This window comes from Chiloscyllium plagiosum, chromosome 39, assembly GCF_004010195.1.
Source record: "Chiloscyllium plagiosum isolate BGI_BamShark_2017 chromosome 39, ASM401019v2, whole genome shotgun sequence".
Classification (NCBI taxonomy): domain Eukaryota; kingdom Metazoa; phylum Chordata; class Chondrichthyes; order Orectolobiformes; family Hemiscylliidae; genus Chiloscyllium; species Chiloscyllium plagiosum.
In genome coordinates, this window is record NC_057748.1 from 4,150,608 (window position 1) to 4,222,232 (window position 71,625).

General features: G+C 44.0%; 3 protein-coding genes and 1 pseudogene across 6 annotated transcripts in view; 3 read left to right on the plus strand and 1 right to left on the minus strand.

The window, feature by feature from the left end:
• fuz (fuzzy planar cell polarity protein) overlaps positions 1 to 2,187 on the minus strand; it is a 36,625-nt gene extending 34,438 nt beyond the window's left edge. Inside the window, exon 1 of one of the 3 annotated variants that reach the window (XM_043679529.1) lies at positions 2,050 to 2,178. In XM_043679529.1, coding sequence (XP_043535464.1) covers positions 2,050 to 2,133 — 84 coding nt within the window. In that variant the 5' untranslated portion in view covers positions 2,134 to 2,178. Of the gene's footprint in view, positions 1 to 2,049 lie in introns of all 3 variants that reach the window. The other 2 variants (XM_043679531.1, XM_043679530.1) reach the window with 2 other exon arrangements.
• Positions 2,188 to 8,560: 6,373 nt separating this feature from the next.
• Positions 8,561 to 9,259, plus strand: LOC122542003 (annotated as a pseudogene).
• Positions 9,260 to 18,478: 9,219 nt separating this feature from the next.
• Positions 18,479 to 39,395, plus strand: LOC122542132 (cathepsin D-like). The gene is made up of 9 exons (XM_043679533.1): positions 18,479 to 18,633; positions 23,673 to 23,832; positions 25,790 to 25,913; positions 26,820 to 26,938; positions 28,893 to 29,092; positions 29,327 to 29,449; positions 29,572 to 29,716; positions 33,051 to 33,149; positions 38,430 to 39,395. The coding sequence occupies exons 1-9, from the start codon at positions 18,572 to 18,574 to the stop codon at positions 38,589 to 38,591; spliced, it is 1,194 nt and encodes a 397-aa protein (XP_043535468.1). The 5' UTR covers positions 18,479 to 18,571; the 3' UTR covers positions 38,592 to 39,395.
• A 24,584-nt stretch (positions 39,396 to 63,979) lies between these two features.
• The window catches only part of LOC122542133 (potassium voltage-gated channel subfamily C member 1-like), a 75,746-nt gene continuing 68,100 nt past the window's right edge, over positions 63,980 to 71,625 (plus strand). Inside the window, exons 1-2 of one of the 2 annotated variants that reach the window (XM_043679534.1) lie at positions 63,980 to 64,698; positions 70,349 to 71,312. In XM_043679534.1, the coding sequence (XP_043535469.1) occupies positions 70,713 to 71,312 (600 nt within the window). In that variant the 5' untranslated portion in view covers positions 63,980 to 64,698; positions 70,349 to 70,712. The remainder of the gene's footprint in view (positions 64,699 to 70,348; positions 71,313 to 71,625) is intronic. The other variant, XM_043679535.1, reaches the window with a different exon arrangement.

Genomic DNA, 71,625 nt, shown 5'->3' on the forward strand with positions numbered 1-71,625 from the left:
TCATCGATGCAATATCAGATATCCTAAATTAATCTAGTCCCATTTTCCAGCATTTGGCTCACATCCTTCTAAACTCTTCTTATTCATGTATCCATCCAGGTGCCTTAGATAGTCGACCCCTTCATCAGCTCACTTGATTAGCAACCAAGTCACTTAAATATTCGCTCTCACTGTTGTACACCATGGCAAAAGAGTATACTGTCTATAAGATACACTGCAGAAATTCACCAAGGCTTCTTAGACAGTACCTTCCAAACCCATGATCGCTGTCATCAAGAAGGACAAGGGCAGTAGATGCTTGGGAACACCACCAGCTACACTTTCCCTCCAAGCCACTCTCCATTCTGACTTGGAATTTTATCACCTGTCCTTCAGTGGCACTGAGGCAAGATCTAGGAACTCCCTTCCGAACAGCACTATATGTGGGCGGCACGGTGGCACAGTGGTTAGCACTGCTGCCTCACAGCGCCTGAGACCCGGGTTCAATTCCCGCCTCAGGCGACTGACTGTGTGGAGTTTGCACGTTCTCCCGTGTCTGCGTAGGTTTCCTCCGGGTGCTCCGGTTTCCTCCCACAGTCCAAAGATGTGCAGGTCAGGTGAATTGGCCATGCTAAATTGCCCGTAGTGTTAGGTAAGGGGTAAATGTAGTGGTATGGGTGGGTGGCGGGTCGGTGTGGATTTGTTGGACCGAAGGGCCTGTTTCCACGCTGTAATGTAATCTAAAATCTAATCATATGTGTTCCTATATCATATGGACTGCAACAGTTCAAGAAAGCAGCTGACTACCATCTTCTCAGGCAATAAAGACTGGCCCAGCCAGTGACACCCCATCCATTGATTGATTAAAATAAGTATCTTCACTATCGAGAAGGGCATGAGCAGAAGATATAGCTGGAAACATCAATTCTTGCAAGTTCCTTGTTATTACCACTAGGAGATATAATTGGTTCATCTTGCATCAAAACCCTGAGGGCTCCCTCAAAACCAGAAAGGAGGTGGCTCACCACCACCTTTCATAAGGCAATGAGGGAAAAATATTGGTTTTGCCAGCATGCTGCTCAAAACAATTGGCCTAACATTTAATTATTGTCCCCAATTTCATCTATTAAGATGAGCAGCCAGTCACCATTAATACCAAATGGTTGGTCAGGCTTGACATATACAGCAATGAAAGTGTGCACACCACTAACAAGACCATATTACCAAGACAGTATTCTCTTTGTACCCTCTCCTTTAATTAAATGAGTGAAGGAAACAAAAATAAATTTTCACCTGCCACCATCCTTCTTCAGGACAGTAGCATCTTCACAGTTGTTGAAAATTGCATAAAATAGTTCCTGAGTGCAAAGACATCAATGTTCCTTGTTTTTATTTTGCGTGTCTTCAGAATTCCTTGCAACAGAGAGCAGTGCATAAAGTCACCATCCTCTCAGAAAGCTAGTGGTTTAACAGGAGGGTCACGGCATCTCAGGGGAGGGGGAGATGTTGAGAAGGAGAGTCCTTCCTGCTAACCTCAGCTGGTTAGTGGGAATTGAATCCATGCTGTTGGCATCACAAACCAGCCATGCAGCCAACTGCGTCAAGAGTGTGTTGCTGGAAAAGCACAACAGATCAGGCAGCATCCAAGGAGCAGGAGAATCGACGTTTCGGGCAAGAGCCCTTCGTCAGGAATGCAGCCAACTGAGCTAACCAAATCCCAAGGCTAAAGTTGTCTACCAGACCATAAGGTTGCTCTCTCATAAGACAGAGATAAATGCGATGGTTTACTTTGAGGGTCACTATGCCTCAGGTGAAGTTGAAACTTAAGACTATGACAGATTCTCAATCAGACAAGGAATCAAGAGTATAGGGGGAAAAATACAGGAAAATGTATGTGAGAAATTAACCATTTGAAAGGTGGAGTACGCTAGAGTGGCCAAACGGCCTTCTCCTGTCCCTATCTCTTATGCTTTATGGTCTTTATTTAAATTGCAAACAAATAAAGTTTTTTTGTTTTTTTTCAAAAGAGAAGACAATGCACTGCAAAGAATGTAGCATGAGTGAGGTTACCTGCCTGCTCTCCCCCTTGCTTCTGCAGTACAGAGGGACCCCACTGCTAGTTGCCAGGCACAGAAGCTGCACAGTTGCCGCCATCTTGTGAAGCCAGACCACCCCCGACCCAATGGCTTCTCTTTCCCGAGGCACGCCGGGATACCTCATCGTCCCCTAGCAACCGCCGCCGCCGCCGCCGCTCCCTGGCAACCGCCCGCGCATGCGCGGCCCTGCAAACATTGCTACACAGTTCCCCCTCCACTCAATGCAGTTGCGAGTGCAGTAGCTCCCTCGATGAAGAATACAACTCTAACTCACACAGATTTGAAAACGTGCAGCGATAAACGGCAATTTACAAGCAATGCAAAGAATACCAAATGATTAAGTGGCAGCATAATTGTTACTGAATTAACTGACGTATTGTTTCCTGCTGCGGAATTGTCCTTCGCAAGACCTACAATGGGAGAGGGCACCAATATAGAGTCGTAGAGATCTCAGAACAGATAAAAGCCCTTTGGCACATTGAGTCTGCGCCAGTTAAAAAACAACCACCTAATTATTCAAATCCCATTTTCCAGCACTTGGCTCACAGCTTGGATGCCTTGGCATCGTAAGTGCAAATAGGAAAACTGCATGAATTCATGTAAAACTCTGTTATCTCACTTTTTAGATTAGAATCAATCTAAACATCATGGCATAGACAGAGAATACATGGGGCTAACACCTTCAACATATTGTCTCGCTAACACCAATTGTTACAGTTAAACTGAGAATGCAACATTTTAAAAAAAGGTTTTGTGATTTACACATAAAAGAAGTGAAACTATCATGGTATTCGAACACATGAAAGACTCAATAATCAAGGTATTTTTCAATGTATAATTTCAGTTACATCATTTCAGTTATAAATTTTGCTATAAATTCTGTCCCTTACAATTGTGTCCTCCACAATCACCTGATGAAGGAGCAGCGCTCCGAAAGCTTGTGTGCTTCCAATTAAACCTGTTGGACTATAACCTGGTGTTGTGTGATTTTATAATTTCAGTTACATCACACTGTAAATTTTTGCTATAAATTCTGTCCCTTACAATTGTGTCCTCCACAATCACCTGATGAGGGAGCAGCGCTCCGAAAGCTTGTGTGCTTCCAATTAAACCTGTTGGACTATAACCTGGTGTTGTGTGATTTTAAACTTTGTCAGACATGCTGAGTTTCTCTAGAAATTTCTGATTTAATTTTCAGATCTTCAGCATCCACAGTTCTTTGTTTTATTTACTCCTTCCTGTCTATGCCCCTCATAATTGTATATACCTCGGTCATGCCCCCCACCTCAGTCTCCATGCTCCAATGAAAATAACCCAATCTATCCAATCTCTTTTCATACTTAAAGGAAATATAAAGATATTAAATAAACATTCTCCCCATCGGCAAATGTTTCCAGAATCAATATTCTCAGGAAATTCATACAAGTTTTGAAAGTCATCAAAACCTCTGCAATATAGAAAGAAGAACAACCTATTTATATATGTTTTTAATTATAAGAAACATTTATGAGCATTATAATTTAAGTTACATCACAATGTAAACTTTTGCTATAAAGTCTGCGACCTACAATCTTATACTTCACAACCATCTGATGAAGGAGTAGTGCTCCGAAAGCTAGTGCTTCCAAATAAATCTGTTGGACTATAACCTGGTGTTGTGTGATTTTTAACATTATAAAAGGAAGTATGGTGCCTCGCCTCTTAAGGAGATATTAGGTCAAGTGACTAATGGCTTGGTCAAAGAGAGAGGATCAAATGAGTGTCATAAAGGAGGATAGTGAGTTCGAGAGGTGGAGAGGTTTAAGGAGTGTATTCCAGAGTTGAGGACCTAGGCAACTGAAAGTCCAACCACCAATGCAATTAAAGTTCAGGATTCACAAGGGACTTGTGAAGGGCAAATATCTTGGAGGCTTGTGGATGGAGAGAATTAGAAAGACAGTGAGGGAGAAAGTATTAGAGGGATTTAGAAATAAGAATGATAATTAATTTTAAAATCAAATGTTGCTTGACCAGGAGTCAACAAGAATTGCTGGGAGTTAAAACATAACTGTAGAATTTTGGATGAGTTTAAGAACACAAGTGTAGAATATGGGAGAACAGTCAGAGGTATATTGGAATAAGTAAGACTAGAGGGAGTGAAAACATGAATGAGGATTTCAACAGCAATTCAGCAGATGGTTTCTGCCATCTTTCCATGTCCTACTGTTTCCTAATTTCATCACTGAGAAACCTGGCTCCAGTTTTAAATTAAGCCCTAGTGATTGAAAATAGATTCCCTCACATATCCAAGAATTGGATCCCTGAATACTATGGGCAAATTAGCTTGGCCAATTCATCCTAACCTGCACAGCTTGGGAGTGTAGGAGGAAACTGGAGAACCCGGTGGAAACCCACACAAACATGAGGAAAATGTACAAGCTCCATAGATACAGTCAAGCGAAGGTGGAATTGAATCTGCATCCCTGGTGCTGTGAGGTAGCAGTGTTAGCCATTGAGTCACTGTATTACTCCTACTGTGACCACATATGGAGGCTGGAAAATTTTCTTGACCCTTTGATAACAGCTGGCCAGGAGACTGGGGGGAATATTGTCACAAAGCTGGTTCTTTTTTTCTAAAAGCTGTTCCTTTTCTCAAGGATATTGTGTCCTTGGTTTTATTCAGAGGGGTCATAAACAACTCCAGGCTCCGGGGTGACTAGTTTGGTACAGAGATGGAAAAGGATGTTGAGAGGCCTTTTGTTTATATGTAAACAGATGAGACTTCAGGCCAAAGTGGTCACGTTTTAGAAGTGACCTATATAATGAAGCACTCTAGCTGAGCAGTTCAGCCCAGACCTGGTTAGGAGTTCAGCTGTGTGGAAACAGGCTCTCTCTCTTTCTGCCCTTCTAACTTCAAACTGGAAGCATTTGTTCCATTTTCACTGTTTATCAAGGGGGTTTGCTTAAGGGACTGTTGTGTATATTCAGAACAGCATAATTAAGTCTAGTTGGATAGACTAAGTTCTGTGGGGGTCTTTATTCTGTTCTTTGTGTTTCACTGTGTAATTTTGTGAATAAAGTTTTGTCTGTTTTAAACGTGGTAGTCAACCTAGCTAACTTACTCCGGGTAATTTTTCACTGTACATTTACTGAAAAATATTGCAAAGTTATGAGTTGGGTTGCCTGCTTAAAAATGTTTTGAGTGGTCTGGCCTAGTCCATAACAGACTGGGGGCTCTTTGCAGGATTTTGAACAGTGGGTGGTCAGTGTTAGTGTCTTTATTTTGGGTTTTGGTTTGGTTGGCTGACAAAGCTTGGGATAGTAATGGCTCTTTCAGTCGCCAAAAGTTTTCTGGATGTGGATGTGGTGAATTTGTAAGTTTTGCAAAAGGTGAATAAGACCACGCTGCAGGAATTAGCAGAGAAGCTAGAATTGGACCTGCCTGCTTCTGTGAGGAAAAGAGAGATAATTACAGCAGGAGCTCAGCATTTAAACTTGCCGAAAAACCATCAGAATCTATAGAGATGACAAGAATTCAATTGCAAATGAAGCAGCTTGGGTTAGAAGCGAGAGATAAGGAAAGGGCAGCAGAAATGAAACAGTTTGAGTTACAGTTAAAAACAGAAGAGAGGGAGAAAGAGAGAGCAGCAGAAGATAGAGAAAAACAGAGAGCGTTTGAACTTCAGAAACTGACACTTAAAAAGGAAAGCCAGCTTAAAAGGCTTGAGATAAAGGCTGAGGGTAACCTTGGCTAGGAAGTAGTGCAAACTCATGTAGAAAAGCAGAGAGTTAAAACAGCAAGGTTAGCAACTGAAGTGGCTGATGATTATGAGCTGGTCCATAAAACGTGGTTCGGCTTCCAGAATCAATTTCAGTCCATGAGGGATAGAAACTGGGGCAAAGAGAAATCCTCATGTGGAAAGGTAGATCTCAGCGAAGGTCATAAAGATAACTTACCACAGGGTAAAAAAGAAAGCCTTGAGGGGGGGACAAAGAAGTTTAAAGCTCCAGTGTTTTCATTGTAATAAAGTGGGCCTCACAAAATCACAGTGTTGGTGGGCTAGGAGAAAGCCAGATGTAGGAAAACTGGGCAAGCCTGGGAGTTTTTTTGGACTGGTAACAAAAAGCACAAGGGAAATTAGACAACTGCCTCAGAGTGTACAAGATGATCAGTGGTTGATTAAGGAGGATGTGCCAGGTATGTTTAAAAAACATACATGCAAGGGTAAAGCTTATTCACATAGTCCAGGAGTAGCAAGTAAAGAGATTACAATATTTAGGGACACAGAATCCTCTCAGTCTGTAATGCTGGAAGATGAAGAGATATGTACTCCTGAGGAACTATTGCCAGAGAAGGTACTGGTAACAGGAATTCATGGTGAGACAAAAAGTGCTCAATTATGTAAAGCAAGACTAGAGAGTCCAGAGAAGAGTGGAGAGTTTGTGTTAGGTGTACTGGACATCCTTTCAGATCCAGGAATACAATTTGTCCTTGCAAATGATATAGCTATTCACTATTCTAGTTGAAAAGCCAGTGGAGACATGGGCAACTGAAGAAATGAAGGATGTTTTTCCAGAATTTTATCCAGATTGTGTGATCACAGAGGCACAAGTTGAAGCAGGAGAGATCAAAAGACACAGAAAAGGAAGCTAATATAACTTTATCTGAGACTTTTTTGATCAGATAAGTGGGACAGAGCAGGAGCAAATAGGTAAACATGCAAGTATCTTTAGCTCTGCTAAGCCGATCGAGTTACAACAGGAAGATGAGAACTTAAAACAGTTGTATCAAAAGGCCTATACAGAAGAGGAGAGTGAATATATCCCTGTGTGTTATTACTTAACAAATGATGTCGTAATAAGGAAATGGAGACCCTCACACATTCAAGCAGATGAGAAATGGGCAGAGGTTCATCAAATTATTTTGCCAGTAGGGTATAGAAAGGAGGTGTTGCGAGTGGCGCATGAGCTATCACTTGGAGGTCATTTAGGGGTGAGGAAAACACAGGCTAAAATACAAAGACATTTTTGCTGGCCTGGACTACACAAGGATGTAGTTGAATTTTGCCAGACATGTCACATGTCAGCTAATAGGATTATCACAGGCAGCAATAAAACCTGTACCTTAAATACCTATTCCAGCATTTGAGGAACCTTTCACAAGCATCTTGATTGATTGCATAGGTCCCCTACCTCAAACAAAAAGTGGGAATAAGTATTTATTAACAATAATGGATGTGTCGACTAGATTTCTGGAAATCAATTTCTTGATTTTTAAATGAATAAAGTCACTTGATCTAATTGATCAGTAATAACAAATTAAATATTACCTCTGCAGGGAATTTTGGTTAATTTTTATCAATAGCATTATGAATATCTGTCTCTGCAATTCTAACAGTTCTCACCTATGTAAACATGTCATGCTGTAGTTATATGTTTTCACCTAATGGAGGCCACGCACTTCCACCATGAACAGGACAGAGCAGCTACCACATGGGACATTGAAGTAGGGAGTTTGTTTGGGCTGTAGATACGAGAAGGGCTAAAGGAATATGAGAGATAAGGTCAGAACATAAAGCTTAAAATAGAGGCTGAATTACTTCTGAATACCGAGTTTCAATTATCCCCATCGTCCATTTAACCCAAAACTCCATTTGTCCAAAATCACTGGAGATTGCTGAATAATTAGAAGCATTTTAACATGATTTTCATCTGGCAGAAAATTCTTAGTTATTTTGAAGTTTAGTCATTACAATAGCCATTCAGCATTTAGCAAGATCACATAGACTGCAACTAGGTAAATAATCAGTTTAGGAGAGGGGTGGGAATGATGCTGGAGATACAGTTAACGCTCCCTCTGCTGCAAGACATCATTTAACCTAGATGAATTACTCATGACCTAATTTGCATTAAGTCCCATAGGCCCATCGCCCCATGCTCACATGACCTACATTGGCACCTGGCTAAGAAACGTCTCAACTTAAGCTTTCATCCTTATATTCCAATCCTTGCATGTTGTCACTCCACCTGATCTCTCTAACTTGCTACAACCATCCAAGATCCCCAATTCCAGACTCTTATCCTTCCCTACTTTCAACAGTCCATTGACAGTCAGTTCTTCAGCTCTGACTCTCCTCTGTTAAGATACTCCTTTAAAACACTGATGGTAGAGAAAGTTTCCACAGTAGTTTCAGCTCCAGTGACCTGTGGGCAGGGCTGATGCTGTGGTAGGGGACATGATGAAGATAATCGTAGACTTTCTGCAGTCGGGAAGCAAGCCATTCGGGCCATCAAGTCCACACCAACCTTGTAAAGAGCAGCCTACCCAGACCTTGTAACTCTGCATTTCCCAAGGGTAACCTGCACATCTTTGGACTGTGGGAGGAAATCAGAGCACCCAGAGGAAACCCACACAGTCACAGGGAGAATGTACAAATTCCACACAGAGGGTAGAATTGAACCAGGTCCCTGGCATTATGGGGAGCAGTGTTAACCATTGAGCCACCATGCTGACCAGGGAGTGGGTGCTAGTAACTATGCTTGGTAAAGATATGAAAATTAAGACTTTGGAGGAAATTTATCTCTTCTCCTTTCCTATCAAGGTGTCTTCTTCCCGGATCACCCTTGAAGGACAAGATTCTCAAGATCATGCCCATACAGCAGCAAACCTGTGCTGGAAACCCACTGGATTTAAGGCTTTTGTTACAAGTGGTGTCTATAACGGATGTGTTGGATTGGGTTTCAAAGCTCCAGGGAAGTGGCCACTGCAGTTCATGGAGCTATCATTATGACAAAGCTGTCAACATTTAGTAGGATAACAAAATTGGAAGACCCCACATTCTACCATGCAAGGTCACTGGGTGTTGCGAGTCAGGCTTTGTGTGTCTGTTTGTTCCCTGTGATAACAGTACTGTGTCAGGTCCAGTCTCCAAGAAACTACTTCAGATGGTCGGTACTTATGATGGCCACAACTTTGCCAGAGGCTGAACAGTCAGACTGGGCAACTTTGCCAAAGCTACATTTGATGCCATCTCTAGGATCTTACAGCTGTCTGACACTGAATATCTGAGAGGAGATTGTGTTTACCAAAGGCCTTTATCAGGAATTCACTGATCATTTGGCCTATCACACCCACATGTGTGCTCAAAGATCCCAGTCAGCTGTTGCTCCAGCAACATAAAGCATTGATGCAATGAGTGGAATAAAAATCTGTTGAATATACAAAAATATTCCTTAAAACCTAATGCTTTAATTTGCTTTTTTTGGTCATTTGCCCTTATTTCCCCATAGGTGTCAAAGGACTCTGGAGATGTTTTACAACATTAACTGTGTTATTTCAAAACCAACTGTTTATCTGACATGGGCCTTGAACGTACAACTTCCAAATTGAAAGATGAAAGTGGCAGAAGTTGAACTAAGCCAACACAGAAGGAACAGACAATCAAGATGTAGAGAATAGCCACTTTCAGATGGTGCTGCAGGGTCACCAATAAAAATGGTACCCAGTCTTGAGGAAAGAGAGCATCATACTGATTTGTATTGTCTTCTCTGTTTATCAGTCAGGGGAACTGCGTACAGACAACCACCTGATGGAGGAGCAGTGCTCTGAAAGCTAATCCTTCCAAATAAATCTGTTCGGCCACAATCTGGTGTTGTGTGATTTTTAAGTTTGTACACCCCAGTCCAACGCCGGCATCTTCAAATCATGCGTACAGATAGGAGGATTCAAAGTGAAAGAACAGAACACTTTTTGTAAAAATGTATTTTAATTAGGGAAACAGATTTTCAAAAGTCAAAGGACAAATTGACCAGTTTCACATAATATTGAGTTTCGTATTAAGGAGATATACACTTAAGAACGAAAGCAGGCCATTCAGCCCATTGAGCCTGCTCTGCCATATGATTAGATTACTGGTGATCATCTAGAGCAATGTCACTTTCACACACTATTTCCACATCCCTTTATTTCTTTAGTCTCCAGAAACCTATCCATTTCCGCCTTGCACCTGCTCTAGGATTGAGTCTCCAAGGCACTCTGGGTTAGAAAATTCCAAGTATACAACCTCTTTGAACTGAAGAAATTCCTCCTTATCGCATTCTGAAATAGCATACTCCTTTAACAGAGCTGTGTCCTCTGGTTCAGCCAAAAGCGACATCTTATCTGTCAAGTCCTGAAAGAATTTTGTTAGTTTTGAAGCAGTCATATGGTCATACAGCATGATACAGATCTTTCAATCCAGCCAGTCCATGCCGACCATAATCTGAATCTAAACTTGTCCACCTGCCTGCACTTGCTCATATACCTCCAAACATTTCTTATCCCTGTCCTTATACAAATGTCTTTTAAACATGATCGCTGTACCAGCATCCACCACTTAAGTCATTCCTCATTCTTCAAAACTCTAAGGAATACAGACCTAGTCTCCTCAACCTCTCTTCATAAGACAATCTCACCATCCCAGGGACTAATGTCGTGAATCGTCATTCACTCCCTCAATAGTGAGTAAATCACTCCTTAGCTCCTCAGCATCCTTGTTCAGCTCATTGACCTGGATTTGCACCCCGTTTCTGTACATCCTTTGGCTCCAGTGAGCTTAGTAAATGATGCCGCCCGGGAATGGCCTGGATGGATCTCGCAAGAGGTCTCAGTTTTCCTGGGTCAATCACCCCCAGGGAGACCCCTACCTCACCTTCCTGATGTATCTTCTCTGGTTACATTCCAATTGCATTCTTACATGTTACTGCTCTGTTTCACTTGATATATCATTGTATGAAGAGTGTCCAATGGGAGAAATGCTGAAAACTTGGACATTTGAACAATTTTGCAGAAATTGTTAGGCCAATAGGGCAGTTAATGCAAATCTGGGACTGTCTCAGCAAAACTGGCACATCTGCAAGGACATGCATCCTAATTCTAATAGCTATGTCCAACACATATAAATAATCTCCACACACACACTTGAAAAATCCCCAAGAGATGTTCTTCCTTCTCCATTAAAGACTTTTAATCCAATAAAATAAAAAGAAATCCAAGGATCTAAGCGTTTATTCCAGGTCTGTTTATCTGGGCAAAATGGTTACCAAATTCAGTGACAGAGCCATCACTTAATAGTTGTGTGAAAAGCACTTGGAAGATTTCTGAGAGTTTGATAAAACACTGCATAACTCAAGTCCTTTTGTTTCTAAGGTAGACAAGCAGGAGGCTAGAATAACACAACAAGCCAGGCAGCATCAGGAGGTGGAGAAGTCAATGTTTCGGGTGTAACCTTCTTCAGGACTGGGGTTGGGTTTAGGGGGAGTTGCTGATAAAGGATCAGGCTGCAAATAAAGGGGATGGCAGAGACAAGGTGGTGAGGTAGGGATAGGTGATGACAGGTAGAGGGTATGGCCTGGTTGGTCAATGGGTGGAATGAATCCAGTTGGTAGCTAGAGGGAAGGAGAAAGTGAGGGCTACAGATGCTGGAGATTAGAGTCGAAAGTTATGGCGCTGGAAAAGAACAGTAGGTCAGGCAGCATCCAAGGAGGAGGAGTATCAACGTTTTAGGCATAAGCCCTTCATCAGGAGTGTTGGGGGGAAAGCGGGCTGAGAGATAAATAGGAGGGGGGTGGGGGCTGGGGGAAGGTGGCTGGGAAGGCATGATAGGTAAATGCAGGTGGGAGGGTGATGATGATAGGTCAGAGTGGACAGTGGAGTCGATAGGTAGGAAGGGAGATGAACAGGTAGGAAAGTTCAGGAGGGCAGTGCCGAGTTGGTGGGTTGGATCTGGGATGAGGTGGAGGGAGAGGAGATGAGGAAACTGCTGAAATCGATGTTGATGCCATGTGGTTGGAGAGTCCCAAGATGAAAGATGAGGTGTTCTTCCTGCAGGTATTGGGTGACTAGGATTTGGCAGTGGAGGCAGCCCAGGACTTGTAAGTATTTGGTGGAGGGGGAGGGGGAGTTGAACTGGTTGGCCACAGGGCAGTGGGGTTATTGAGAATGGAAGCGAGTGGGAGGGGCTGGGGAGTGAGTCAGGGATGGGAAGGGAGGTTATTTGAAATTGGAGAACTCAATGTTGAGTTCTCTGGGTTGTGGGCTGCCCAGGTGGAAGATGAGGTGTTGTTCCTCCAATTTGCGGTCTGATTCACAAAGGAGGAGGCCGAGGATGGTCATTTCGGAAAGCTGCCTGTCTTGCTGTGTTCTTCCAGCCTTCTGCCTGTCTACTTTGGATTCCAGCACCTGTGGTTGATTTTATCTCTTTCATTTCTAAGAACATCTTAGAAAATAAAGCAACAACATTTGCAATTATATCATCAAGTCTTCCCAAAGACCAGCAGAGTCAGCTAAACACTTTTTGAAGAGTTGTCCCTGGAAAGAATAGTTAATTTATACCCAGCAAGGTACTATGAATAGCAATGTTATAAATGGTCCGATAATCTGTTTTGGTGACACTGGTTGAAGGATAACAATTGACCCGGCCTTGAATGTATTAGCGAGCATTCCAACACCCCCTGAAACCACTGTCGAGAAACAGCATCTAACCCATTCCATTCCCATCTTTCTCTTCAATAGTCCAATCAGACTCGAAAATGTTAACTCTCCCTGGATGTTGTCAGGCCTTTCACCAAAGCTTTTTGTTTTTATTTCATTTATTGAGTAACGCTGAGAAATGACATGTTTTGTCATAGATTTGATTGATTGATAGAAATTTATTGTTACTTGTGTTTGCGAAAGTACAGTAGCATGTGTAAAGTTACCACAAAAACAGCACCATTTAAAAACATAAATTAAGACAAATATCACTCTTTGGTCATTCCAACGCCTTTTGGGTTCATGAACAGACCACTCCAGAAAACAGGGCACTGCCCAATCTCTGAAGACCGGGCCCTGCCCAACTGCCTAAGACTGGGCCCTGCCCAACTGCTGAGGATAGGGCCCTGCTCAACTGTTGAGGATAGGGCCCTGCCCAACTGTTGAGGATAGGGCCCTGCGCAACTGTTGAGGATAGGGCCCTGCCCAACTGCTGAGGATAGGGCCCTGCCCAACTGTTGAGGATAGGGCCCTGCCCAACTGCTGAGGATAGGGCCCTGCCCAACAGCCTAAGACCAGGCCCTGCCCAACTGCTGAGGACCGAGACTTTCTCCAATTTCCAAGGACCAGAGGCCTCTTGAAACTGCCAAGATTTTTGTCTTGCACTTTCTTTTTAAATTATTCATTTACGTGATGATTGCATCGCTGGCTTGGCCAGCATTTATTACCCATTGCTAATTGCCTAGCCATCAGGACTTTTAGCAAGAATACCAATTCATGGGGCAAACCAACATGTAAGGAACATAAGAAGAGGGTGCTGATTGGTTGTCAAGTAGGCTTTAATTGGCAGCGATCTTACCAAGGAGAATGTCATGTCAAGTTGGAGGCTGGAAGAACACAGCAAGCCCGGCAGTATCAGGAGGTGGAGAAGTCGACTGGCTGGGAGGAGAGGAAGGGAGGATAGGGACTGGGAAGGAAGTCAGGGATGGGAAGGGAGGTTATTTGAAATTGGAGAATTCAATGTTGAGTCCTCCGGGTTGCAGGCTGCTCAGGTGGAAGATGAAGTGTCATTCCTCCAACTTATAGCGTGGTTCATTACGGCAATTGAGGAGGCCAAGGATGGGCATGTTGGAAAGGGAGTGGGAAGGGGAATTAAAACGAGTGCTGACTGGGAGGTCCAACTGCTGAAAACCCAGCCCCGCCAAACTGTCAACGACTGGACTCTGCCTAATTGCTGAGGACCAGGCCCTGCTGAGATACTCGGTGAAGAGTTCCCTAAGTTTACGTTCGGTCTCCCCAGTGCAAAGAAGACCACATTGGGAGCACCTGATGCTGGAAACTGGGTTGGAAGAGAGGCAGGTGAACCTCTATCTCACCTGGAAGGACTGTTTGGGGCCTTGGATGGAGGTGAGGGGGGTGGTGTGCCGGCAGGTTTTGCATCTTTTCCAGTTACAGGGGAAGGTACCTGAGGGTTTGGGGTGGGGGAGGGGGTGGTTGGTGGGGATAGTGGTGTAAACCCAGGACTGTGAAAGGAACAGTCCTTACGGAATGCAGAGAGGGGTGGGAGGGGAGGATAGTCTTGGTGGTGGGGTCAACTTGAAGTTGGCAGAAGCGTTTAAGGATGATACGTTGGATACGGAGACTGGTGGGGTGGTGGATGAGGACAAGGGGGACTCTATCCGTATTGCGTTTAGAGGGAGGCGGGGTTTACAGCAGTGGAACAGGGAATGGAGGTGGTGTGGTGGAGGGCTGTCTGGATGACAGAGGAAGGAAATGCAGGTTGTTTGAAGCAGGAGGACATCTGGGATGCCTAGGAGTGGAATGTATTCTCGTCCGAGCAGACGTAATGGAGGTGGAGGAATTGGGAGAATAGGATGGAGTTCTTGCAAGATACTGAGAAGGAGGAGGTGTAGTCCAGGTAGTTGTGAGAGTCTGTGGGTTTAGAGTAAACGTCCGTCTGGAGACTGTCACCAGAGAGGGAAGTGGATAGGTCAAGAAAGGGCAGGGAGGGGTCCGAGATGGACCAAGTGAATTTGAGTGTGGGGTGGAAGTTGTGGGTGAACTGTAAAGGTTATGAATTGTTCGATGAAAGTCTATGGAAATCTCCTTAATAGCTGAGTGGCTTGTTAGGTCTATTCAGAGAGCAATTACAAGTCACATATAAACCAGACTGGATAAGGAGGATGGATACTGTCCTCAAAAGGACATCAGTGAAGTGATGTGATTTTCATAACAATGCATTAGCTACACAGTCACCATTATTAAGCCTTTTCTTAAATTCTGGGTTTCATTAACCAAATTTGAACTCTCCCAACTGTTCATATAATTATTGAGTCATCGAGATGTACAGCACCAAAAGAGAACCTTCGGCCCAACTTGTCCATGCTGACCAAATATCTGAAATTAATCTAGTCCCATTTACGAGCATTTGGTCCATATCCCTCTCAACCCTTGCTATTCATATACCCATCCAAATGCTTTTTAAATGTTTTAATTGTATCAGCCTCCACCACTTCCTCTGGCAGATCATCCCATACACGCACTACCCTCTGTGTGAAAATGTTGCTCCTTGGGTCCCTTTTAAATCTTTCCCTTCTCACCCTAAACCTATGACCTCTAGTTCTGGACTTCCCCATCGCAGGGAAAAGACCTTGTCTTTTTATCTGATTCATGCTCCTCACGATTTTATAAACGTCTATTAATTCTGACTGGATTATTTGTTCACAGCCCTGGATTACTAGCTCAGTCACATAGCAACAACATGACTAAACCCAGTCTCTGATTTGGAGCTTTAACCTGTGGATTTTTGGCATAGGGTGAGCCGGCTGAAACAAATGCTGATCTGAGGATAGGACAGCTGATACTGATTGCTGATCTAATTCTTCCTTTATCTGTCTTGTGATCTTCCGCTATTTCTTGTTCATCTCAAATGTGCCACAGTCAGGCCTTTTGGTCAAAACATAATCTGTTAAAAATGAGAATTGTGGCCCAGACTCATGTTCAAATGGGCAAACAAGAGGATTCCCTCTGACGGTTTCACTAATCTTACGGCCAATGGTCAGCTGTAGCTCTTACCTAAGTGGGTTCAATTAAACCTTCACTCAGAGTGTTGGGAATTAATTCCAGGCTGACGGAGCAGCGCTAGGTGAGTACTGCACTGTCTGCGGAGCCACCTATTCAATGAGAGGTTAAACCAAAGCAGAAATTCCCCTCTTCCCATAACTCTTATTAGGACAAAGCTGGTGGCCCAGTGTCCAAGAGCCATGACTGAGCTTCGTCCTCCAATACAGAAGGGCTTTCTTTGGTTGCCACCACATTACAGTTTATGGGATCTTGCTGTGCACAAAATAGCATTTCTGAAACAACAAATGTAGCATCACATTTTGGTTGCAGCTTAAAAGCAGGCCATTCGGCCCATCATGTCCCGGGCTCAGTGTTTACAAGGACAAGGGCAAACCCATAGAGTTTCACCCTGTCCCCTGCCCCATTTCTTTCCTCTGTAAATGTGTCCTTTTCAGATCAAAACCTAATTCCCCTTTTTTACCTTCACTATGTTTTTCAGGCAGCACACTCCAGATTCTGCCCACCTGCTACATTAAAAAGGTATTCCTTATGTTGTCTTTACTTCTTTTTCCAAACACTTAATGGCTCTGGGAACACCACAAGCTGCTGGACAGTGTCCCATCAATTCCACGTCTCTCATTTCTTTCACCACTCCTCCTTTGTTGTAAACGAGTGAAATAAAATTTCTACGTCAAGGAACTGCACAGAAGCTGCCTCCCTGTGACTATCAATTGTTCCAGGAACTTAGAGGCCCAGATTAATGCTCTGGGGACACAACAGCAAGCTGTAGAGATTTAAATACAATTAATAAATCAGGAATATAAACCTAGTCTCAGTGAAGGTGACTATGGCAATTATTACCCATTATTGGAAAAACACTTTATGGAAGGAAATCTGCTGTCCTTTCCTGGTTTGGCCCATGCATGACTCCAGGCCCACTGCGATGTGGTTGACTCTCAACTGCTCTCTGAAATGGCTCTAGCAAGTCATCCAGTTCAAGGGGCAATAAAAAAAATGACTGTGGGCTGCAGGAGATTTGAAAAACACAAAAATTGGATGAGAAACTAGGGTGGCATCGTGGACTAGTGTTTAGCACTGCTGCCTCAGTGCCAGGAACCTGGGTTCAATTCCTCTCTCAGGTGCTCTGGTTTCCTTCCACAGTCCGAAGATGTGCAGGTTAGGGTGAATTAGCCGTGCTAAATTGTCCATAGTATCCAGAGATGTGCAGGCTAGGTAGGTTAGCCATGGGAAATGCAGGATAATGGGGATAGAGTGGGATAAGACCACAAGACATTGGAGCAGAAATTAGGCCATTCAGCCCATTGAGTCTGCTCCACCATTCAATCATGGTTAATTAAGTTTCTCAACCCCATTCTCCTGCTTTCTTCCTGTAACCTTGATACTCAAGAACCTATCTATCTCAGTCTTAAATATACTCAATGACCCGGCCTCCACGTCCTTCTATGGCAATGAATTCCATAGATTCACCACTCTCTGGCTGAAGAAGTTTCTCTTATCTCCATTCGAAAAGGTTTTCCCTTTACTGTAAGGATATGCCCTTGGGTCATAGTCTCTCTTACCAATGGAAATATCTTCCCAACATCTATTCTATCCAGGCCATTCAGTATTCGGTGTTTCAATTAGATCCTTCCTCATCCTTCTAAATTCTGAGTATAAACCCAGAGTCCTCAAACATTCCTCATATGTTAAGCTTTTCATTCCTGGACCATTCTTGTGAATCTCCTCTGAACATGCTCCAGGGACAGTACATCCTTCCTGAGATATGGGGCCCAAAACTAGGCACGATGTTCTTTGGAGGGTTATTGTAGACTCAGTGGGACAAATGGTAGCTTTTTGTACTATAAGGATTCTATAAACTCAACAGGTCTTGGCAGCACCTGTAGCAAGAGGAAAAACAGTTAATGTTTTGAGTTCAGTGACCCTTTCTCAGAACTGAGTCAAGCCAATGCAATTCAAGGCGCAATTAGGAATAAGCATGTCCTGCAAATTAATAAACTAATCAGAAATTAGTAGCCACCTGACTCAAAAAAAAATCCTTCATTCCACGCAGCGGGAGCATGCTGGGCCCATAACTCAATGGTTAAGGGATCGAAACCATCCTCTGCTATTGCTCAATGTCATTGTTTTGTGGGTGGCACAGTGGTTAGCTCTGCTACCTCACAGCACCAGGGTCCCAGGTTTGATTCCAGCCTTGGGTGATTGTCTGTGTGGAGTTTGCACATTCTACCCTGTGTCTGAGTGTGTTTCCTCTTGGAGCTCTGGTTTCCTCCCACAGTCCAAAGATGTGTAGGCCAGGTGAATTGGCCATTGGAAATTACCCATAGTGTTAGGTGTATTGGTCAGAGGGAAATACGTCTGGGTGGTTACTCTTCAGAGGGTCAGTGTGGACTGGTTGGACCAAAGAACCCGTTTCCACACTGTAGGGAATCGAATCTAATCTAATCTAACCATTCCTGAAATAAAAACATTCAGTTAATATTTCATAAAGTTTATTATTTTTAAATCCTGCCATGCTCAGTACACTTTTAATACAAGACATGTTTGGAATGTGTACATTTAATTTTCAAAGTTAAAACATTCTCTGGAGCACAAAATACAAACAACTCTCTGCTGTCTCTTGTATGCAGCTGTAAATGTAACTGTTTGTTGTAAACTGTTTTTGTAATTTGTTTAATAAAATAATAATACAAACAACTCTCTGACCCAATTCAGTCTCCTGATCAATCACATGATCCTGGAGGTCAGCTGATCACTCAGAGGAAAGCCTTTCTATTGGTGAGTTCTGGTGATTGACACAAGCCACAGCCCAATCAGCATTCTGGCGTTGAATCTAGAAGCTTCCTCCAGACACACAGAGCAAGGAGAGTGACCAGGAGGGTTTAAGTTGTTTGCTGCTGTTGGGGTGGATTAAAGTGGTTCAGAAATGGGGTGGGTGCGGGTGGTTGTGTTTTGTACATTGCTAGTTTCTTCTGATGGCCTTATCAGGTGAGTATAGACAGGCCCATACCACTCTGTGTAAGGGTTTGTTACAATTCTAACCTTCAGTCATTGTACTGTGTAGGATGTGGTGCTGTCTTCTCTCAGATAGGAGGGTGGTGGTGGTGAGGATGATGGTATCGAATGGATGGTTCTGTTTGAGTCAGGGCCTGGACTTGACCAACTCTTGTTTCATGAGAATAGGCTCCTGCTGGGCCTGTGTGGTTTTTATCACCCAGATGATGTCAAATGGCAGTGATCAGGGTGATGTGTTTGAGCTACTTTCCTGTGGCTGAGGGAATGAAGGTCAGCCTGTCCTGGGGATCTATAATAACATCCATAAAGTGGCTGTGTGGTTATTGACCAGTTTACCTATAGAACAAAAAAACTTGAAATTTGCGTTGCTGACTGTCCCTTTGTTGCAGGCTTCAGTTTTTAATGACTAATGTATTTCATTCCTTGTGGTTAATATGTACTGCTGGAGTTGGTTACAGCCTGAGGGGTAGAGGGGCTGAGATAGATGAACTGATATCTGGCAGTGGGTTACAGACTGGCATATAATCAATGCTTTTGGGGGATTCATATGTTAGATAATAGTTATCTGGGAGTGTGGCGCAGGCTGGAATCTGGTGAGTGAAAGTTATAATGCAATGTCTCTGCAAATGACTGAGTATTCAATTAAAGCAATATTACATAAACTTTACTGTGTACAGACTGGAATGTGAGCAGAACTTGGCAAGAATTTTTTTAAGGTTTGTTTGTTTGTTTATAAGGTTCAGTTAATGGAACCATATCAAATGTCTCAATGTTGCCATTTCACCTTGAGGTTGTATTGAGCTCAAAGTCCTTCCTCTGTCCAAGAGGCTTTCTGGCTCCTGCAGTCTATATCAGTAATTTTATTGTTTGACTTGGGGCAGTTTATGCAAAGGTTCTTGCACCTCTTGTTCAAATTCCTCCTTTGGCTTTTACCCCTTTGCCTCCTTTAGGACTTGGCTTCTCACACATTTTCTTTCTTCACCAGTGGGTGCTGTCAGCTGATGAGGCCTTTACGATAGAATATCCTTCATTTGTTGCATGTACACAAGTACAGGAGTGCAGTGAAAAATTTACAATGTGCCTCTCATGATGCTGTCTTGGGTACAAAGTACCAGGTCTAAATCTTAGATACAAAAACAGGAATATGAGTTGCATTACCTTAGTTCATAGTATAAGTTAGAAATAAGATGCAATTAAAAGGATAAATACTACAGTCAGAAATAAATTACAGATAAACTTCACCGTGCAGTCAGTAGCTCAGTCTGCCTGTGCCAGACCCCAGTCCAATAATCTCTCCAGCATGCTCTGTTCCAGTTCTGAGTTTTCCCTTATTTTTCTAAGGCTAATTTTTTTTTATTCACTTCCCCATGATGGATTTTTTTTTAATATAAGTTGACATCCGTTCCAGTCCATGTTGAAACATCTTGTGACTTTCCTTTTTCTGAACTGAAAGTTGGGAGGGATTTCAAAAATGAAAATCTGTGTTCACTGGCAGAGAAGGCACCATGTTGGGGGGGAGGGGTGGTCACAATAAACTAACCAGCAAAAAATGTCCTGGGAGGGGAGACAGATGTGGGATATAAAGTTGTTGCGATCAGAGACTTGCGAGTTCAAGGTAATTTAGGATGTATTATGGCAAAAGCAAAATATGCAGGGCTCTGGAGATCAGCTTGGGAGTGTTTTAAAATCCTCCAAGGGTCAGCACAGACCTAATGGCCTTTAAGAACTGTTGAGAGGTGGGAAATGAAAGTAAATTGTCACCACCAAGGCTCTGAATGTGACAGGGATCCCTGGGAATGTTTTTAGTCTTAGGGAGAATTCTGAAGAAACTTTTTTTTTCCCTGGGGAATTACCTCTGTCTTGGCCTGTTGTAGAATTGTGCCCTACACTGTGGTCCACCCTTTATTGTGTAAAATGTCACTATTTTTGCAAGGTCCAGAAGCAGGAAGTGAGCACCCATCTGTGGTGAGTCGTTGCACCATTAAACCACAAACGTTGCAGCACACTGCAATATGCAATTATTCATCTTTCTTCATTCGGGGAATGTGTGCTTCTTTGGTTAGGTCAACACTTAATGACCATCCCTAGTTGTCTTGTTGAAAAATATGGGGATGAGCTGCCTCCTTGAACTGCTGCAGGTAGACGTCCAATGTTTAGATTAGAAGTTTAGAATTCCAACACTATGGAAACAGGCCCTTCATCCCAACAAGTCCACACCAACACTCTGAAGAGTAACCCATTCCGCTACCCCATATTTACCCTTGACTAATGCACGTAACACTATGGGCAATTTACCATGGCCAGATCACCTGATCTGCACATCTTTGGACTGTGGGAGGAAACCGGAGCACATGGAGGAAACGTACATCGATACGGGGAGAATGTGCAAACTCCATACAGTCACCCGAGGTGGGAATTGAACCTGGTGCTGTGAGGCAGCAGTGCTAACCACTGAGCCACCGTGCTGGCCCTAGGCAAGGAGTAGCAGGATTTTGACCGAGTGACAATGAAGGGACAGGGATATATTTCCAAGTCAGGATGGTGAGTAGCTTGGAAGGGACCTGCAGAAGATAGTTTGCTGCTCATAATTTTCTCCGATTGGCCCTGTAGTCTCTCCCAGAGGAGCCCAAGCCTCTTCCAATAGGTGTGACCTCTGTTCTCTGCCGTTAATCTCTTTATTCTTTGGGCTATGGGAGTCACTGGGAAAGCTGCATTTCTTGCCTGTCCCCTTGAATGGAATGGCTTGTTCGGCCATTTCAGAAAGTGAAGTCAACCACATTGCTGTGGGTCTTGGAGTCACGTATAGGCTGGACAGGATCAGGACTGCAGATTTCCCTCCTGAAGGACATTAGTGAACCAGATGGGTTCTTGCAACAATTGGTTGCCATGGACAGTAGTTTAATGGTAATGATCACTGAGATCAACTTTGTTTCATTAATTTCTTTGGTTTTAAAATCTGGAAGTGTTATCTCTCAATTTTTGTTATTGCACAAGGGTTTTTTTTACCCCACCACCAAATCACCTGTGATATTTTTCATCTATTATCTACCACAAATAGATTACCTGTGTTTCCAGGAGAAAGTGAGGACTGCAGATGCTGGAGATCAGAGCTGAAAAATGTGTTGCTTATGCCCGAAACGTTGATTCTCCTGCTTGGATGCTGCCTTACCTGTGTTTCCAGTTAGGCCGAGAAGATGTGAGAGATAGCAGGAAAAGGGGAGAGTGCTAACTCAGAATGAGGGGGTCCTTAAATCATTCCTCCCCCTGCAGTGCCCACTTCAAGAAAGGCATTTAAGTACTAGTGGACAACATGTACTGTCTTGGAGGATGAAGGTAGCTGTGAAAAAGGGGTGATCATCCCAGACTTTAATTTTTTTTATCATGTCCCAGAAATGTTCTCACACACATCTGAACCTTTTCCCCTGTCACCAAATCACTGTGGTGTTTTTTTAATTAGATTTTAGATTACATTAGTGTGGAAACAGGCCCTTCAACCCAACAAGTCCACACCAACCCGCCGAAGCGCGACCCACCCATACCCCTACATTTACCCCTTACCTAACACTACGGACAATTTAGCATGGCCAATTCACCTGGCCTGCACATCTTTGGACTGTGGGAGGAAACCGGCGAACCCGGAGGAAACCCACGCAGACATGGGGAGAACGTGCAAACTCCACACAGTCAGTCGCCTGAGGTGGGGATTGAACCCGGGTCTCTGGTGCTGTGAGACAGCAGTGCTAACCACTGTGCCACCGTGCTGCCCATGTTTTCTTTTATCTATTACCTGTTGAATTCTTCATGTAGAAATCCCAATAAAAGTAATGCAGACTGAGGGGTTGGGGGTTATCCAGATTTTTAGAAAGTGTTATCTATCTTAGCTGAACAGCTTTCCCACCACCAAATCAATGGCTTTTTGTTTTTAACTATTCATCAATAAGTCACCCATGTTTTCCAATTGATTACCTTTTAAGGCATTTGCACATAGTCAGTGGAGAAAAAAAGTGGGGGGGAGGGGGCACTTAGAATTGATTTTTGAATTCTTACCACCTACTGAGGAAGGATTTGAACCAATGACCTATTGTTGGGCTTGGCCTATGGATTAAAAGCCCACTGATATTACCACTGTCATTACCTGTCCCTACAGTGCAACCTCCCAGTGTACTAGTGAAATAGCCTTACGGGGGAGGGGATGGGTGACAAAGAGTAGGTCAGGGGTCCTGCATTGGGTGAAGGTAGGATCTGGGTTCAGCTGTGAGACCTTTGTGGGATAGTTGATTAATTGTTTGTGGCTCTTGGTTTGGATGGAAAGTTTTTGGCTTGTTCCTACTCTCCAGCTGGAGTCTGTCAGAGGGTGGTATAGAGTGACAATACTGTGGCTTTAAGGGATGTATTTTGTCCTGCTTTTTCTTTTAAGTGAAGGAGGGTTGAGAGGTGCCTAGTAATCTACTCTGAGCTGAGGTACAGTCTTGGGGTTTTTTTATATAATAATTGGAACAGTTGAAGCACCCTGAATAGGTGGGGTCAGGTTCCTACAGAACCAGGATTTTAGGTTTTTTTCTCAGTAGCAGTTGCAAGGGTCTTGAAGCTGGATGTGGAAGCTGTTTTTACTCTTTCCAATTACATCTAAAACCTGGGGTTTCTTTTACTGCTGCTAAAGTTGCATGTGAGACAATCTATTTTACTGAATTTGCCTTTGCCAAGGGTGTGATTGTGATGTTACTCTATTGGAACGGTTGCTATTTTGGGGTTAAATAATCTATTAAGTTTTCCAAGAGTTATTCCAATTTCTTATTGTATTTTCACTAGTGTCTGAATAAAGCATACTTTGATCAAAACACTCAAACTTTAAGCATCCAATTGCACCTGGAATGCAACACCTTACCTTACTCTTTTTAAAATAAGGTAGTTAAGGAGTGGACCCTATCCTCTGAATATATTGAAGTTTGGTCTGATCCATAGCGAGAGTTGCATGAAAGAAAAACTAATATTTCTGTTTTTATGCCTGCCAGAATTCCACTGACGAAGTTCCAGTCCATCCGAAGGGCACTGACTGAAGTTGCAGGTTCCATTGATAGCCTTGCTGCTGCTGGTGAACCTAGCCCTGACAAGTACACGGAATCACCACAAAAGGAGGCGGAGACTCCCGAAATACTCACCAACTACTTGGACGTGAGTGTGATTGTCAAATCAGCCACTTGCTTGCTCTCTGTCCTCTGGCTCTCCCTCACCTGTACCTGCCACATCCTGGTTGACCTATCTTGAAGATTTCCCTAGAGAGTTCCCTGCTCGGGTGGAAAGGCAGATTCATTTGCCGAAATTGCATTCTTGAATGTGCTGTCGATCTGAAGTTGCACGTGATGGGGCACTGTTTGGGAACAGTTCCTGGTTCAGGTGTTGTCTCTGACAATGCAGCCTCACCTTGGGCAACCCTGCTGTGGAGTGTTGGGCTGAGGTGGTGAACTTTTGGGTTACTAGTTTCTGCTATACAGAGTCTGTGGAGAGGAGAGCATGGAGAAGCTGACTGAAGGGTACAACGAGATTTTCTTTTTTAGAATTAGATCACGGAATGTGGGTATCATGGGCTGGCCGAGCATTTTATTCCTTTTCCCCCACCAGTTGCTGTGGAGAAGATTGGGTGAGCTGCTGCAGTTCATGTGGGTCAATCTACAGCACAATGCCCTTGGCGACAGAATTCCAGGATTTTGACCCAGTGACACTGAAGGAGTGGTGATTATATTTCCAAATCAAGATGGTGAGGGGCTTGGAGGGGAACTGGCAGGGGGTGGTGTTCTCATGTATCTGCTGCCCTCTTCCTTCTAGATGGAAGTTGTGGTCTGTTTTGAAACGTGTTGTCTAAGGATCTTTGGTGATTTGCTGCAGTGCATCTGGTAGATATCACGCACTGCTGCTACTGAGTGTCAGTGATGGATATGCCAGTCAGGTGGGTTGCTTGGTCCTGGATGATATTGAGCTGCTTGAATGTTTGAGCTGTAGTCAAGCAAGTGGAGTGTTCTATCACGCTCCCACTTGTGTTGGAGAGTGGTGCTGGAAAAGCACAGCTGGTCAGGCAGCATCCGAGGAGCAGGAGAGTCTACGTTTCAGGCAAAGCTATTCATCAGAAATGTTGACTCTTCTGCTCCTTGGATGCTGCCTGACCAGCTGTGCTTTTCAAGTACCACACTCTTCAACTTTGAGGATTGCAGATGCTGGAGATCACTATCTCCCACTCCTGACATGCCTTGTCTCCTCAATGCCTGTCCATGATCAACAACAGGTGAGTTACACATGTCAGAATTCCTTGCCTCTGAGTTGCCCTTAATAGCTGCAGTGTTTTATAGCTAGTCTGGTTCAGTAAACCACAGATGTTGGTAGTACCATTGAACATCAGGTAAGGGTTAGATTCTTGAGATAGTCACTGATCCACAATCATGTGGTGTGAAGAGTATTTGCCACCTATCTGCCCAAGTCTGGATGTTGTCCAGGTCTTGCAGGATTGAGGTACAAGTTGGTATAGGACTGGATAAATGATGTTGACTACTAGGCACAGTGGCTCAGTGGTTAGCACTGCTGCCTCTCAGTTCCAGGGATCCAGGTTCGATTCCTGCTGAAGGTGACTGTCTGTGGAGTTTGCTCATTCTCCCAGTGTCTGTGGGTTTCCTCCTTGTGCTCTGGTTTCCGCCTACAATCCAAAGATGTGCAGGTCAGGTAAATTGGCCATGCTAAATTGCCCACAGTTGGGTGCATTAGTCAGGGGTAAATATAGAGTAGGGGAATGGGTCTGGGTGGGTTACTCTTCAGAGGGTCAGTGTGGACTTGTTGGGCCGAAGAGCCTGTTCCCATACTGTAGGGAATCTAATCTGTTGATGGTCCCAACTCTGACCTTTCTGAGTAGAGGAAAGATCATTGAAGTGGTATCATTTGATGCAACTCCTGGTCCAGTATCACCTGGGACTTGTGCATGGTGGACTTGGCTACTTGAGGGAACAGTGATGGTGGGGTGGGTGGGGGGGGGGGTGAGGCTGTCATTTAGAATGCGACAGGGTGTCAGCTGGGTTTGAGTATTTGCCTACTCTTTCACATACTCGTTTTGTGCAGATTTCTCTCACCCAATGCTCCTGTCTTTCAGGCTCAGTATTATGGTAAGATTGGTCTCGGCACCCCACCACAGCTGTTCACTGTGGTCTTCGACACTGGGTCATCCAACCTCTGGGTTCCATCTTCCCGCTGCTCCTTTTTTGACATCGCCTGCTGTGAGTAAAGAGCAGGAGTGCTCCAATCAACTTTTTTAATATATCTGTGATATTTGAGAAGATTTGTAGCTTAGGTTAATAAGTCCGTATAAATTAGCTTGCTGAGCTTGAAGAAAACTTGTGGACTTTTTTTAAATATCTAGTTGTCAGGATATGTACTTTGCTGCTTAGACCAGCATTTGCTCTTGATCTCTGGAATTCTTTGAAATGAGCTGCTACTTTACTTGGCAACCGCCTACATGGCCTAATCATAGGAAGCATTGATTTGAGAATTCATGAAGAGTGCTGAACAGTGTAGAGGGAGCTTTACTCTGTACCTAATCCTGTGCTCTCCTTGTCCTGGGAGTTTGGGGACCATATAGAGGGAGATTTTATTTTTCAGTTTGAGTAGAGGGAACCTTATTCTGTTTTCTAACCCCAAGCTGTTCCTGTCCCTGGAGTGTTTGATAGAGGTGGTGTTGAGGGAGCTTCTTTATCTCTTTTCTTTAAAGTAGAGGGAGCTTCATACTTTATCTAACCCATGCCTGTCCTAGGGGGTGTTTGGGGACAATTTTGAGAGCTTGACTTTCAGTTAAGAGTAGAGAGAGCAATACTTCTAGTTTGTGTAGAGGAAATTTTACTCTGCGTCTAATTCTTGTGCTGCCCCTGTCCTGGATGTGTTTAATGGGGAGTAGCACAGAGGGAGCTTTACTCTGTATCTAACCCCAAACTGTCCCTGTCCTGGGAGTGTTTTGGGGACAGGGTTGAGGGAGCTTTCTTTTCCCATTGGTTTAAGAGATCAAGGCAGCTTTACTCTGTATCTAACCCTGTGCAATGTCAGAGTGGCTCCCCTGTACTTTTTATATTGGGTAAAGAGTATCGTGCGTGGGAAGTTCATGTGTTTGTGTTCTGTTTCCTCCTGTGTAGGGATTCACCACAAGTACAAATCAAGCTTGTCGAGCACATATGTGAAGAATGATACAGAGTTTGCTATTCGCTATGGCTCTGGGAGCCTTTCAGGATTCCTCAGCCAAGATTCTCTAACAGTAAGTGCAGCCGATGCTACTATTGGGACAGATTGACCACTGCTTTGCTTTATCCAGTTGATTAGCATCTACAGCACCAATCGTATTGAGAACCTGACATTACATTTGACATCCTATTGATGCATAAATCGGCTGTAAAGAGACCTTTTTCTGTTCAGAATACGAAACTGGTCCATCTTCCCATCACGTGTCCTTTAATTGGGTGCTGACATCAACCTTACAACTGTGAAGAATTCCCTGCTCAGTCTGTCCTCCATCCTCTTTAATGTTCCTGTATTCTTGACATAATATGAATCGAGAAAAAAGTGAGGACTGCAGATGCTGGAGATCAGTTGTGTGGGGCTGGAAAAGCACAGCAGGTCAGGCAGCATCCGAGGTGACACGGTGACAGTGGTTAGCACTGCTGCCTCACAGCGCCAGAGACCTGGGTTCAATTCCTGCCTCAAGCGACTGACTCTGTGGAGTCTGTACATTCTCCCTGTGTCTGCGTGGGTTTCCTCCTACACTACAAAAATGCAGGTTAGGTGAATTGGCCGTGCTAAGTTGCCCGTAGTGTTAGGTGAAGGGGTAAATGTAGGGGAATAGGGTTGCGCTTCAGCAGGTTGGTGTGGACTTGTTGGGCCAAAGGGCCTGTTTCCACACTAATCTGAAACTGGACAATTGGATTAATGTGACAGCAGGAGAGTCGATGTTTCAGGCATAATCTCCATCAGGAAACCTTTTATTTGACTAGTCTTGAAGATGGTAAATAGACACTGGGGCCATAGATATTGAGCAGCTTGACTGGAATTTGCTGCACACTATCCTTCCCAGGCATATGTCATTCCAGACCCTTTTTAAAGGAGAAGAGACATGATATTTTGAAGAGAAGCAAAATACATTCAAAACTAGGAATAAAAACAGACAGTTAACATTAACTCTGTTTCTGTGTCCACCAACAGAGTTTCACCGACACTTTCGTTTCTGACATTGGAAAAGTGCTGCTTGACAATCTTGGGATATTTCAAAGCAAATGAAACACATTTAAAATATTATAATTGAGAAGCAGTGCTTGCAGCGAGATAGGTGCAAACAAGGTGTTGGCTGAGAAATATTTATTTCAGGGTAACCAGAAAAAATCCCTGCTCTTTGCATGATAGCATTAAGCCCATCAAGAGGCTTTGTGTAATCTAATGTGTATCTGTCCCTGTCCTGGGAGTGTTTGATGGGGGAATAGTGTAGAGGGAGCTTTACTTTTCAGTTGCCTTTTGAAAGAGTAGTAAACTTTAAACTTTAAGAATACAGAGTTTTTTTACTTTCAGTTTTGAGTAGAAGGTGCTTTAGTCAGTATCTAACCCTGTACTGTACAAGTCCTGAGTGTGTGTTTGGGGACACTACAGAGGGAGCTTTACTTTTAGCTTTAAAATTTTGAGAGCTTTCTTTCAGTTCAAAAGAGTAGTGGGAACTTTACATTCTGTATAAAAGAGTAGACTATAGCACTTCACTCTGTATCAAACCCTGTACTGTACCTGTTTGTTGTCAATGCTATGGAGTTACTGAAACAAATCTTGAAAAACACTGTCAACATCACTTACTCCAATTAAAAGGGTCACCAACCCAAATAAAGTGTGGGGACAGATGGAGTGGTTCTCTGAATTAGCAAGTTTTGAATTACATTGGAGTTGATCATGATGATTAAATGTGAATTTACCAATCCTCTTGCAAATCTGTTTCATCTTGAGGACTCCAGTGGCCTGAGTATTGCTTTTTAATTGATAGAGCTGTCTCTTGCCTCTCTTTTTTTCCTGATTGCTATCCAGTGTCTCCTGCTGGAAAATGTTTGAAAGTCAGGTCTGAGTAAGTGCAGGCTGACTGGCCCTGTCTTCTCCCCCGCCCTATTCTGAACATGAGTCCCACTTGTGCTCAGCAGAGCTGTGATCTTGTTTGTTGCTTTTGGTTTTTTTTTAAATTATAGATTGGTGATATGGTGACTCCAAAGCAGGTTTTTGGGGAGGCGGTTAAACAGCCTGGAATTGTATTTGTTGTGGCAAAATTCGATGGGATCCTCGGCATGGGCTATCCCGCGATATCTATCGATGGTGTCCTGCCTGTCTTTGACAACATGATGAAACAAAAGCAGCTGGAGAAAAATATCTTCTCTTTCTACCTGAACCGGTGAGATCTGTATGTGCGCTCTCTCTCTCTATTCTGGCCCCTCTGTCGTTTTTTTTCCCCTGGCTGCTCAGCCCCTTGACACATCTTGATGTACTGTTCCACTTCCCACTCACTTCACCCTGATTTAGTTTTTCACCCCCTCGCGTATCGTGAATCTATTCACTCTGCCTGTGTTTAAAAATGGAAATGGTAATTTTGGTGCTGTTTCCAAGCTGCTTTGTGTTTGTGTTTGAGGAATGTGAGCACACAGCCTGGAGGGGAGCTGCTGCTGGGAGGCGTGGATTCTAAGTATTACACTGGAGACTTTCACTATCTCAATGTCACCCGCCAAGCCTATTGGCAGATAAAGGCTGACCAGTAAGTGCGCAGCACCTTTCATAACCTTGTGGAAGGAATTTTAAAAGAGAAATTCCAGATTTTGTTTTGTTTGATGTCCCTGACCCAGTTCTCTTTTTTTTTTCTCTTGCTCTTTACTGTAGGGTGACTGTAGGAAATCAGCTGACCCTGTGTAAGGACAGTTGCCAGGCGATAGTGGATACTGGAACGTCACTTATTGTCGGGCCAGTGGAAGAGATAAGAGCTCTTCACAAAGTTATTGGAGCGGTGCCTTTGATTCAGGGAGAGGTGTGGATGCAATTAATCGCTGATCAATAACTAACTGCTTTCTTCATATAGCTCCTTCAATATAATGAAATGTCTAGAGTGGCTTTGTGAGCGGTTTCAAACAAGTTTGCAAACTCTTGTGCAAAATAGTGGACAGAGTGCATCCTGAAGACACTCTATGCTGAATTACACCATCATTGCAACCAGAGTCATTGAGATCTACTGCTTAGAGAAAAGGCCCTTCGGCCCATCAGTTGTACACCAGTCAAAAAATGAGCACCTCACTATTCAACTTTGATCTTGCAGCATTTAGTTGTCACAGTAACACACTTTAAATGTTGAGAGTTTCTGCCTCTACCTCACAGGCAGTGAGGTCCAGATTTCCACCACCCTCTGGGTGAAAAATATTTTCCTTCACGTCATCTCTAAACCTCCTGCCCCCTCACTTTAAGTATATGCCTACTTCCCCCGTCCAGTTGTCCATTAATACAAAGAAAAGTTCATTCTTTAATGGAAAGAACTGTGGATGCTGTAAATCGGAAACAAAAATGAAAATTGCTGGAAAAGATCAAGTCTAGCAACATCTGTGGAGAGAAATCGGAGTTAACATGCGTCGAGTGACCCTCTTGGTCCTGAGGAATGGTGACTGGACCCGAAACTCTGCTTTCTCTTAGCAGATGCTGCTAGACCTGCTGACCTTTTCCAGCAATCTGTGTAAAAGTTTCTTCTTATCTACCCTATCCGTGTCCCCTCTTTCTCTTCTCTTTCAAGAGAAACCACCTCAGTCTATCAATCTCTCACCACTGAAACTCTCCCATCTGGCAACATCCTGGTGAACTTCCTCTGCTCCCTCTCTAGTGCTGTCCTATACCCCGCATGTTGCAAATGCAAAACCTTCATATCAGTCTGAAATTCCACCTCACTGACCAGTTAATAATTCCCTGTTTTTGGTAGAGCGAGAGTCAGTGCAGGGTGAGGATGGAGTTTACCTCAGGAGCTCTGATCCTCCTCGTGATTCTTGAGTCTAACTCACTTCAGACTGCCAAAGAGCTCCTCCATCATTGTGCAGTTTGGTATGACAGTGTATTTCTTCTCAGTATAGTGAGAGATGAGGGCTGACAATGGGAGTTTGAGTGACGCTGTGGACATTTTTTTTTAATAGCTGTCTTGCAGCACCAAAGACCCAGGTTCGATTCCATCCTTGTTTCTGTCTGTGGAGTTTGCACATTCTCCCTGTGTCTGCTTGGGTTTCCTCCCACAACCTGCACATTTTTGGACTAAGGTGGATTGGCCATGTTAAATTGTCAACCAGTGTCCAGGGATGTGAAGGCTAGGTGGGTTAGCCTTGGGAAATGTAGAATTATGGGGATAGGGTTGGAGGGTGGATCGGTGTGGACTCTGTGGGCTGAATGGCCCGCTCCCACATGTGGGTGAGGTTGCAAAGACATGACCTTCATGTTGACCTCTGCAGGTGTGGGCACTGAGTTTGCACCATGGGCATCACTCTGCACCACAAGCTGGCCATCCAGAACACTGAGCTAACCAACTACATTTTACAGGGCATCCTTGTGTGGGGGCCATACAGGTATTCTGATTCCAGTTTTAGTATATGTGCTACTGAAATTGGTACTGTAGGGATTTGAGCAGATGGACAGAGCTGGCATCAGGCATGGAGATGTACAGCATGGAAACAGACCCTTTGGTCCAACCCGTCCATGTCGACCAGATATCCCAACCCAATCTAGTCCCACCTGGCCCATATCCCTCCAAACCCTTCCTAATCCTATACCAATCCAGATGCCTCTTAAAATGTTGCAATTGTACCAGCCTCCACCACATCTTCTGGCAGCTCATTCCATATACGTACCACCCTCAGTGTGAAAAAGTTGCCCCTTAGGTCTCTTTCATATCTTTCCCCTCTCATCCTAAACCTATGCCCTCTAGTTCTGGAGTCCCTGACCGCAGGGAAAAGACTTTGTCAACTTATCCTATCCATTCCCCTCATAATTTTGTAAATCTCTATAAGGTCACCCCTCAGCCTGTGATGCTCTAAGGAAAACAGCCCCAGCCTCTCCCTATAGCTCAGATCCTCCAACCTTGGGCAACATCCTTGTAAATCTTTTCTGAACCCTTTCAAATTTCACAAAATCCTTCCGATAGGCCTTAGAGGCTCCAGGAAGTTGAGATTAACTTCTTGGAATGCTGCAAGTGCAACAGTGAAATGCAATTGTTTTCCTTAACGTTTATTCATTTATATACTTTTAAGGAGTCCTTAACATTAACGTTGGATTTCTTTACATATATAAATAAATGTTAAGGAAAACAAATCTGTTTTTACTGTTGCACATGCAGCATTCCCTGAAGTTAATCTCAACTTCCTGGAGCCTCTAGGACAGAGCTGGAATCCTCAGTCTATCTGCTCAAATCCCTACAGTGCAAATTGCAGAAAGATGCACTTGGGTAATTAGAATATTTCCATTCGCTTTCCAGTTGGTTTGGAAAGGTATTAGAATGGGTGTGCTTGCTGATGTAATGATGGAAGTGAGGTTTTTCAAAGTTGGGGGAGGGGGGAAGAGAAGAGAGTCAAGAGATGGACATAATCAGTTCTAACACCTTGTACCCCTCAGGGTCTTCCTTTCAGATGCGATACTAAACTCTGGGGTATTTGCTCCCTCAAAGGGACATAAAGAATACCACAGACACTATTCAAAGAACTGGAGTTTTCTGACCAAATTTGTTCCTCCATGAACTTCTAAACAGTTATTTGGTCGTTTTTTTTTTTAAACTTCTTTCCTGTTAGTTCACTCACAGGAAGTTCCCACTGAGTTCTGTATTCTCAACTTTGCAGCAGAAGTACTTTTTCTGTTATTTGTCCCTTCTATTTATTCATGGGTTGTAGGCATTGGTGATAAGGGCAGCATTTATTTCCCATCCCTAATTGCCCTTGACAGGCCATTTTCAGAAGGTGGTTAAGTGATGGCTGTGGGTCTGGAATTATGTAAGCCAGACTGGGTAAGGATGACAGATTGCCTTCTGAAAGACATGAGTGAGTCAGATGGATTTTTACAACAGTGAGACTATCTTTATATTTCAGATTTATTGATTTTTAACTCTGATTTTCCTTGTAGCCATGGTGGGATTTGAGCCCACTTTCCTGGGTGACTAGCCCAATGACATTTCTGCTACATCATGGTCTCACCACCTTATTTCAGAAATGCTTCATAGACTGCAGAGCTGTGCTAACAGAGCGGTAGTATAGAAATGAAAGTTTGTGTCTCTTCTTCTGACCACGGTTACTGATGTGGCTGTACTTGATCTGAAACTTGCCCTGACAATTGATGTGAATTCTCCACAGTACCTGATCGACTGTGCGAAGATTCCCAATCTGCCTGTTGTCACCTTCAAGCTGGGCGGTAAAGAATTCACCCTGACAGGAGAGCAGTATGTGATGAAGGTGAGTGAGCTGCTGCCTTTCACTGGTTAGTCTTTGTGGTTTAACATTAATCAGCAACTCTGAAAGCAAGTTAGTAGCTCTGCATTTGGCATCTGTCTCTTAAGAAAGAGAAAAGGGCTTTGAAGCCTCTTCTGGAGACTGTGTCCAGTTCTGGTTGCCCTGTTGTAGGAAGGATATTATCAAACTGAAGAGGTTTACTAAGGTGTTAGGAATGGAAGGTTTGAGTTATGAAGAATGGCTGGCTGGAGTGTAGGAGGTTGAGAGTTGACCTTGTATAAGTTCACAATATCATGAGGGATATAGATAGTTATGGTTGCTGTCTTTCCTCCAGGATGGGGGATTTCAAGACCGAGGACACATTTAAGGAGAGACTTTTTAAAAAAAAAAAGCAAATCTTTTACATGGAAGGTGGTTTGTTAGGGTTTCCATGACCTTTGGATAAGGGCATGAAGAGGAAAGGTTTGAAGGGATATGGGCCAGGAACAGGCAGTTGGACTAGTTTTGTTTGGACTATGGTTGGCATGGGCTGGATGGACCCAAGGGTCTGTTTCTGTGCTGTATGACTGACTCTATGAAGCATCGCATCCAACAGGTCACCCCTGTCATATGTGATGGACATGTTGTCCATGATAAAGCAGCGATAAGGGGAGGGGTGGCATCTTGATGATCTCACTGGACTCCATCCAAGGCTAATTATGATGTGGAGGCACTGGAGTTGGACTGAAGTGGACAAACTCAGAAGTCACATGACACCAATAGGTCAGGTGACAAATGAGCAATACTCCAATACCTTGTGATTTCACATCAACCAGTTGGAACATAACCTGGTCATGTGACTTCTGACAGGATAATCATAGGAACAGGAGTAGGCCACTTAGCCTCTTGAGTCTTCAACCATTCCCTGAGATCCTGGGTAAGCTGTGGCCTAACTCCATACATGCCTTTGGCCCATATCCCTTATACCTTAACAAAATTGATCTATCTTTGATTTTAAAATTGGCAGTTCATCTAATATCCACACTGTTTGTGGAAGAAAATTCTAAACCTCTACCTTGAAGACTTTGAGGTATCAACAAGAAAAGACAAACCTCTACCATTCTTTGTGTGGTCTGGCCCTAATTCTCAGACTATGCCTCTAGTTCTAGAATTCCTAACCTGTAGAAATGGTTTATCTTTATCTACCTTGTCTTTTCTTTTGATATCTTTGAAGACTTTGATCAAGCCACTCATTCACTCCCTAAGCTTGAGAAAGCAGGGCTAATTTGTATTTTACAAAAGAAAAACCCCAAAGAACTGAGGATGCTGGAAACAAATTGCTGGGAAAATATCTCACCAAGTCTGGCAGCATCTGTGCAAAGAGTTAATGTTTCAGTGACCCTTCTACAGATGAGTTTTTTCCAGCAATTAGTAATTTCTATAACCTCCACATAACTTAACCCCTGAAGTCCAGGTATCAATCTTGTAATCTTCTTCCGGAAGAAGGGCTCATGCCCGAAACGTCGATTCTCCTCCTTGGATGCTGCCTGACCTGCTGTGCTTTTCCAGCAACACATTTTCAGCTCTGATCTCCAGCATCTGCAGTCCTCACTTTCTCCTATCAATCTTGTAAACCTATATCGTACTCTCTAAGGTCAGTATATCTTTCCTAAGGTGTGGTGCCCAGATTTGCTCAATGTTCCAAGTGGAGTCTAACCAGGGTTTTGTAGCAAACCTCTTCATCCTTACACTCCAGTCCTCTGGATAATAAAGACCAGCATTCCATTGTCCCTTAAAGGACACCTGTCCAAACCTCAACGTAGCAAGGGGTGTGAACTTTTAAGTACAATTTCTAAATAGTTGGAATTGAACACTGGCCTACTCCTGTTCCTATGATTATGAACATTGACACATTGTCATAATCATTTGTGGGTAAGTCTGCTCCGATTGGCTAGAGTGTTACTATGCCAAAGCACCACAGAGTAATAGGCTTTCCAAATGCCAGGTAATTCCAACCAACCAGCACCCTTTCCTCCTGTGGTATAAATTGTTTTGAAGCTTGCTATTCTTGTATCTGCCCTGATGAATGCATAACAAAAGCTTTGCCATCTAGTCACTTTTTCAGCATAACTTAAGAATTTGTCACCCTGCTATAGGAAGGGTGTTAAACTATAAATGGTGCAGAAAAATGTTTACAAGGCTGTTGCTGGGACTAGGGGGTTTGCGGCTGGATAGACTGGGACACTCTTTCTTTCCCCTGGGCATCAGAGGTTGAGGGGTGACCTTTGTTTGTTTGAGGTAAAATCATGAGGGGCATAGTTAAGGTGAATAGCTAAGGTTTTATTCCCAGGGTAGGGGAGGCCAAAACTAGAGGGTTTCAGTTTAAGGTGAGAGGGGAAAGATATTAAAAGGGACCCAAGGGGCAACTTTTTCACGTTGGGTGGTAGGTGTATGGTATGAGCTCCCAGAGGTAGGTACGGTTAGAACATTTAAAAGGCATTTGGACATGTACGTGGATAGGAAAGGTTTAGAGGGATATGGGCCAAATGCAGGCAAATGGGACTAGTATAATTTGGGAAACCTGATTGGTGTGAATGTGTTCGACTGAAGGATGGGATGGATTTATCCTAGGATTCTCTGGGAAGCAAGGGAGATTGCAGATCTTTGGCTTGATCTTTGTTGTAATTGTCTACATGAATAGTGCCAGAAGACTGGAAGATAGCAAATGTTGTCCCCTTGAAGGGGAGTAGAACCAGTGAGCCTTACTTTGGTTGTGGATAACGTGTTGGAAAAGATTAGAGGATTTATAATCATCCAGAAAGGTATATGTTGATTAGGGATAGTCAACAGTTTTGTGAAGGGTAGGTTGTCTCTCTCAAACCTTCAGCGTTCTTTTGAGATGGTGACCACACAGGTGGTTGAGGGTGAAATGGTTGATGTGGTGTATATGGATTTCAGTAAGGCATTTAATAAGGTTTCCCTACTGTAGGCTGTTGCCCAAAACATGGGAGACATGGGACTGAGGGTGATTTAACAGTGCATCAGAAATTGGCTTGCTGAAAGAAGACCGAGGGTGGTTGATGGGAAATGTTCATCCTGGAATTCAGTTACCAGTGATGTGCTGCAAGGATCTGTTTTCAGGCCACTGCTGTTGGTCACTTTTATAAGTGCTCTGGATGAGGACGTAGTGAATTTGCAGATGACACTAAGTTTGGTGGAATAGTGGATAGTGATGAAGTATGTTGTAGGTTACAGTGAGACATAGAGAAGTTGCAGAGCTGGGCTTAGAGGTGGCTAATGAAGTTTTTAATGTGGGGAAAAGTGAGGTGAATCACTTTGGAAGAAACAACAAGAATACAGAGTATTGGGCTAATGGTAAGATTCTTGGTAGTGTAGATGTGCAGAGAGATCTCTATTCATGTACAGAGATCCTTGAAAGTTGCCTTTCAAGGGTGTGTCAGCTTTTATTGGTAGAGGGATTGAGTTTTGGAGTCATGAGGTCCTGCTGCAGTTGTGCAAAACTCTAGTGCGGCCACATGTGGAGTATTGCGTACATTTCTGGTCACTGCATTATAGGAAGGATGTGGAAGCTTTGGAAAGAGTTCAGAGGCTATTAACTAAGATGTTGCCTGGTATGGAGGGAAGGTCTTACAAGGAAAGGCTGAGGGACTTGAGGCTGTCCTCATTAGAGAGGTTAAAAGGTGACTTAATTGAGACATAAGATAATCGGAGGATTAGATAGGATGGACAGTGTTTTTCCTTTGGCTAGCATGAGGGGACATAGCTTTATTGAGGGGTGATGGATATAGAACAGATGTCAGAGGTAGTCTCTTTACTCGGGTGTGGAATGCACTGCCTGCAACAGTAGTAGACTTGCCAACTTCAAGGATATTTAAATGGTCACTGGATAGGCATATGGAATAGTGTAGGTTAGATGGGCTTCAGATTGGTGGACTGACCTGTGCAACTAGAGGGCCAAAAGGCCTGTACTGTGCTGTAATGTCCTCTGTTTCTGTACTGTTTGTCTTTGGAACCAGCACCAATGTTGCCTGGGACACTGGGATAGGTCCCTTGTGCTTCTTTCAACTGTTTCGCAGTACTTCGTCACTCAAATGGACTGAAATCGCTTCAGTTTCATGTCTCCTGCGCAAGGGCTACATCTCCAGCTGTCCTGCACTCCTTTGGTACTGTCCTGGGAGTGTGTCCTAGACTCTGTACACAATTTCAGGAGCCTGTATTGACTTGAACTGGTGAGTGCCTTTTTTGGCAAAACAAGGCAGACAAAGTGAAGGAATGCTGGATATACTTAACACTAGTTTGTCCCTGTTTAGTCAGTGTGCAAAATGACCAGTGACTGAAGGATGGCACACTTGGTTAGCACTGCTGCCTCACAGTACCAGGGACCCAGCCTCAGGTGACTTTGTGGAGTTTGCATGTTCTCCCTGTCAGTGGTTTTCCTCCAGTTTCCTCCCACAATCCAAAGATGTACCGGTTTGGTGGATTGGCCATGTTAAATTACCTGCAGTGTCCAGGGATGTGCAGGATTGATGGGCTAGTCATTGGAAATACAGGGTTACTGGGATAGGGCAGGGGGCGAGGTCTGTGGGGGATGCTCTTTAGTCACTGTAAACTTAATGGGCCAGGTATTTATTTTCCATCCCTAGTTTGCCCAGAAGGCAACCACATCCCTGACTATAAGGCTGGCAGATCTCCTACCTTAAAGGGCATTCATGATCCAGATGGGATGTTTATTAGCCTGGTATTTTGATGCTAATATTTTGTGCATTCAGAGCTCACCATGTTCCATGGTAGGATTCAGACTCTCTAATCATAGAGGTTAGAGTTCTGAGTTGATCGTTCTAATGATGGCACCATTATCCTGTTGAACCTCCCCTGCTTTCACTCATGTGTCCTACCTCCACCACTAGTGGGATTTACTAATGGGAGTGACTATTTCTTATTCACTGAGATTGGTCTATGATTATAATCCCTCTTTAAAAAGGGGAAAAAAACCAGAAGTTACTGGAAAAGCTCCACAGGTCTGGTAGCATCTGTGGAGAGAAATCAGTTGACATTTCGGCTAGAGTGCCCCTTTCTTGGAACTGAACAGTGTGCCCTAACTAGGGCTTATGGACTTGCAGCTCAATATTCAGAACTGAGGGAGAGTGACTTGATCCAAAACATTAACTCTGATTTCTCTCCGCAGATGCTGCCAGACCTGCTGAGCTTTTCCAGTATCTGCAGTTATTTTGGTTTTCCTGGTCTTCCCTAATTTTTTTTCCCCCTGTCTTTTTCTCTCTGCAGATCAGCAAGTTTGGCCAAACCCTATGCCTCAGTGGATTCATGGGCATGAACATCCCTCCTCCAGCTGGGCCACTCTGGATTTTGGGCGACGTTTTCATTGGCTGCTATTACACAGTCTTCGACCGTGCCAGTAATCGAGTGGGCTTTGCTGAAGCTGTGTAGTATGTTCTCCAAACAGAAGGGGCATTCGCCCACACCATGTCCGAAACAATGTCCCTTTCCCCACTTATTTTTTTTTTGTTTCTTTTTAAATTTGCGTGGGCCTGATTTAGAAAAATGTAAAGGAAATTGATGTAGCTCATTCCTACTGACTCCCCTCCTGCTTGACCGCGACCTGGCTACAGTTCTGTAACCCTTGCCTTGCTGAACAAACACAATCTTGGTATGTTTGTGCAGTTCTTTTCTCTCAGCAGAGCTGAGGTCTAAGCTGGTTTGCCAGGGGGTTTTAAGCAGTAATGATTTTTCTGCCCAAAACTGCTTCTGTGAAATCATGAGATTTCAAAGCCCCTTGCATTCTGATCCTTTTTCCAGTGAAAGTGCAGACTCCTCCAGTGCTCTGTAGCATTATCCCTCTGGGTTCTGAGGAGCTATAGAGGTCTTTTGAGGACTCACTTCATTCTGTGTATACAGGGCATCACTTTGTTACTATCTTGGACTGACACCATTTTTGCCCAGTGACATCCATGTGCTTATTTGCTCTTCCATTTATTCAAAGATGCCTATTGGTCACCTCATGTGGGTCATCACAATAGCAACTTGGTTTTGGACTGTTCAATATGTTCAGCTCCCTGGTTTGGGGGGCAGGGAGAGTGGAGTGTAGTCAGTTTATTCCCACTCATTCTTTGTTATGAGAGCGTGAAAATGTTTGTCCTGAATCAGAATTGGGTCCCACAGAGTCGAGCAGTTGCTTTGCATATCAGGTTTCTGTCAGAGTTTGACAAAGCAACAGGGACTCCCTCTTGTTTTTAAAACAGATGAATGTAAATGCCACATGAAGGATTGGTGATTAGTTAGGTTAATCATCCCAGCCATGCTGCTACACCCTGCTGTGTGTGAGATAATGGACTCTTCTCTTATCCATTCTATCTTGTACATCTTTGGAAGCTACAACTTTGATCAGTCACTTGATGATACAGACCTTGAAATGTCACTGAAAAGTGAGGCATGTTGCCACATCAGGGCAAATGCAGGATGTCAAATTTTCAAACGGTCGTAATAATTTCTTCTACAGATTTAATGTTGGTGCAGTTTGTTGCTTTCTCCCACTGCAGGTGTTGCTTTTCCCTACAGTGGATGTAGTTTAACATTCTAGTTGTTCTGACTGTTTGTTTAAAATTTGGCATTTTTGCATTTGTCTTGATCAGCGCAAGGTGAAAAGCTTGGGCAATGTGCCTGCCTTTTCAGTAATAGCTTACTTCCTTGGTCCTTCTATTGAGTGGCTTAGGCCATGACTACCTCCTTCACTGGCTCTTGCTGGGCTCTTCCTCCCTCATCATTCAGTGGCTCATTACAATAGGGCTATCTTCAGGGTCTCGGGGCCCTGGTCTGTGGGACTCCCAGCTGTTTGTTCTTTTTTATTATTGACAGTAGTGACTGAAGGGAAACAAGATGTGATTTCACCTGAGGTGGGGTGGTGACCAGGGAGGGAGGGGAGTTGGTAACTGGTGGGGAGAGGGGGATTGGGGGTTGGGTGGGTAGTTTGATGACTGAAGGGTTGGTTTGGTGGGTGGAGGGAAAGGAGGGGTTTCACTGTGACTGGTGGGGTATTGAGGAGCAGGGGTAGTTTGGTAGTGACTGGTGAAGCAGTAACTATCTAGATATCTCCAACCATGCACACTGTGTCTTGGGCTGTACTGGGTTTAGCATAATCCCTATTCAAAGTTTAAGATGATTTGTAGCTCGGGTGCTCGTTGTGGTTCTGTTCGCCGAGCTGGGAATTTGTGTTGCAGACGTTTTGTCCCCTGTCTGTCTAGGTGACATCCTCAGTGCTTGGGAGCCTCCCATGAAGCACTTCTGTGATTTTCCTCCGGCATTTGTAGTGGTTTGAATCTGCTGTGTCCGGTTGTCAGTTCCAGCTGTCCGTTGCAGTGGTCGGTATATTGGGTCCAATATACCGACCACTGCAACGGACAGCTGGAACTGACAACCGGAAGCGGCAGATTCAAACCACTACAAATGCCAGAGGAAACATCACAAGCACTTCACAGGAGGCTCCCAAGCACGGAGGATGTCACCTAGACAGACAGGGGACAAAACGTCTGCAACACAAATTCCCAGCTCTGCGAACAGAACCACAATAATCCCTATTCTCTGCCAGTGAGCCACATTCTAGTCATAGCTACTAACAGGCAAGTCTGTCTTGCTGAATTAATTTGGGACATGGGGAGGAAGACAAAGTACAGAATTATACCCAATCATCTGCCTGTTAGTCAGTCGCTGCTGAGCTCTCCTTGTGATTACAGGCAGTTTCTTATTTTGCTCAGGGCTGTTGTAGTTTCAAACAAACAGAGCTGGCTCTGGATGGTGAGGTAATGAGCTGTTTCATGGTGGGAGTCCTGAGGAAAATTGAAGCAGAAGTAAGGTTTTTTTTAAAATGAGTGGGGAGGTATGAACTGAAATGTAGCAATACTTGATTTGTGCCACTAGAGGTCAGTTGTAGAGCAACTCTATGAACACCCATTAAAACACTCTCTCCTACTTCGTGTTGAAATACTGCCCTAGAGTATATGGGGCAGAAATGGGCCATTCAGCCTATCTGGTCCATGATAGCACTTTTATGATTTGTGTAGACCTTGTATGTTTTATCCCACCCCACCAGCTTGTTCTGTTCCTACTAATGTTGTTTTCCCTTCAAATCATTGGTGAATAATCTCAAATATTCCTTGTTCTAGTGAGTACTGTTGAGTTTGAGGTTTCTCCTGAATTCCCTGATGGATTTATTAATGACTATCTTATTTATCATCTAGTTTTGAATTTGCCAACAATGGGAAGAATCATTTTGTTAAGCACTTTTTTTTTAATCAAACCCCCTTAATCTTGAAGACCTCTCTAATATTAGCTTCTGCCTAATGTAACAGCTAGGAGGGACAGTGAAGTTCCAAAATAAATTAATAGTTTGTTGGCATGTATTTACAAATAAAATAATTAATGTTTGGACTCTGGATTTTTTAAAAATTTATTTTGGAGTACTTTGTTTCTGTACACAATCTCCATGTAAGTGTGAAAATGGAAGGCATGTGAAGGACGTGGTCTAGGCTTGTTTTATTTCAAGGTCGGAAAGGGTTTCTTGGATAAATTGTGAGAATGGTACGGTGGACGTGGACTATCTTTTTGAGGGAGTTAGCATTTCGGGATTGTTGTGGGAGGTCCTATCACTATCCCGGGCATCCTCAAACATGGGCTGGGCCTACACTTTCAGTTGTTTGTACAGTAAGCTCTCTGCAAGCTTTGCAGACATGGACTGGGGTGGTGGGGAATAATACCTAAGAAGTTGGAGATGGCAGCTTTAGTGGGGTGTAGAGATAAATGGGTGGAGGTGGGGCGAAGGTACCTTAAGAGTGCAATTGGTGGATGGAGGGGAGGATGAAGGTGATAGGTCAGAGAGGAGGGTGGAGCAGATGGGTGGGAAGAGAGATTGGCAGGTAGAACAGGTCATGGGGATGGTGTTGAGCTGGAAGGCTAGAACTGGGGTAAAGTTGGGAGGAGGGGAGATGAGGAAACTGGTGAAGTCCACATTAATGCCCTGGGGTTGAAGTGTTCTGAGGTGGGAGATGAGGCGTTTTTCCTCCAGGTGTCGGATGGTGAGGGAGCGGTGGTGAAGGAGGCCCAGGACCTCTATGCCCTTAGCAGAATGGGAGGGGGGAGTTGAAAGGTTGGGCCACGGGATGGTGGGTTTGGTTGGTGCGGGTGTCCCAGAGATGTTCCCCAAAGCCTGCTGTAAGAAGATGTCCAGTCTCCCCAACCTAGAGGATACTGCAGTGGGAGCAATAGATACAATAAATGATGTTGGTGGATGTGCAGTGAAACTTTTGGATGTGGACTGCTCCTTTGGGGCCTTGGATGGAGGTGAGGGAGGAGGTGTGGGCACAGGTTTTGCGATTTTCCCTTGGGGGAGGGTGCCAGGAAGGGAGAATGGGTTGTAGGGGGGGTGTGGACCTGACCAGGTAGTCACGGAGGGAATGGTCTTTGTGGAGGGAACCTACTCTGGGAAGAATGTGCAAACCCCACACAGAGTCGCCCGAGGTCGGAATCAAACTCGGGTCCCTTGCACTGAGAGGCAACAGTGCTAACCACTGAGCCACCACCCCACCCTGTTTCAAGTAGATCTCCCTATTTTTATACACCATTCCCTTCGCAGTAGCTGGTGGGAATCACAGTTGCTGTAATGAACTTCCGACGCGGACTCTCCAGCCGTAAGAAACACTGGCGGACCAGCTGTTGTGAACAAGTCTCGTTGTTTCGTGACCTCAAGAGCTTTTGACGTAGAGAAAATAAAGTCAATACTAGCTGACTGGACTGAGAAAGGCTAACTGGGCCCATCATTGATACTGCCCTGAGCTTGTGATTGAACGGAGCTGGCAAGGTTATATTTATGATAGACAGAAAGAAAAGAAGAGAGACAGATGAGATAGCAATTGATTTATTGTGAAATCACCACACTAGACAATGCCAAATTGTGACGACAATATAACTAAACGAGTAATTGTAATTCATTCCATGGTTACACACACATTAAGAAATAAAAATGCAGTTCAAACTAATTGCACAATTATAATCATTACAGCACTCCAATCATTACAAAATGCAGTTCTTCTTAAATTAGGAAATAGAAATAAAAGGTTTCCTGCATTTTTATATTAAATTCCATCATATGTCGCCAGGTTGAATTCATTTAGTTTTATACACATATAGATTATGGAGAAGACATATAGATTAATGTATAATGTTTCACAATCTCAGAATGACTTGAAGCTAATGAAATGTTTTTGAACTTCAGACACTGTCATGTAGGAAACGCAGCAGTCAATTTGTGCACAGCTAGCTCCCACAAATAGCAATCTCATCTGGGTAAGATCTTCTGTTGATTGGGGGATAATTATGCAACCGGGGAAAACAGGGAGAAGTCCCTCCATGTCCTCTACTAAACTAGTAGCCGGGGGAATTTTCACTTCCACTTGAGAGGTTTGACAGCCCTCGTGTTAAAACAGCAGCTTTCAATGCATGGCACTGCGTCACCTCTGCTCTGGCAGTTCCAGGAGAACTGTGTTGGTGCCTCTGTACTGGGGCTTGAACTGTCAACCTGCTGACTCAGGTACAAGCACTGAGAGACAGCTGACATCTGTTTGAGATTGTGACAGGTTGGAGCAGAGCTGTTGATGCTTCAAGGACTGAAATGCAGATGTGGGGCTTGTCAAAATCTGAACAGGAGGTCAAGTCAATAACTAACAAGCTGGAGGGAAGGTTTTGCCACGTTGGAGGATGGCTTTCCCACAATGCTCTACTCCTGACACCTATTGCCAGCCAATCGGTTCCTTGCTATCAGGACTGGCTGCATTTGGAAAGGGTGCTCCTCTTGAAGTCAGTTGGGGTTAACCAGAGACCCAGCAGGTGTGATGTGACTGGAGGTCTATTAGATTAGATTCCTGACAGAATGCAAACAGGCCCTTTGGCCCAATGAGTTCACACCGACCCTCTGACAACTAACCCACCCAGACTCATTTCCCTACCCCATAATGCACCTAACACTATGGGCAATTTAGCACAGCCAATTCACCTAACTTGCACATCTTTGGATTGTGAGAGGAAACCCACACAGACATGGAGAGAATGTGCAAACTCCACACAGACAGTTACCCAAGCCAGGAATCGAACCCAGGTCCCTGGCGCTGTGAAGCAACAGTGCTAACCATGGAGCCAGTGTACCACCCCAACCAGAGTACTTTGGGATTGCATACACAAACAAACATTGTCACCACTGAGCCTCTCTTCACCCCTTGTAGGAATTTAAAACGCGATCTGTTGGAAATGTTTAGAGAATTGGTAATGGAGGGGAAGGGAAAGGGGAACTATCTGCTCTGGTGGGGAATTTCGAACAAGAAAGTGCCCTCCCATTCAGAGGTGATGGCAAAAACTTCTTACAATGAGGTGCTGGAAATCTGCGATACCCTCTCCAAAAAAATGCACTGTTGGGAAAGTAGTGGAAGTCGTAAGATCATTTGGAATAGGAGCTGGAGGAGGCCATTTGGTCCATTGAGCCTGCTATCCCATTCAATAGGGTGATGGCTGTTCAGTTCTAAAGAAGGATCATGAGGGCCAAGAGCAGGCAGGTGGGGCCAGTTTAGTTTGAGATTATGGGCAGCATGGACTGGTTGGACCGAAGGGTCTGTTTCTGTGCTGTATGACTCTATGACTCGAAACACCGACTCTGTTTCTCTCTCCATAGATGCTGCCGCGAGTTTCTCCATCAGTTTCGATTTCTGTTTAAGATAACGGTTGCTCTAATTGTGACTTTAACTCCACTTACCTGCCTGCCCTCTGTCACCTTTCAGTCACTCTCTTGTCGATTAAAAACTCTGTCCAATCAGTCTGGGATATATTCAATGACCCATCTCTCTCAGCTACCATTGTCTCTAGACATGAGAATTCCACAGACTAGTGCCCATCTGAGAGAAGAAATCCTTCCTCATCTCTCTCTCAAACAGGAGACCCCCTATTCTCAAACTGTGCCTCCCTAGTTCTGGATTCCTCCATCAGGGGGCACATTTTCCCAGCATCCACCCTGCCAAGCCTCCTCAAAATCCTATAAGTATCAATAAGACCACCACTTATTCTAAACTCCAATAATTACAGACCCAACCTACTTAAACTTTCCTAAAAAGATACATCCTCCAACCTGGGAACCAGCTCAGTGAACCTTCTCTGGTCTGCTTCCAATGCAATGTATCTCACTGTAAGAGATCAAAACTGCATGCAGTACACCAGTTGCACTCTTGCCAATGTCCTGCACAGTTGTAACAAGACTTGCCTACTTTAATATTATAGCCAACCTTGCAATAAAGACCAATGTCCCATTTACCCTTCACATTAGAGGTGGCATGGTGGCTCAGTGGTTAGAACTGCTGCTGCCCAGCACCAGAAATCCAGGTTCAATTCCAGCTCTGGGGTGACCGTCTGTGTGGAGTTTTCACATTCTCCCTGTGTGGGTGTGCTCTGGTTTTCTCCCACAGTCCAATGCTGTGCAGGTTAGGTGGACTGGCCATGCTAAATTGTGCAGGCTAGGTGGGAAATGCAGGGTTACAGGGGAATGGCTCTGGGTGGGATGTCCTTTGGCAGGTTGGTATGGATTTTCTGGATGGCTTGTTTCCACACTGTGGGGATTCTATGAATCTTCGTTGATTCCTATACGAGGTCACCCAGATTCCTCACACTAGAGCATTCACCAAAATCTCTGTTTAAATAATATTCTACATTGCTATTTTTACAGCCAAAGTGAACAGACAGTGTTGCTGAACAAAGGGACCTTGGAGTGCAGGTTCATAGCTCCTTGAGAGTTGAGTCGCAGATGGATAGGACAGTGAAGAAGGCGTTTGATATGCTTTCCTTTATTGGTCAGAGCATTGAATATAGGAGTTGGGAGGTCATGTTGCGGCTGTACAGGACATTGGTTAGGCCACTTCTGGAATATTGCGTGCAATTCTGGTCTCCTTCCTATCGGAAAGATGTTGTGAAACTTGAAAGGGTTCAGAAATACATACAAGGATGTTGCCAGGGTTGGAGGATTTCAGCTATAGGAAGAGGCTGAATGGGTTGGAGCTGTTTTCCCTGGAGCGTCGGAGGCTGAGGGGTGACATTAAAGAAGTTTATAAAATCATGAGGGGCATGGATAGGATACATAGACAAGGTCTTTTCCCTGGGGTTGGGGGAGTACAGAACTAGAGGGCATAGGTTTAGGGTTGAGAGGGGAAAGATATTAAAGGGACGTAAGGGGCAACGTTTTCATGCAGAGTGTGGTGCGTGTATGGAATGTGCTGCTAGAAGAAGTGGTGGAGGCTGGTACAATTGCAACATTTAAAAGGCATCAGGATGGGTACATGAATATGAATAGTTTAGAGGAACATGGGCCAAGTGCTGGAAAATGGGACTGGATTATTTTAGAATATCTGGTTGGCATTGACGAATTGGATCGAAGGGTCTGTTTCCATGCTGTACATCTCTACAAATTCCCACATTATATTCCATGCGACAAACTTTCATCCATTAAGTTAGCCTACCTGTATCCATTTGTAGACATTTTGTATTGTCCTCTCTACTTAAAGTCCAGCTGTATTTGTATCATCTGCAGATTTGGCTGCAATACATTTGGTCAGGTGAAAATGTCAAAACTTGGACTAATAGATTTTTATTAAGCAAAGCTTTAATTTGTGTTATGGAGCATCATTGGGTAGCTGGAGTGAAGTCACGGTGCAGCCATGATCTAACTGAATGGTGGAACAGGTTTGAGGGGACGAATGGCTATTTCCTGTTCTTCTGAAACAGCACATCTAAAGATGTCCAGCAGATAGATGAAAATGTTCTTTAGAATCATTACTTACAACTTGGCATTGAGAGCTGGCATGCTGGTAGGATGTTCTTCCCAAAATGATACTTCAATGATGCAGTGGACAAGACAGGAAAATGACATGCTATGATTTTATTTTAATGATACATCTTTAAGACATATTTGCTTTTCATAATAGTTGCTTATTATTTGGAGTCTTGCTCTGTAAGTGTTTATTTCTGATTCATCGGGGCTTCCATCGTTGTCAAAAATAAAACTGGTGATGAATAGGACAGTCCATTGGGATATTTTCCCCTATATGAACTCAACATGAACCACCCAGCAGCTTTCAGCTATTCCTAACATAACACCAACCTCCCCAAATCCTTCAATTCGATTCCAGTGTATACAATGCTCCCAGGTATCAATTATTCTACATATAAATCCTCCAAAGCTTCCAATTAAATTCCAGTATGTAACACAATTCCCTGCCCCCCGATATCTGCTATTTTACGATACCAGTCTGTAACTCACTCTGGGTATCTGTTATTCCATATATAAACCACCCCAAACCCATCATTTAGATTTCAGTCTGTAACTCCTTCCTGGGTATCTGTTATTAATAAACCACCCTGAACTCTTCAATTAGATTCCAGTCTGTAACTCACTTCTGGGTATATGTTATTCTCTATATAAACCCCCAAATCTCTCGATTAGATTCCAGTCTGTAACTCACTCCCGGGTATCTGTTATTCTCTATATAAATCCCCTGAACCTGTTGATTAGATTGCAGTCTGTAACCCACTCCTGGCTATCAGTATTTCTCTGTATAAACCCCCTGGACTTTACAAATGGACAGCATCCTGAGATGTGTGAGATTGTCTCGATTGCCATCTCACACCTTCGGCACAGTTTATTTCGATTTGGTCTTCCTCTAGATAGTGTAGTTCTTGTCCAGTATAGATTACACCGCAAGAGCAAGCTGTTTATAAACCTCGAAGATTTTTGCTGGATTGCTGCTTTTGTCCGCAAGTTAGAGATCTTATCGTCTCTAAAGTACTGGATGCCTGCCCCTTGACATTCCAGTTTTTACCACTTTTTGAATTCCCATTCCCTCCAGCCTGCATACCTGTTAGGCGGTTTCTGTTTTACCTTCTTACCTTTCAATTAGATCCTAGTCTGTAACCCATTCCCAGGTATCTGTATAGAACCTGTAACCAAACTCTTGAATTATATTCCAGTCATAGCTTCCTCCCTGATAAATGCTATTCTCTGTATGAGTCCCTTGATTAGATTCCAGTCTGTAACCGACTCCTGGGTATCTGTTATTTTCTGTATGAACCCCTTGATTAGATTCCAGTCTGTAACTCACTCCCAGGAATCAAATATTCTACAAGGCTAGTCCAAGGATTATTTCTGTCCACCTATTGCTTGAGTGAACAGCCTGAATTGCCTAGATTCCATGGCTTAAAGCTTTCAGACAACTCTAATTCAAGGCCTCTGTATAGTGTCCAATAATCCCATTGCAGTCTGTAACTAATTGAAGTCAGTCTCATGCCAATTGGTCCCATGGTGAAGTCTGCTTTGTTTTTCTGAATTGTTCTGTTGTTTACACATCATAATCATTATTCATGTATTATAAAACTGGCATTTGAGATATTTGGTGCTCTGGCCTCTGGGAATTGAATAATATTGAAATGGAAAATGGTGTGAACAACTGAAAATTTCTCCTCAAAAAGGCTGATCGATTGAAATGTCAGGGCAAAGATCAGCAGGTTTGTGTTGGGTGAGAGAATGGATGGCTGTAGGGTGAAGTCAATGTATATACAAAGTAAATGAGGCACAGATCAGCCAAGATTTCTTGGGGTGAAAGGAGAAGGTTTTGAAGGGGACAGGAGGGGCAACTTTTTGTACTCAGAGTGGTTTGTGTGTGCAATGGACTGCCAGGAGATCTGGTGGATGCAGGTACGGTTTGGAGGACATTTGGATGGGTTCATGAATGGGAGGGGTTTGGAGGGATATGGGCCAAGTGCAGGCAGGTGGGACCAGTTTAGTTTGGGAACATGGTCGGCGTGGACTGGTTGGACCAAAGCATCTGTTTCCATGCTGTATAAACTCTCTCTGCTGGAATATCAGAAGAGACACTGATCGAATGAATGGCCTCCAAGTGTTCCTGTGTTCCTACATACAGTCAACAGTAGGCTTGACTGCCCAATGCCTACATTCGATCTGAACCTCCCCCCATTATAAGGAGCTCTCCCAACTCTGCCATGTGTAGTCCTTCAGTTTCCTTTCTTGTTCATATCCCTATCAAGACTTCCCTCATAAACGAATCAAAGCATCACCCATTCCATGGGGTTGTTGTTCCACTAGAATCTTCTTTTGGTAGAGTTGCTACCGACAACTTTTCCTGGGTCGGCGCGGACAGATGGGAAAAATCGCCCCCTTTCTGTGTTGTACCATTTCTGTGGTTCCGCCCACTTATACAACTCCAGGAGGAGTTTTGTTCAAGCTCGTTGTTAATCTGTGCTCCAGTCCACAGTCATGTCGCATAGACCCAGTTGTTACATCTTAGGAGATAACAATGTCTCTTACCTAGTTTTAAAGTAGTCAACAAGTCTTGTACTCATAAGACCGTAAGATATTGAAGTAGAAGTAGGCCATTCAGCCCATCACGTCTGTTCCACCATTCAATAAGATTTAGGGTGTAGGTTTGCTCGCTGAGCTGTAGGTTTGGAGCTAGGTAACATCATCAGTGGCGACCTCCAAGTGAAGCGAAGCTGTTGTCTCCTGCTTTCTCCTGCTTCGCTTCACTTGGAGGTCGCCACTGATGATGTTACCTAGCCAGGTAATGAAACGTCTGGATATCCAAACCTACAGCTCAGCGAGCAAACCTACACCCTAAACCTCAACCTGAGCCACAAACCTTCACAAACCTTGCGATTCAATAAGATTGTGGCTGATCTGATAATTCTCAGGTGCCATTTCCTCATAACCCTTGATTTGTTTACTGATTAAAAATCAGATCTACAGAGGTTACCGGTCTGAAGCGGTGAAGGACTAACCACTAATCAGCCTTCAGTGGGTGAAGCATCTCATTGGGTAACAAGAAGTAGTTTATTACTTAATAGTTCTGTAACAGGTTACATGTCAGGTTATAGGTTACCACAGAGGGCTGTCAACACTGGGTCGTTAAGTATACTTAAGGCTGAGATAGACAGATTTTTCAATCAGTAAAGGGATTGAGTGTTATGGGAAAAAGAAAGAAAATAGCGTTGAGGATTACCATAGAGTCATACAGCACAGAGACAGACTCTTTAGTCGAACCAGTCCATGCTGAACACAATCCCAAAGGAAACTAGGCCCACCTGCCTGCTCCTGGCCCATATCCCTCCAAACCTTTCCTATTCATGTATCTATCCAATCAGCACAATCTCATTGATTAGTGGGAAAGACTTGATGGGCTGAATGGCCTACTTCTGCTTTACATTTTACGGTCTTATGAGTTTAAGACTAATTAACAACTCTAACACTAGGCAAGAGGCATTGTTATCTCCTAAGATGGAGTAGCTGGGCCTATGTGACGTGATTAGGTGAAAATGAGGACTACAGATGCTGGAGATCAGAGTCGAGAGTGTTGTGCTGGAAAAGCACGGCAGGTCAGGCAGCATCCGAGGAGCAGGAAAATTGACGTTTCAGGCAAAAGCCCTTCTATGTGACATGATTGTAGACTGTGGAACTGACTAGCAGCAACCTAGATTAGATTAGATTCCCTATAGTCTAGAAACAGGCCATTTGGCCCACCAAGTCCATACCGACCCTCCAAAGAGTAACACATCCAGACCCATTCCCCTCTATTTATCCCTGATTAATAACTTACACAATGGGCAATTTAGCATGGCCAATTCACCTAACCAGCACATCTTTGGATTGCGGGAGGAAACCGGAGCACCCGGAGGAAACCCACGCAGACACGGGGAGAATGTGCAAACTCCACACAGTCAGTCACCTGAGGCTGGAGTTGAACCCGGGTCCCTGGCGCTGTGAGGCAGCAGTGCTACCCACTGAGCCAATTCATATGGAAGAAAGCTCCTCCTGGAGTTACATAAGTGGGCAGAGCTTTTCCAAATAGAACCACAGAACTGATACAATGCACAAGGGGAACATTTGGCCCATCTTGTCCATGCCACCCAAATGCCCATTCTCACCCCACCTTCCTGCACACAACCCAGTGCCCTGTCTCTGCCACCACCACCAACGAATTCCAGATACTGCCCACCCTCTGCATAAAAACATTTTTCCTTATTTCTCCTCTAATTCTTCCGCCACTTAACGTGAATCTTTGACCCTTGGTTTTTGAACTCTCTGCCATGGGAAATAGATTCCTTCGGTTTACTGTAACTCCACCCCCTCACTATTTTGTGTACCTCAATCCTGTCACCTCTCAGCCTTCATTGTTCCAAGGAAAACAACCACAACCTCTCCTCGTAGCTACAATTCTTCAGCCCTGGCAACATTCTAGTCAATCTTCTCTGCACTCCCTTCCTGTAATGTGGTGACCAGAACTGCACACAATACTCCAGCTGTGATCTCAAATCTTTTGAGTTAACCCTTGCAGGCTAACTGCCTCATATAACTGTGGGTTTATGTTAAGATACGCTTAGAATAGCCAGAATTCAACAAACTGGGAAGGGTAGGATGTCCCTGATGATTGACATGTTAAGCAGTCAGTGGTAGGAGTCTGGGAGAGCAGAGATGAAGGTGGAAGGTCATGTGATGCTGTCTCCAGGAATACGTCCAGTCAGAGTTGGCAAGGGTCAGGCAAGTCAAAACATTGCAGGGTTTGAGTCATAGGGAGAGGCTGGAAAGGCTCCAACTCTTTTCACTGGAGTGTTGGATGCTGAGGAGAGACCCTACAGAGGTTTATAAAACCATGAGGGGCATGGATAAGGTGAATAGCAATGGTCCTTTCTCCAGAATGGATGAGTCCAAAACTGGAGGGCATAGGTTTAAGGTGAAAAGGGAAAGATTTAGAAAGGACTTGAGAAGCAACTTTTTCATGCAGAGGGTGGTGTGTATATGGAATGAACTTCAAGAGAAAGTGATAGTGGTGGGTACAATCACAACATTTAAAATACATTTGGACTGGTACATGAATAGGAATAGTTTAGAGAGATATAGACCAAATGTAAGCAAATGGGACTAGTTAAGTTTGGAAAGCCTGGTCAGCATGGACAAATTGAACTAAAGGGCCTGTTTCCATGCTGTGTGACATTTTAGGGTGGCATGATAGCAGTGGTTAGCATTGCTGCCTCATAGCACCAGGGTCCCAGGTTTGATTCCAGCCTCGGGTGACTGTCTGTGTGGAGTTTGCACATTCTCCTCGTGTCTGTTTGGGTTTCCTCCGAGTGATCTGGTTTCCTCCCACAGTCCAAAGATGTGCAGGTGAGGGGAACTGGCCATGCTAAATTGCCCGTAGTGTTTAGGGATGGGCTGGTTAGGAACATTAGTCAAGGGTAGGGAAATAGGTTTGGGTGGGTTAGTCTTTGAAGGGTCAGTATGGACTTGTTGAGCCGAAGGGCCTGTTTCCACACTGTAGGGAATTCTAATGATTCTAACATTTTGGAAATTGTTGAGAGAATGCGGCACTTAATGAAAAACCAGAACTGTCCCAGCAAGACAGCAATGTTTCTTCACGTTAGCCTGACTGCTAACAGCTCGGAGTAACATTTTTTTTGTGAATATCTTTGCATTGTTGTTGCAATAGTTCTTTCAGATGTTTTGCCTTCTTTGTTTTCTTAGACTGAAAGACTGTTTTTATCCACGCCTTTTCCCACTGCACCTGCTGTTTTTTTGACTTGCAGGAGGCAAGTTCCTCAGTGTGGGAATTTCTCAGGGCGTTCCAATATATAAAGCAAGGAATTGCATCTCTGTAGCATCTACCCTAACCTTGGAATATCCCAAAGTGATGTATCACCATTGGGGCAGCTTTTCAAGTGTAGTCGCCATTCTAATATAGGAAACGGAGCAGCCAGTTTGCACAGCAAGCTCCCATAACTCTAATGGCTGGTTCTTCAGTTTTTCTTTGAAGTGATGGTGTCTGAGGGACTGGTGCCAACCCAGAGGGAACTGTTCCCTCTACCTCTTACCACACTTCTTGAAAAATAGTGTAAGTAGGACTTTTACATACCTGAGAGGTTTTTCCACAGACAGACTGTGGCTGGGCGCAATTGCAGATACGACCTGTCCAGATACTCTAACATCTTAGAGAAGGACGCTACCAATTTTAGGAAAAGGGGTCTGTGAGGAATGAGCACAGTTTGACATAGGAAATGGGGAGGTATTGGAGGAAATGGGGAGGTATTGGACGAAATGGCGGGGTACTGGATTCTCTGGTGAGCTTAAAAATGGACAAATCTCCTGGCCCAGATGAACTCTATCCCAGGCTGCTGTGGGATGCAAGGCAGGAAATTGCAGGGGCTCCGACACAATTTCTTAAATCCTCTCTGGCCACAAGGGGAAGTGCCAGAGAACTGGAGGACACCAAATGTGATTCCACTTTTCGAGAAGGATGATAGAGCTGAACCAGGAAATTGTAGACCAATGAGTCTCACTTCAGTGGTAGGGAAACTATTGGAGAAAATTCTGAAGGAGCAATGGTCTGTTTCCATGCTGTACATCTCTATGACTCTATTACTCTAAGTGTTCTGTACACCTTCTGCACTAACCTATTCACACACTCTGCCAACTTCAAGGATCTGTGAATAATTACCCCAAGATCCCTCTGTTCCTCTGCGCTACCCAGTGTCTGGAAAGGCATGTGTTAATTAGGGATAGTCAGCGTGGCTTTGTCAGAGGGAGGTCATACCTAACAACTTTGTTAGATTTATTTGAAAATGTGATCAAGTGTGTGGATGTGGGAAGTTCAGTTGGTGTCATTTATATGGATTTTAGCAAAGCCTTTGACAAGGCCGCACATGCGAGACCGATTGAGAAGGTTAAAGTACATGGAATTTAGGGAAACATAGTGAGATGGATCAGAAACCGGCTTAGTAATAGGACACAGAGGTAGTAGTAGAAGGCTGTTTAAGTGACTGGAGGCCAGTGTCCAGCGGTGTACCACAAGGATCAGTAATGGGACCCTTAGTGTTTGTTATATATAAATGGTGTTGATTAAAATACGGGGGGAATGTTAAACAGTTTTGCAGACAACACAAAGATTGGTAGACAAGTTAATAGCAAAGAAGATGGTTAACAGATGGGTAAAATATAGATGGGTTGGCCAGATGGGCAGACCAGTGACAGATGGTCTTTAACCCTGATAAGTGTGAGGTTATGCACTTTCGAAGAAGAAACAAGATGAGGGAGTATTTAACGAATGGCAGGACACTGGGTGGCTCAGAGGAACAGAGGGATCTTGGGGTAATTATTCACAGATCCTTGAAGTTGGCAGAGTGTGTGAATAGGTTAGTGCAGAAGGTGTACAGAACACTTAGAGTAATAGAGTCATAGAGATGTACAGCATGGAATCAGACCCTTTGATCCAACCTATCCATGCCAACCAGATATCCCAACCCAATCTAGTCCCACCTGCCAGCACCTGGCCCATATCCCTCCAAACCCTTCCTATTCAAATACCCATCCAAATGCCTCTTAAATGTTGCAATTGTACCAGCCTTCACTGCTTCCTCTGGCAGCTCATTCCATACACTCACCACCCTCTGTGTGAAAAAGTAGCCCTGTAGGTGTCTTTTTTATCTTTCCCCTCTCACCCTAAACCTATGCCCTCTAATTCTGGACTCCCTGACCCCAGGGAAAAGACTTTGCCTATTTACCCTATCCATGCCCCTCATGATTTTGTAAACCTCTATAAAGGTCACCCCTCAGCCTCCAATGCTCCAGGGAAAACAGCCTCAGCCTGTTCAGCCTCTTCATATAGCTCATGCTTTCATCTGTCATGGTATACAGTATCAGAGCAAGGAGGTAATGTTGGGGTTGTATAGAGTGTTGCTCAGGCCACAGCTGGAATACTGTGTACAGCTCTAGTCACCTCACTACAGGAAGGATATGATAGTACTACAGGGGCTACAGAAGATGTTCACCAGATATTGCCTGGGATGGAGAAATTGAGCTAAAAGGAGAGACCAGGATTGGATTGTTTTCTTCAGAGCAGAGAAGGCTGTGGGGGCGCATGATCAAGGCATATGAGGGTTATGGACAGGGTGAATTGAGAGCAGCTGTTCCCCTTGGATGAGGGGTCAATCACGAGGGGCATAGTTTTAGGGTAAGGGGGAGGAGATTCACAGGTGACTTGGGAAAATAAACCTTTTCACTCATCAGTTGGTGGGAATCTGGAATACAAGGCTTGGGAAGGTAGTGGAGGCTGGAAACCTTACAATCTTTAAAAAATGTTTGGATAAGCACTTCAAATATCACAATGTTCAAGGATATGGGACAAGTGCAGGAAATTGGGATTAGTGAGCTGTAGAGATTGGAATAAGGGCCAGGTGGATCTCATTGACAATGAGATCCCTGATTGGGGTTGTTAACCTGGGGCCAATCAGGGAGCTCTGGTTGACAGAGATAAACAGGAATGTTAGCATTGCCTTTTGTGAAAAAAAAAATAAACAGGAGTGTTGGAGAGTCTCCTTATTCTATGGACTGGTTCTGAGCTGGCTGGTCAGAGTCCATATCGTGTGCATGAGTAAATAAATGGTGACTTAAAGGTGAGATATGGGTCTGTACAGATGTTTCACTTGTCGTTATTGGTAGTTATGTGCAGACTTGATGGGCTGAAGGGCCTTTTTCTGCTCTGTATGAGTCAATGAAATTCACCCAGCTCTGAAAGCTCCCATCATAGGTATGATTCCATGAATGGCTATGAAAATGATTAAACCTCATTGGTCCAACACCCCAGTTTTCATGATCAAATTCATAGCAACTGCTCTCTCACATATGCAAATGCTATTGCATCTTCCTGATTTCACTTAAGAATTACTCAACACATGTTTATGTACAATTTAAAAGTGCTGTTTCCCAGCTTCTCAAAATGAAGCCAATTAAACGCTGACTTCCGTACACCCCGCTCCTAACACCAGTTTTAAACTTGGAGAACATGTGATCGCAACAACCTGAAAAAGGCAGTTGACCATCTGTAAGTGATTTTCACGTAGTTTGTTGAGTTTGTTCAGAAGTAGCAGTTCAGTTAGACAAAGAAAGGAAATATGCCACCCGTGAACAGATGACAAATGGCAGGACACTGGCTAGCTTAGGGGTGCAGAGGGATCTTGTGGTAATTATTCTCAGATCCCTGAAGTCAGCAGAGCACATGAATAGGACAGTTAAGAGGAGAAAGTGAGGTCTGCAGATGCTGGAGATCAGAGCTGGAAATGTGTTGCTGGAAAAGCGCAGCAGGTCAGGCAGCATCCAGGGAACAGGAGAATCGACGTTTCGGGCATAAGCCTTCCTGAAGAAGGGCTTATGCCCGAAACGTCGATTCTCCTGTTCCCTGGATGCTGCCTGACCTGCTTCGCTTTTCCAGCAACACATTTCCAGGACAGTTAAGAGGCTTGCTTTCATCAGTGATGGTAGGGAGAATAAGAGCAAGGAGGTAATTTTGATTTGATTAAATTAGATTAGATTCTCTATGTTGGAGTTGTACAGAGCATTGGTCAGATTACAAATTCTGAAGTTATTTTGTAGCGTGGAGAGGTCAGAGCATGGATCCCCTATGGTTTGGAGTGATAAGGCAAGTAATCCCTACCTCTGCGTGAGAAAACGTGGGTTCAAGTCCCACCTGTTCCAGAGATATATAATGACATCATTCTGTGAGCTGTTTAGAAAATAAATCACACTCCAATTCTATTCTAATGTATTCCTCTCCCTCTCTTCCCCTTGATAATGTTGCACTGCCCCTGGTAGAGTGCGTGTAATTCATTTATAGTTTAATTAGAGACACTGGTAATTTGGTGATGGTCTAATTTAAAAAAAGAGCGAGCTACATGAAGGCTATTATGGTGCCTTGGTGGTATCCCTGTCTCTGAACTAGAAGTCCTGAGTTCAGGTCCCACCTGCTTTAGGAATGTGTAATAACAATTCTGAGCAGGTTGTTTAACAATATAAAAGAGCTGGATACTTCTGTAGGGATAAGGATGCATTATTTCCATTTTGATTAAGACCCCTCCCTCTTTCCTGTCCCTTCATTTTTAGTTAATACTGCCCACCAGGATGGCTCAGTTGGCTGGATGGCAGGTTTGTGAAGGAAAGTGATGCCAACAGAATGGGTTCAATTTTCACACAGGCCAAGGTTACCATGGAGGGGTGTGCTTCTCAATCTCTCCCTTTGCCTCAGGTAAGGTAACCCTTAGGTTAAACCACTGCCCGTTGTCTCTCTCTAATGAGAGAGTAGCACGTGGTTCAGTTATATATCTGTTTAAGCCATGAGTGGAGAGATGGCACTGGTCATTCCTATGATGCATTCAGTGCTCTCAATATAATGTCTCCCTTTCTCATACATTATTCTCTCCTCAGCCTGTACTGGCCCACCTCCCTCCAACCCTGGAGAAGGTTCAGAAGAGATTTACCAGGATGTTGCTGGGTGTGGAAAGTTTGAGTTATAGGGAGAGGCCGGGACTTTTTTCACTGGAGCATGAGGCTAAGGGGTGATCTTATAGAGGTTTATAAAATCATGAGGGGTAGACATAAGGTGAATGGCAGGTATTTTTTCCCTAGGTTGGGGAATTTCAAGACAATTTTCATAGTGAGAGGAGAAAGTTAGAGTCTTTGGAAAATGCGGCAAGTAATTCATCAACTCGAAGAATTATGATGCCACAGACCACATTTACTGCAGGTGTTGTGATTTACTGCTGACGCTGTTGTAGTCCTTTATAGAATCATACAGCACGGAAACAGACCCTTGGTCCAACCAGCCCATGCTGAACATAATCCCAAACTAAACTAGTCCCAGTCTGCCTGTCCTGGCCCATACCCCTCCAAACATTTCTTATTCATGTACTTATCTGAATGTCTTTGAAATGCTGTATCTGTACCTTAATCCACCACTTATTTTCCTAACATGAACAGTGAACAATAAACAAAAAGTATTAACAAATCTGAGCCCCCTTTTTGTTAACAAATCACTGTCTGACCCCAACTCTGTGGGCGGCACGGTGGCACAGTGGTTAGCACTGCTGCCTCACAGCGCCAGAGACCCGGGTTCAATTCCCGCCTCAGGCGACTGACTGTGTGGAGTTTGCACATTCTCCCCGTGTCTGCGTGGGTTTCCTCCGGGTGCTCCGGTTTCCTCCCACAGTCCAAAGATGTGCAGGTCAGGTGAATTGGCCATACTAAATTGCCCGTAGTGTTAGGTAAGGGGTAAATGTAGGGGTATGGGTGGGTTGCGCTTCGGCGGGTCGGTGTGGACTTGTAGGGCCGAAGGGCCTGTTTCCACACTGTAATCTAATCTAATCTAATCTAATCTAAGATCACCCCTTAGCCTCACGCTCCAGTGGAAAAAGTATCGGCCTCTCCCTATAACTCAAACCTTCCACACCCAGCAACATCCTGGTAAATCTCTTCTGAACCTTCTCCGGCTTAGTAATACCCTCCCTATAGCAGGGCGACCAGAACTGGATACAGTACTCCAGAAGAGGCGACTGACTGTGTGGAGTTTGCACGTTCTCCCCGTGTCTGCGTGGGTTTCCTCCGGGTGCTCCGGTTTCCTCCCACAGTCCAAAGATGTGCAGGTTAGGTGAATTGGCCATGCTAAATTACCCGTAGTGTCAGGTAAGGGGTAAATGTAGGGGTATGGGTGGGTTTCGCTTCGGCGGGTCGGTGTGGACTTGTTGGGCCGAAGGGCCTGTTTCCACACTGTAATCTAATCTAATCTAATCTAAGAGGCCTCACCAATGTCCTGTACAACTGTAAAATGGGAGCAGTGGACATATGAAAAGGACAGTGTGTCAATCCAGGCTAGCAGCCCCTTGCTGTAATAGTGGTTCCTGTACAATCCTTAATTAGATTGAAAGCCTGTGTAAATCTATTAATCAGGTCAACTTGCTCAATTGGAAAATTAAGTTGCTCTCTCCAGGATGTTCCTGTAATCCTGATCGGCAATTTTGCTTAGGTGGCTGGATTGGCCCTTAGATAGTATCTTTCTTAAATCTTTCATACAATTCCCACCTCTAACTCATTCCCAGACATCCATCATTCTATTTTTAAACCACCCAAGCCCCTAATTAGATTCTAGTCTACAACTATCTTTTAGGTAACCATTATATTTTATGTATATAAATACACACAAGTCTCCCAGGAAGATTAGATTTCAAGCTGCAACTGTACAGTCCAGATAGCCATTATTCTGCAAACTACCATCTGCAGCTCAGTGGGTAGTATTTTCACTTCTGAGTCAGATGGTCACAGATTCAGATTGCAATCCAGAGAACTGGGCTGGCCATCTAGGTTGCACCCTGGGGGCGCCGTCTTTCACCTGAGAGATTAAACTGAGCCCTACCTAACCCTTGTCAAAGGAACGTTGATTTGAGGAGGAGCATTCCTTGTCCCACTGTGGCTTATTGGAGCTTGCTGTGTATAAATTGCTGTATTTTGCAGTAAGCTACTTCATTGGCTGTGAAGTACTTTGGAAGGTCCTGAGGTTAAGGCAGGTGCTTGCTAAATGCAACTCATTTTTGTTTTCTTCCCAAATGCAGCAAATTGCCTTGATTAGATTCCAATGGTTGGTGGGGGGGTTGGAAAGTGAAAAGCCTTTAAATTTTGTCATTTTACTTGAACTTCTATCGTTTTGTACTGTACAACTTGAGCTGATGTTCAACCGGGTGATACTTTCTGCCTGAGACACAATGGATTCAGTCCTAGCCTTGGGGCCCAGGCTTTGTTCAGCCCTCAGGCTTTCTTCCCCTTCAGGCCCTTATGTACTGCAGAAGAGGAGAACAGTAGCACTACACTTCAAAGCTTACTCCAGGGAGTTCTAACTCTGTAAGACCGTGGGATATTGGAGCCGAAGTGGGCCATTCAGCCCATCAAGTCTGCTTCACCATTCAAAGAGATGTTGGCTATCTCATAACCATCACCTTCAATTTCCTGCCTTTTCACCATAACCCTTCCTGATTAAAAATCTATCCATCTAAGCCTTGAGTATCTTAACATCCCAACATCTATAGTCCTTTGTGGTAAAGAATTCCACAGATTCATGATCCTCTGAGAGAAAGTGTTTCTCCTCATCTCTGACTTAAATGAACTTCCTTTTCTGAGATGATACCCTCTGGTCCTCTACTCTCCCACAAGGGGTGGCACAGTAGTTAGCATTGCTGCCTCACAGCGGCAAGGACCTGGGTTCGATTACACCCTCAAGCGACTGTGTGGAGCCTGTACATTTTCCCTGTGTCTGTGTGGGTTTCCTCCCACCATCCAAAGATATGCAGGCTAAGTAGGTTGGCCATGCTTAAATTGCCCATACTGTCTAGGGATATGCAAGTTAAGGGGGCTAGCCCTGGTGTTACTGGGGTAGGGAGCTGGGTCCATGAACCTGTATGCTAGTGGTCAGGAATTGAAACTTGAGCGGGGCGGGGGGGAATGAGCCATGACTCTCCAGCTTGCTCATCTCATGGAAATGAGCCGGAGCTCTTTCTAAACAAAATAATTCAAGTACTGTGGGCAAGGGTGAAGTGAGGAAAGAACATTTTCACACAGTGAGAGTGTGGAATGTGGTGGAGTCAGGTGCAATTGGGACATTCAAGTGGGGCTTTGGATGGCTATTTGCATTGAAATAATGGGCAAGGGTTTGGGGAAAAGGCAGGAAATTGGCACTAGGTGATGCTGCTCATTTAACGAGCCAGTCCTGGCACACTGAACCAATAGCCTTCTTCTATGAAGAAAGAGCATCAGATTTTCTTTTCTGAGGGGCATTAGGAAATGAGTTGGAATTTTAACAACAATTGATTACATTTTCAACATAACTGAGACTAACTTACTTATTAAATTCCCTAGAACAGGGGAGTTCAAAACTAGAGGGGAAAAGGACTGAGAGCAACGTTTACATGCAGAGGGTGGAACATGTATGGAATGATCTGCCAGAGGGAGTGGTAGATGCAGGTAAAGTTCTGGAAATCCTGGAATTCCCTCCCTCATGGGTCAACCCACAGCAGGTGGACTGCAGCGGTTCAAGAAGGCAGCTCACCCCCACCCTCTCAAGGGGCAACTAAGGACAGGCAATAAATGCTGGCCCAGCCAGTGACGCCAAAATGAATAAAATAAAATTATGATCTTTAAAAGACATTTGGCCAAGTATGTGGGTAGGAAAAGTTTAGAGGGATATGATCCAAATACAGTCAAGTGAAGCTAGTTTAGTTTGGGAGACCTGGTCAGCATGGACGAGTCGGACCGAAGGGTCTGTTTCTCTATGAATTTCAATTCCACCAGTTTGGGAGTGCACCCACATTCAGAAAGTATTAGCCTGATATTGCCACAACACGACGGTCTCTTGTCCATCAGCTAGTGACCCTCCCCCCTCCGCCTTGGATAGTATGACGTGAAATGTCAGCTGAGGATAAGCAGCGAGTGATGCTCACCCATCCTGTTCACAGTCCGGAATTAGCCAGGCCAGGGGGTCTGCTCAAAGACAGTTCACCCACACTTTACATCAGGGCCCTCAGAAAGAGGAGTTCCCTTGTAACATTCCCTTGTCACTTTGGGAGGCAGGAAAATGGACTCAGCTGGTGAACAGTGACTGGAGAAGCTGGTGGTTCAGTGGGCATGTAATCCAGGAGTCCCGGCATAATGCTCTGGGGGCCCAGGTGCAAATCCCACTGCAGCAGTGACTGGAACTTAATGATCAATTAAATCCAGATTAAAAAGCCGGTATCTGTGATTGTGGTTTCCTTTCAAGGGTAAAGGAAAATCTGCTGTCCTTACCTGGTCTGGCCTACACGTGATTCCATGAGAGAAAGTGAGGGCTGCAGATGCTGGAGATCAGAGCTGAAAAGACCTTCTTCATATCCCTATACACCACTTCCTGAAGAAGGGCTTATGCCCGAAACGTCGATTCTCCTGTTCCTTGGATGCTGCCTGACCTGCTGCACTTTTCCAGCAACACATTTTCAGCTACACGTGATTCCAGGCCAACACAACAATGTGGGTTTCTCTTAAATAATCCTCACAAGCTCCTCAGTCCAAGAGATGGGTTGCACTTGCCAGAGAGGTCTATTTCACCAAATCAGTGTTGTTCCAGTGTAGAAGGAGGCCATTCAGCCCATTGTATCTCACTGATCCCCTGCCATTTTCCCATATCCCTATATACCACTTCTATCCAAAGGATCACCAATGCCATATTTGAACCTGCCTCTCTCATTACTTCCAGGCAGTGCATTCCAGACTCTACCTACTCGCTGTTTGGAGAAACCTTTTTCTCACATCACTCCCCATGAAAGAATAAAAAATCTGTCAAAAGTTAGTTTGAATGAATGTGAGGGATTAGGGATGGGGATTCAACTGAAATAAGCTAAAGGAAATTGGATTGTTATTTGAAAAAGGAAGAATGGGCAGGAGAATGGCGTTAAGTCAATTGTTTGCCCTTGTGGCACAATAGTAGTGTCCCTCTTCCTGGGCCAGGAGATATGGGTTCAAGCCCTACTTGCTCCAGAGGAGTGTCATTACATCTCTGAACATGCTGATTTAAAAAAAGGGCTCGTGCAAAGAACTGGTAGATAGGTGATGGGCTGAATGTCCTTCTAATGTGCCCTACTGATTCTGGGGATGTCTACCATACACTGTTCACTTTTCCCACCTCCCTTGAGGCTGCGGGCTTTGTAATTGATGTGCCTCCTTTCCTCCCATCATTCCTGGCTTGGGGCTGTAGAAAGAGAATTGTCTTCACAAAGCCCTGCCCTTATGATGCCCTCAGGAACTGATCGTGTTCCAGATGTCACCATTATTGCTTCTAGCAACTCGGAGATACTAGCTGCTGCATCCCTCCTGTGTCTTAGTAATGTTACAAAGGATAGAGGAAGGATATATAATCCAGGTCAATTCAATTATATTTTCAACTTAATTTTCTCTCTGTCAAGGAAGGAGCAAAATCTGATTGGTATCCACTTCTATTAGTCTCACTTCAATATCTCACTCCCATTCCTTTAGGCAATTCAACGACAGAAGGCATCGCAGTTTGATTTTTGGGGAGGGTGTGTGTGTAATAGTCTGGGCTGGGGAGGGGTGTTGGGGGTGGATGTAAGGTTACGGATTGGATGCAAGAGTGAATAGCCCTCTTCATTCCTCCCATCTGCAGGTAAGAGTGATCCAGGAGCAGAGGGCACAATCTCAGAATAAAGGGGCACCAATTGAAGCCTGAGATGAGGGGGAATTTCATCTCTCAGAGGATTGTTAGTCTTTGGAACTCCTTACCACAGAGAGATCGGGGGGTGGGGGGGGGCAGAGTCACAGATTACAGACAGATTCATACAGCACAGAAACAGACCCTTTGGTCTGAATCATCCATGCCAACTAAACATCCCAATCTGACCCAGTCCCATTTGGTCCCTATCCCTTGAAACCCTTTCCTCTTCTTGTGTATATTTAAGGCTGACAGCGATAGATTCATGATCTGCCAGGGAATCAAGGATTATGGGGAAAGGGAGAAATGTCAGATTAGCTATGATCCTGTTGAATGGAACAGGTGCAGGGGCTGAATAGCCTCCTCCTGTTCTAATTTCTTCTGGTCTAATAGGAACGACTGAGGCTAATGAATCTGCAATAAAACAAGGCGTTTGAGTGATGTGACAGAGAGAGCACATGTATTCACCTGAATTATTGATTTTCATCGTATGAATTTTAACATGCAAATGTTTAAAATTAACCCTCCCGTCTCTAGCACCACAATAGCCGGATCAGTGAACGCACTGGGGAGTCTGAATGAAGGGGGTGAGGAAGGGTCACTTGACCCGAAACGTTAACTCTGATTTCCCTCCACAGATGACTGCCAGACCCGCTGAGCAATTTCTGTTTTTGAGTCTGAATGAAGTCTCTAAGGTGGACCCTGGTCTCTCTGTAAATCAGGTGCCCATGTGGTTAAATCAACCCTCTCCTTACACCCCACTGTGGACAAACTGCATTGCTTTGTGGAGGAGTTTTTCAATTAAAACAACACACACACACAGAAATGAAAAGGGGAGTCTGCAGATCCTTTAACAACAACAACAACAAAAAAGTAGATGCACGGTTATAGAGAGGGAGAGCTCTTATTGATAAAACAGAAGCAACCTGTTCCAGGAGCAAAAATCCATCTCTGAGGCTGGTAAACTGTGCCGAGTTACGTCATGAACAAACCTCTGCCGCAGAATGAGGAAAAAAGCGAGAGAGCAGCCCCAGACACCAGAACAGTGTGTAGCACTCTCACTGTGAGTCAGAAAGGGAAGGGAAAAAAAGTATATTTGAGTGGGTATGGCTGTGTGTTAAAGATACATCTAAAAAAAGAGAACAGCCGGCGAGAGTTCAAGGGCAAATGTGTACCTTCATGTCTAGATAAAAAAAGGGGAATATGAAATTATTTCTTGGGCATTTTAAGTCCTATGTGAGTGCGCGTCAGTGAGAGTGTTTGTATGTGTGTGTGTGTAAGAGAGTGTGTGACACAGAGAAGCGAGGAAAATCTTTTTTGTCACTTTCCGGTGGAACTGGCGATTGCAACAGACCAAGGGAGCAATATTTTGACTGGGATCTTGCAGTGAAGTGAGTATCGCTTCCTTTCGTACTTTCCATGTTACAGAACCCTTGATGTAGCTCTTAAAATAAAAAAAAATAGCAATTTTGTAACTGGGTCTAAACCCCGCCGCGGGCAAGGGAGCAAATGCAAGAGAGAAAAAAAACCAATTAAATGTTGGGATAAAATATTATATAACTGGGCTGGACGCGGGATTTGTTTGTAATGTTTGGGATTTAGCCCATTGCAAGCAAAATTGCATCAAGTCAGTGAGGCATCTGGTCCATTGATACTGCGTTCTTTAGCAACGCTCATCGATCGGTGCCATTAAAATTGCGGGTGACAGTTTCCTTTTGCACAGTTATAAACAGGATATTGCACCCCCCACCCCCCCCCCCCCCCAACCCCATCACCTCCCTTTCACTGCCACAGTTTCAACCCTTTTCTGAAAAAAAAATCTGCTGTTAGGGAGACATTGCTTCCATTCGGTTATTGTACCGAGGGGAGGTTTACCGAATGGCTACTCGTTTGAAGAGAAAAATACACACACACACACAAACACCAAATCTTGTCAATGTATTTGCAGACTTGGGAGGGGAGGTTTCTACAAGGCACCGTCTCTAAAGACCACCACCCTCCCCTCCCTCACTGCATCCCGTCTTTTAATGTGACCGTATGTAACATCCGTTGCCAAAAAAAGGACCAAACGCTAGGTTCCCTGCTCCCTGTAATTGGCTGACTAGCTTTTTGCAAAATTCACAGGGGTTTCACTTGAAGCGAATGCATTTAGCGACACTCAGTGAGCAGCAAAGCGATTGCACTGTGCAACTGGTTTGGCTGACTCTCCATCATCACTAGTTACATCTATCTGTCTGTCATCTTTTTAGGCGGCAGTCTGTGCTTCTGTGTGACTGCCTCATTTATCAATTCATTTCCCCCCTCCAGTCTGCACCCCTATTCAGTGAGGGAACTGCAACACCGCCATGGGTGGGAGGGCGTAACTACAGCGTGACCAGTTTACATAGAGAGTACCCATTGTATGAGAGACTGTGTCTCCCCGTCTGCCCCATGGTCTAGTTTCTTTTGCTGTGACATTTGTCTCTATCTTTGCCTCTCTGTGAACCCACACCTCTTTCTGTCCACCTGTCTCTGCTGCTGTGAATTCCTTTCATATGGGATGGTTTCTGACTTCCTAATTGGATATAGGAAATTAAATGATAAAGAGTCAATCTCAAGGAAGGGGTTAAAAACATCTAAACCAAGGCAGCAACATTTACACAAGCAGTTTATGTCTTCAAGCCCCTATAATTTATATTCTTAGACCTGTGCTTCATAGATTAGATTGAGTTTGATCATTGATTGACTGTGCACTGGAGTTAAATTAACATTGAGCAAGATTTATGAGAAGGAATTTCTCTCTAGTTGGAGACTGTTCTTGCTAGCCTTATTCCACATCAGCAAGTGGAACTTGAACCAGGACTGCTTTGCCTTCCTCAGAGATAGGGACATTACCACTCTGTCACAAGAGCCCCCACCACCCATCTCGGATACAAAATTTTATATCAACTGAAGTCATTCTGCACCTGCCTCTCTTCGACTTTTACAAATTCTTTTGTTACCTATTATCATGGAAATGGCCCAAACAAAATGGTCACAATATTACACCCAGCCATCACAGCAGCACACTGATGGGAGGGTATAATTACTGTGTGACAAGTTTACATAGAAAATATACATTATAAATATACACAAGGACATTTGTAATGTCAAAATGAATAATATGTAAATATACACAATACAGATAAAAGAACAGTATGCATGCAGTTAAAATAGGGATGGCTTTTGCCGGAAACATTGATTTTCCTGCTCCTCGGGTGCTGCCTGACCTGCTGTGCTTTTCCAGCATCACTCTAATCTAGACCCCCATTGTCTAAATCTTCCCCAGCCTTCACCTCCACTTGACCTTAGGGTCAAATATGACCTTGTTTTCAAGGGTGTCACGCCACAACATTGCATTGAATGTGTGCCAGCCACCCTGCTAGCTCCTCCTGTTTGTAAATTCACAAGCCCAAGTTTATAATGAAACAGTCCTATGTAATCATGGTGCACACTGTAGTTACAACTTCCCACCACTAGAAGTGCCATTTCTATTATAAATGTAAACACTAGAATATAATTAAAGGTCAAGTTGTCAGAAAATAGGGCTGCTCTCTCATTACAGAGAGATGACTGGTGGTGCTATAATCTGAGTGATACCTTGCCGTAAGGGTGAGGTTGAGGAGGAGAGCCCTTCACGGTAACCTCAGCTGGTACAGGAATTGAACTCAAACTGTTACAGTCACTAACCAGTTATAAAGCCATCTGAGTTAACCAGCATCCTCACAAATAGAGAATAGAGACATCAAAATGAGGGAGGAATGTGTGTCTTTAACACAGAGACTGAATTTTGTCTGTGTATTCCAGTCCAGTTATCCTAGCCCTTTGTTTTAGCTTCACCAGGTTTGGCCTTGATTTCCTTCTTTGACTAATAGAAACATTAACTGTGCAGTGAAATGGTTGCTGTAATTTCTGAACTGTTCTTTGTCTGCCTGGTGTACACTCCTGTAGTGAAGGGTTGGCATGGATTGGGCAGACACACTGTCCCTATAACTTGGTGGCATCCCTGATCAGTAGATCTTCCTTATCCAAGTGTGTTATTGTACAGGACTGATTTAGACATTCCTCAGCAGCAGCCAACTGTGCTCCGTCCCACTTTGTGAAATTCATTCTTGGGATTAGGATTAGAAAGTGCTGGACAAACTCAGCAGGTCTGGCTGGAGAAATTCAGCAGGTCTGGCAGCATCTGTGGTGAGAGAATCAGAGTTAATGTTTTGAGACCAGTGTCCCTTCCTGGGTACTGAACTTGAGTTCTGAAGAAGCATCATACCGGATCCAAAAAGTTAACTCTGTTTCGGTCTCCACAAATGCTGTCAGACCTGCTGAGTTTCTCCAGCAATTTCTATGTTGGTTTCAGAATTCCAGCATCTACAGTATTTTGCTTTTATAGGAACTAAACACATTGCTGTGGGTCTGGAGTCACGTGTAGGCCAGACCAGACTAAGGACGGGAGATTTTTCTCCTTCAACTGAATCATTTATAATGACAGTAAAATATGGCTGCCATACAGGCTAACTTTTTATTCTGGATTTTTAAATTGAATTCAAATTTCATGAGTTGCCCTGATAGGATTTGAACCCATGTTTTCAGAACATTGGCCTGGGGTTCTGGATTGCTAGTCCAATTATCTGTTGTTTCATATTTAATTAATTACCTCTGAGTTAACCACTTACATCCTAACAAGCAGCTAGACAGAATGAGACATAGCTATAGAAATATATGTTCAGAAACATATAGATGCATACATCCCTGGTACATACAGATATGGATGGGAACACAGGAACAGGAGTGGGCCATTCAACCTCTCAAGCCTGTTCTGCCATTCAATAAGTTGATCTGTGGCCTAACTATACCTGCCTTTGGTCTGTATCTCTTAATATCTTTGCTTAACAAATTTATCTGTTAAAATTAACATCTGATCCTGTGTCTGCTGCCATTTGTGGAAGATAATTCCAAACTACCCTTTGTATGGAAGTGCTTCCTAACATCTCTCCTTAATTGTCTAACCCTAATTCTCAGCTCCCAGGTGTAGAATCCCCAACCAGTGAAAATAGTTTATCTACCCTGTCTTTTCCTGTTAATATCTTGAAGATTTTGATCAGATCAACCCTTAACCTTCTAAATTTGAGAGAAAATAAGCCTTAACTGTATAAACTCTCCTCATAATACAAATGTACATATTCATACAGCTACTTATGCACACACAGATATGCAAAGAGTTAAACACCACTATTTATTCACAATTGTTCTAAGACACACACGCGCACTCATACACAGATGGACAGTCACACACACTCCTCCACACACACACACACACACACACACACACACACACACACACACACACACACACACACACACACACACACACACTTATTTGCAGAAGCACATGCACCAAACCGATATACTCAGGGACAACACACTGCTAGGTAGTGTTTCATACTGTTTCACACATCTTCAAACGCACATATAGGCTCAGACGCAGACAGATATACACATTGACACAAGCAACATTCACAGGCATACATGCTTCCAAGACAGTCAGAGGGAAATGCCGATAGCTAGGTTTGTACAGATGCACACTTATGCACCTGAAATCTAATCCATTCACTCACAGTCGCACTCTCCTATGTGCCACATTCTGACAGGCTCACAAGAGACCATAAAACCATACAGTATTGGAACATGGGTAGGCTGTTCAGTCCCTCAGGCCGACTCTGCTACGCAAAAGGATCTTGGCTGATCCGACATTCCTCACGTCCACTTTCCTGCCCTTTCCCTTGTAACCCTTGATTCCCTGACTGATTAAGAATCTGTCTCAGCCTTAAATATATAAGAGGCCTCTGCCTCCACAGCTCTCTGTGACAAGGAGTTCCAAAGACTCAAACCCTCTGAGACAAAATATTCCTCCTCATCTCAGCCTTAAATTGGTGCCCTCAACCTCTCAAATTCTCTTCCTTACTTCACTGCTCTTGAATTCAATTAAGATCCACATTTTTACACGCGCACATAAAATTAACACTGACACATTCAGACACAGATCATACTCTTTAGTGAAATAAATCTCACACTAACACTGAATTTCACAAGCATTTAGACACAGAGGCTCTCACTCCAGTAGATTTCACTGCAAGCAGGCAGCTCACTGACTGTACATGAGAAACTGCTGATACCATTTCTTAAAAAACAATTCAAATTTCCATTGAATTTGAAGGGAGAGAGAAAATCTCAATATAATAAATATATGCTCCAATGCCCACGTCCCAAGACTGAAAGCTTCCCTCAAATATTATCTACTCCTGTTTAAAATTCCCAAAATATGTACCATACAGAGTCTGTTCCACTAAATGGTCCAAGTCTATTTTACACAAAATTCTGGCTAAATTATTATTTTTTTAAAAAAAAACAGTTCAGCTCAATGCATTCTGGTAGTTAAAAAAGGTTTTAAAAATCTGTGGATATTTTAAAAACATGCTTGCATGTCTAAAAACTAAAAAAAAAAGATGTGCAACCCTTTATGAAATATTCCAATCAATCTAACTAATACTAAGTTCACAGGACTGAATCGTTAGAACCTAAGTGCAAAAATTCAAACATTTGAGAGTTTTGTTTTGCTGCAATGCTGTATCCTCTACTAGCTTTGCAGATTTCAGATGCTGACGTGGGAAATAGCGCAATATGAAATTCTATTCTTGCTTCCAGTCCATCTTTTCCTGGATAATATATAGAGACAAAAACATACAAAGACTTTAAAAAAATCTCTTATTTCTTCAGTAAGGCGAGGTGAGACCCTCGATTCCTCCAGTTCCTAGTTAATTGCTTACATCAAAACATTACTTCTAAGAATAAAAATCTTTGCAGCCTCTTACCTGTCCCAGTGAATGCACTTAATGGCCCACCTTGTCTTTATCTGTATGACATACTTAAGGGGTTTACCCCCTAGTGAAAATACAGTTTGCAATAAATGTTTCACAAACACTTGAAACTAAATTCACCTTTCAATCCCGTGTTTGTTTGTTGCAGGTTTCCAAAGAGGAGAGAAGGTTGACAGAAACTTTGTTTGCTTTGGAAATCAATTGGGCATCTTTTTTTTGTGGGAGGGGGGGGAACAGAAATTCCGTTTCCTCCTCTCTCTCTCTCTCTCTCTCTCTTCCCTCTTGGTTTCAAACCTCGGGCTGCAGCACCGACTCCTTTTCCCATCTACAACCTTCGTCTCAACAGAAGTGAGAGAAGGAAAGAGAAAAGGAGAGTGGAGGAGAGAGAGAGAGAGGGAGAGAAAGCAATGACGAGAGACACCTGACTCCAGCTGCAGCCTGATTTGAAGAGCGAACACGTGCTTTTGAAGAAGAGAAAAAAAATCTGTCACCCAGGCAAAAATCCTTCCCATATGATCAGTTCAGTTTGCGTGTCGTCTTTTCGTGGGAGAAAGTCAGGGAATAAACCTCCTTCCAAGTCATGTTTGAAAGCAGAGATGGGCACGAACGAGGAAAGCGACAAGATTGTCATCAATGTTGGAGGTATCAGGCATGAAACTTACAGAAGCACCCTGAAGACTTTACCTGGGACCAGGCTCTCTTGGTTAACAGAGCCGGACGCTTTTAGCAACTTTGACTATAATCCCAAGACGGACGAGTTCTTTTTTGACCGTCACCCCTCGGTGTTCGCCTATGTGCTGAATTATTACAGGACGGGCAAGCTACATTGCCCGGCGGATGTGTGTGGCCCTCTGTTTGAGGAAGAGTTGGCCTTCTGGGGAATTGATGAGACGGATGTGGAGGCATGCTGCTGGATGAACTACAGGCAGCACCGAGACGCGGAGGAGGCACTGGACAGCTTCGAGACCCCGGAACCTGACGATGAGGAAGACGGAGATCTCAAGAGACTGTGCTTGCAGGAGGACTCGAACAGGAAACTGGGCTGGTGGAAGAAACTCCAGCCCAAGGTCTGGGCTCTTTTCGAGGACCCCTACTCATCCAAAGCTGCACGGGTAATGCTTGTGTGTGTGTGTGCTATAATATTCCCTAATCCCCACTCCCCCCTTAAATTGAGTTGATTCACAGTCTGTGTTTCTGAAAAAAATAATGAATGTCAGGCCCTTTGCTTCAAGGCACTGGTTTTGAGTGGAAGGGGGAAGATGAGAGGAAATTGCGAATAGGGATTTGAGAGAGAAAACGGAGTCAGAACATTTTGAATAAGCGAGAGAAAGAGAGATGCATTGAGAGAGAGATGGCATGGTTTGTCAAAGAGAGGAAATTGCATGTTCTGAAGGCGAGGTTATGGTTTGAGAGAGATTGCATGTT

Coding starts and splice junctions, on each gene's coding strand:
- LOC122542132 (XM_043679533.1), top strand. CDS start 18,572: ATGGGGTGGGTGCGGGTGGTTGTGTTTTGTACATTGCTAGTTTCTTCT. Junction 29,093..29,326: donor TTCTCTTTCTACCTGAACCG/GTGAGATCTGTA, acceptor TTTGTGTTTGAG/GAATGTGAGCACACAGCCTG. Junction 29,717..33,050: donor TGCCTTTGATTCAGGGAGAG/GTGTGGATGCAA, acceptor AATTCTCCACAG/TACCTGATCGACTGTGCGAA.